This window comes from Cupressus sempervirens, chromosome 4 (genome assembly GCF_028749045.1).
Source record: "Cupressus sempervirens isolate cs-2001-9-10 chromosome 4, ASM2874904v1, whole genome shotgun sequence".
Taxonomy (NCBI): Eukaryota; Viridiplantae; Streptophyta; class Pinopsida; order Cupressales; family Cupressaceae; genus Cupressus; species Cupressus sempervirens.
Genome location: NC_143121.1, coordinates 834057309 through 834129397, shown reverse-complemented (window position 1 = coordinate 834129397; position 72089 = coordinate 834057309). Strand labels below are relative to the sequence as shown.

The following is a 72089-nucleotide window of genomic DNA, read 5'->3' as shown; positions in this document are numbered from 1 at the left end:
CATACATAAACCTAACTATAAAATGAGCCTGGCATCCCCTTTTTTGGATAAAAATTTGGTTCTTATCCTTGGTCTTGTTCACATATTTTCCTCTATTATCCTCAAGGCATAAATCACACCAATAATTATGCATACATGTACAAAAATATATACTAATTGACATAATAATAAAATAATAAAATATATTATTTTCAAATATTAATTAAAATAGAAAAACCATGAGTATATCTTGGAAGTGTATCTGGTAGGTTTTTTTTGCATTGGATTCTCTATGCTTCTTGCGTACAAAATTTGTCTCTATACTACCCAACAATCCATCTCCTATGAGAAAATGAGGGAGCCTTTCAAAAGGGATTGCAGCACATAAGTCCATTTCACCCCCATCTCCAATAGGAGTCCATTCAAGATTATCACTTGAAAAATGACCTTCTTGGTTTGAAATGTCTTGCACACCTAGTTTGATGAGTGATTCCCCTTTATTCTTTTTACCCATTCTGAATAATAATATAATAGTTAGTGAACCTTAATCTATTCAAATATGTAGGAATAACTTCTTCTATTGACTTCCAAAAGAATATAAGAATATATTTCAAACACATTGCAAAAAAGCTATTGAAATGAAGAAAATAACAAATATTTTAATATTATAAGATTGTAACAATATTATTAAATACTTGACATTATAAAATGATAAATATAGAGTTTCAAAGATTTTATAATGTATTATTATAAGCGGATGTAAGGTATTTTGTTCCAAGCCTTTTTTAATGTGATTTGATCATAGATAACACGACTACAAGGATTTGACTATAGTAATTATTTGTAACAATGTTAAAAAACTCGCAAATGATACCAAAAAAATCAAGAGCCCCAAATTATTTTTATAAAATAAAAGAAATCTAACATTTTTTTGTATTTCCAAAAGTCACAATTTTTTAACAAAGGGACACACTAACATCACATGAATGATATTATATATATAATTTATGTATTCTAAAATAATTACTATATATTTAATTCAATAAAAATAATAAAAAATAATAATAATGATGATAATGATAATGCTAATGCTATTTTTCCAATATCCCTCAAAATAATCTATGTAAAATATCATTTATACATTTTTTATATCTAATTTTAATATTCTTGCTTTATTCTATTAAACCTTAATAACATTAGAATAATTACCTTGTATTTGCATTCTCCATCATTTCAAAACTAACTATTGTTCTACAAATCTTAGCCTCCATGATTACTTTTGAATTTCAGGCTCAAGATCAATAGAAAAAAAATGTCAATGAGGAGGGTTTATGGCTTGCTATCGCAGTTCCTAAAACATGAATAATAAATAGTATTTTTTAGTTTGAGCTATTTAAAAATCCAGCAATCGCAATGTTTGTGAAAAGGGGTTGGAAAAGATGACTGATTTCAAGTTTATATCTATAGCCCAGATTTTCATTGCTTTTAAGTCATAGTTATGGATTATTTCAAGTTTAAAGCTATTGATCGTGGCTGAAAGAAATCATGGATCGGAGGAGAAATTTAAAATCTGAATTTTGAGATTGCAAGTTGAATCATTTAGTTGTTACAAAATTGTATCATAAATGATACTACTTTTCTAAGAGTATGTTAGATACACTATAACCAAAAACATGAAAAATAGATAAGTTTTAGATACACTTCAGATTAATGATACTATTAAGATTTTGATGATTTTTTTAGTATAATTTATGAACTCTGATCTTTTAACATTGGCACCAATTATTATTATTTTTTTTATCAATTTATATTTTTCAATGAAACAATTATTGATTTTAAAATCTAAAAAACATTTAAAACATTATCTAATTTTAAGAAAATGACTAAATGATAAATGCATAACGTAGCTTTAAAATTGAAACCAGTAAGGTTTTCTAATTTGCTGCTAATCATAAGTTTTGAAAGGAATTCTTTTTATGCTTGATATCAGTCAAATTACAAATTATTATACTATTTTAGTGAAATGAAACTAATATTATCGAATATATAAAAGGAATAAAAAATATTTGAACTATACCTACACGGTCTGCCTTGAACGATTTAACAACACCTCTGTTTGAATCACTTATCGAACAATCTGTAAGATTTAATAAATTTAACAATCTATAAGATTTAATAAATATAATTAGAAGCCATTTATAAAAAATAGATAACTATGTATCATTATAAAAGATCTAAAAATCTTTTCCACCATCATAAAGCCATGGGAAGCCCACCTACCTGTCTATTGTAGGTCATTATTATTTCCTTCAGGAAATGCCATCTGAACAAGCCAGGAAGGCACTGGGGAGATTTGAACCCATGACCAGGCCAAAACTAGGCTCTGATACCAATTGTTGGGCCCATTTACCGTTACACCAAAAGCCATGACTGTTAGTGAACATGGAACACCACATAATTAACCACCTGTGGGCAGGGGAGCGCATCGCATCACCCAACAAAGCCCTCATCAAAGGCAGGCCAGTAGCAGTTGTAGTGATAGATATTAACAGTGGCAGTAGCAGTCGCAGTGATCAAATAAATTGAACCGACCTTGGGATCAACTTAGCATTCCAAATCAACCACGCGGATAGAAATTATGATCTTCAATTTCTAGCCACACTACCCAGGTCTATAATTATTGTGAAGAATCATCTACGAAGGTAATCTATTAGAATCGAGGGAGAACTCATTGGCTTATTCTTTATAGGCATTGTTGGCACCTCGTTAAGAAGAAATTAGTGCTGAACTTTCATAACAAGGTTAGCCAATATCAACAAGCCTACATTTGATAATCCTAGATGCCCATTTTGATCATTGTTGCTCACCAACTGCAGTAAGTTGTTTGATCTGTAAGTATTAGAAACTAGAGTTCAAAAATTTGCAAATTTGGTCAATTATTTTTTGGCTGGTGAAATATGTATAATCTAAGATATATTTTACACTATATGCATCTACTGATATTATGGAAAACATATCTTAAGCTTAAAGTAGGTGTTCAATGCAGTAATCATATGTTTATGATCAGTAACGATTTATAATAATGTTAGACAACTATTTGTTTTAATGAATACACAGTTTTTATGCAACTTCGCCTGAAATTTTAAATTAGAATTTCCATTATATCAGATGCAATTCTCATTGAGATATTTGACAATAATCATAGACAGAATATTTGTATGTTGAAATGAGTTTAAGAGTCAATTCAACTATTTGACAAAATGTCAATATAATTATCTTACCTAGAACATTATAGACCGTAAATGTATAACACCAAAAAAATAGATTATTAGTGAATAATATACTTTCCCTTTTCATGTTCTTTAATTTCTTCTACTAGGATCAAGATAATCGTGTGCAGGAATTGGAATCTTTTTTCCACTTTGAAAATTTTGTGTCTAGCTTTTACCTTCTCTCCATTTGTGGTATTTATTTCTTTTAAAATATGGCCATCAAGCTTAAGAGTTGGGAAGATTCCACTGTCTATCTGGTACGGGATGTCTGTTAGTTTATGAACTATGCTTTACCTTGTGAAAACTGTAATCTGAGATATCAGAAAACTATATTAATAATTGAAGAAATTTATATTATTATTATTCTTATTATTATTATGAATTTGTACCATACTAAATTTATGTTTATAATTCTTTATTGAAATTCATTGGGTATTTGGGAAAAACATGAATATAGGCATCTACAACTGACCTTTTACTACCTATAGTTTTGACATTGTAAACATTGTTGATAATATACTTTGAAGATCACATATTCTTAAGTTCATTTACCATTAATGGATTTGTGAACTTATAAGAAATACTATCATCAATATGTTTAGAAAGTGTGGGAGTTTGGATAATGCTCGCTAAGTGTTTGATGAAATGCCCGAACGAGATGTCTGTCATGGACTGTAATGGTCACAACTTATCCCAAACATGGGCTCCCATAGGAGACATTTGAAATGTTCAGCCAAGTGCAAATAGCAGGTATCCAACCCAATGAGCGCACCTTGGCAAGCATTATCCCAGCCTATGTTGTTTAGCAAGATCTGAACCAGGGTATGAAAGAACATGGACATGTAATCGTATGTGGATTTCAGGATGACACCTTTGAGAAAAGTGGGCTTGTAGATATGTATGATAAATGTGGGAGAATAGAGTTTGTACTCTACGTGTTTGATAAAATGCCTAAGCGAGATATACATTCATGGAATTCTATGGTCTCTGCTTACTCCAAGCATGGTCCTACCCAGGAACCCATGACTCTATTTTGTGAGATAAAACAATCAGATCTACAACCCAATCATTTCACGATTCCCAATGTTTTTCCATCTTGTGCCCACTTAACTGCTTTGGAGCAGGGTACTGATTTTCATGAATTTATAATTAAATGTGGATTTCAATCTAAGTTATTTGTGCAAATTGTGCTTATATACATGTATGCAAATTCTGGCAGTTCACCAATACCGTAGTATATATTTGATAAAATGTAACAACCAGGAGTTGTTGATTGGAATGATGTGATTGCAGGGTATGTACAAAACAGGTATGTTAAGAAATCTCTTGGCCTGTTTCCAAAAAACTGGCACAGAGATTTGATCTGATAGAATGTAATGATTTCAAGAAATGTGCAAAATGGATATGTTGATGAGGTTGTTAAGCTCTTTTGGGAAATGCCTCAATACAATGTTACAACATGGAATGTAATAGTTATAGCATATGCGTAGAGTGATCGTGTTAGTCAATCCTTTAGTTTCTTTTAGATGGTGTCTCACCTTGGCGATATTTCATGGAATGCTATGATCTCAACTTATGCCAAAAATGGCCATAGTGAAGAAGCCTATAAACTTTTCCAAAAAATGCCCAACCCAAATATTATAACCTGGACAGCTTTGATTTCAAGATATGCATAGAATGGGCAGAGTAAGAAAGCCTTGAATCTATTTGGAAAAATGCAATTGACAACCGTACAACTAGATTTAAAAGCCTTCGCCACTACTTTATCTATGTGTGCTAATTTAGTAGATATGGAGAAAAGAATCTTGTTTCATGAAGTTCTATTTAAACATGGATTTCTACCTTGTGCGCTTTTTCAGAATTCTCTTATAAACATGTATGCAAAATGTAGGAACTTAGACAAGGCATGTAACTTGTTTTCATTCTTAATTCTATAATATTTTTTATAGAAATTTTTGAAAAAACATGCAATTTATCCCTCTTTGTTCCCTATTTTTATGTACCCCTTTCCTTCTTTCCAGATCTCTCTTCATGTACTTTCCTTGTATCTTCATTTTCCATAGAGATGCTCGTCAACTTATGATGGGATTATGGAAATGGGTTAGCCATAAGGATGAACCTTGCATTGCCTCAACATCACACCCATTTTTTTTGACCTCATCCAAACAGGTACATTTGAAATGCCCACACCAATGTGCTCCTTTGGTGGCTTCTAGTTGATAAGAATGTAAAACTCATGATCTTCTCTTGATTCTTGCAGGATTTTAACTTGTAGAACAATAGTCATTCACACAAGGATGCAAGGTAGCAAAAATATTTAATCTTTGGTGAGTTTAATTATCTTTGATTTATCATTGTTGGCACTAGTATCTAGCCAATGTGATTTCTGTTGGGGCCTTTTGATTTTAATCCTACCATTAAAATATTGTTTATTAAATTAAGCATGACTATATCAGAAAATATGACCAAGAAAGATTGTTTAAATTGAAATCATTTTTGATGATTTTTTAAAAAGGGTTTGGAGATGAGGAGTAGGGTAACAAAGTTTATTTCTATTTAATTGATCCATTTTGTTCAGAATTTTCTTTTGTGGTTATTAGTATTATTTGAAAAAATCAATTATTATAATTTCCTTTTCAAGTTTTGAATTTCAACACCGACAAATTTGGTTTTTGCAATCGATGCAAAGAGACATTTTTATTTGTATTGATTTCACATTGATGATCTATTAAAGTTCCATTTTCCATTTGATTTTCTTTGAAACAACGAAATGTATTATATGAAACACAAAAACAATAGGATGTGTCTAGTATTCACCATTTTCTAGGATGGAACCATATACAAGGTTTCATGTATAAGAGCTAATCAAAAAACAAAAAGCTACCTTGCTTGAAGGAAACTTAGCCATGTGTATGTATAGTTATTTCTAAATGATGCTTCTTTCAAAGAAAATAAACAAACCACCAATCCAAACCCTTTGAACTGTAGTGGACTAACCATTATGAATAATAGTGTCAAAGTTTGATTGTAGATGGGTACATAATCTAGCATTGAGATCCATGTAGAGTTTATATTAAGCACAAAACGAGCTTTCTATCAAGACAAATAAGGAAAAAGATCAAGCAAATGCCTCTATTGTAGATCAAAGTTACTAAAGATTTCATCTCTTGTGGAATAAATGCCAATTATAAGGGTCACATTGTACAGATTTCTAGCTTCCCCCATAAGCAATATTAACTATTGTGAATCAAAAGAATACTTGAAGGGTGTAAACAAGAGAGTTTCCATATAATCACGTCCATTCTTTCTATCTTGCAAGTGAGAATATATTACTTTGACTTAAGGAAAATATTATATAAGCTTGAAATGTTTCACATCTGCATCTTTAAACCAAGAGGCAAAACAAATCTAGATTTTTAAAAACCATGCAATTTTTCTAATGCATATACATAGCCAGATCATGTTAAACATAAGATACACCAATAAATTATATTTATGAAATGTTACTATGCCTTGTGACTTTACTTTATAATGTGACATACATTGTTATTTAATGTCATCACTTATAGATAGTAGGGGGAAGAGCTAGTATCTCATCTAGATATATAAGCAAGGTAAACAACATCAACCACATAAGAAGCATTGATAGAAACACCAATAGTTGGTCCATAAGTAGCATCAACAAATGTATAAGACAAGGAATTTGGCATAAGGCATGATTCTACAATATCAACTACAAGTAAATAACTAACTTTGACAAAATTCATAGTTATTGCATATAAAACATAGTCAAAAAAATGAATTGATAGCTAGATAGGCTACCTTTGCAGTTGCACAATATGTGGTTCATATCATCTCTCATTTTTTTTGCTAAAGTTGTCCAATTCAAAATATTATCTTGTAAGCTTTTACCCAAAAATATATCTCAAAAGAATCTCATCAAAATCTTAGCATATCCTTGTCAGATAGTGCCTACCAAGTATACTTCACTTATCATCTTCAACACTCTCCATCTCCTCATCTCTACAAACTTATTTAATGAAACTTCTATCTTATTGTTATCTATAGCTATATGGATACCTTTGTAGTTGTAGAGTCTTTGTTTCATTTTGTCTGTCAATTTGCACCAAGTTTTCCATAGTTGACATCTTCCTGACTCAAAATATTATTTGAGAGCTTTTTACTTGTAAAAATTTCTAACAAGAATCTCATTAGAAACCCCCATACCCTTGTTGCACAATGGTTGCAAAGTATGCTCTAGTTACTAACCAAATTTTTATTCATCTCCTCTCCTCCACAAACTTATTTAATGTTTCTTCTATCCTTTTGACATCATCTATACCATCTATAATAATCATTACTTTTCCAAGGAACCTTCCAAGCACTATTGCATCCTCAACTGTAACACCAACACCTTGGCCCAAGTCTGGAGTCAAAAGGTGCATTGCATCTCCTAGAATACACACATTTCTCTTGCTGATTTGTCCTAATAACAATTTTTAGGGCTATTTTAGGGTCAGTAGGGATAATGTTAAAATGTCTATTTGAGACTTCTTTACCATATCTACCATTGGCTCTAGAAAATTTCCATGTTTCTCCACTAGAAATTCAAAAAAATTCTTTGGATCCTATGTAATTCTTGAATTTGTGGCAAATTAAACTAATTAGGCTTTGTATTTTCATATGAGGAAACTAAAAAAAATTCAACTTATAGTAACAACTACTATCACATCTCTAACTCATGAACTTGAGTATTTTTCAAATTTCTTTAGAGGGAATATTTATCAAATTATTTCAAAGGGAATGTATCTAAGTGTTTACATCTATTTAGAAAAAAATTAATAGGTCATAGATGAGCAGACCCTTCCTCCCTCTATGAAGATTCTATATATCCACCATGATGAGCTGCCAAAAGACCCTCTAGAGCATAAACACACATCCATGAGGATGCAAGCCCATTGCAATCTTGAACAAAGAGAATAATCTAATTTGATAGAATGTTGTGCTTCTAAGATTTCAAACCTTTAGGAATGACTCTACAAGCATATGAGCAATACTTGCTATAGGGATTGAGTGAGTGTCAACAAGAAGTCTAGATTCATCATAATCTTGGGATTTTAGGGAAAGAAGTTGTAAGAGTTCAACTGATTTCTTTTGTAATAATTCAAAAAATAATAAACCTTTGACTTCTTTGAATAAACCCTACAATAGGTATCAGAGGAGGAATCATCTTCAGATGCAAGCAAGATTATAATTTCAAACTCAAAAATGACTATATTGTGTATTTGAAAGAAAATAAAAATTGAAAACAAGCTAACATGTGAATTTGATTTAGTCATGCTGCCACTTAACCATAGAAGTGCAAGAAGTAGCATTCCATACAAGTCTATTTCTTAAACACCTTTCTCTATAGCCTCAGTTTGCTTTGGAAAAATTATTCTAGCTTACACCAGAAAACTTACTTTTAATAGGTAGATCATATCTCTTATCTCTAAAGAAAAAAAGATATTTCATAGTCCATTATAGTAAAAAAAAAAAAATTTAAATAGCATTTGTCAATGACCAGCAAGGGAGGAAATGAGTGTTTAGTAAAATGAGATTGGTTGTGGCTCCAAAGAAAAACCTATTTTCCTAGTACATCTTGTACACTCTTGGGTTGTCAGCTACGGAAAACAAGCTCTGTCATTTTCCTAAAATTTGCAATATATTGGTATGTGTGTTATCATAAACATAGGAAAGATAATCTATCATTTTTTTAGGAATGTCATTGCCTGCAATAAATAAGTAGGTTACCATTCACAAATTTAAAAAGAATTGATTATTGAAAATGCTGCTACATTTTTATTTTCTAGATACGATTGGGCGAGAGGAGGTGAGAAAATTGACTTGCATGAAAGGTTCTCACCTAGAAGCCATGTTACCTATAGGGGTAAAAGTACAAACCTGTGTCACCCTTTTATAAAGGAAAAGGCTAACAAAAGTATAATTGTTCACCTTCAATGACATAAAATTGGTATTATTATTTTGAATTTGGAAATCAAGTAAACTTATGAAATGTGTAGAAATGGATGAATTTTAGGATTATGATTTTTAATAATTATTTGGAATAAGAATTGATATATTTACCTAATTTTTATAGATATTTTTTAGGTGTTGAAAAATGTTGAAAATTAGGGGTCTAGTTCCCACCACAAAACTATATGCAAATAAACTTATTTCCCTTTAATCTTAGACTATTTTATAGATAACACATATGTCTAGAACAATCAAAAATAAAAATCAACTTTAGAACTATATTTTCTCTTTTATAAGGATTGAAATTTCAACTCACTTAAAATCAATAATTTTCATCTCCCACCACATTTTTCAAAACAAATATATTCTAACCAAAAGAAAAATTATACACTCTAGAAGAGGACTCTCTCATCTAGAACGTCATATAATTTTTAGATTTTTTTGATATGATATAATATATTTTTCTCTCTCAAAACCAACATCTTTTCAAGTGTTAAAATGCATGGTTGTGGAAGTTTTTAATTTCAATATACTATATCTAATTAAAACACTATAAACTCTACATCAGAATATTCTTGACTCTGAGCTCTATAAAATGGTGTTTATATGTTATTAAAAAAATATCATAAAAAATATTAAGAGTTATTGAAACACCACTTTTCTGAAATAATTTTATTTCTTTAGTAATTGGATACAGACTAGTATAAAACCTTTATTTAATAGACATTTCCAATTGGAAAAGTGTGATACCATATATAACTTAGCTAGAATGAATTTATTTAGATCATATTTTTTTAAAATTTAATTTTAGATAGAAATACTCAAATTTAGTCATTCTAATAAGTCAACCTGAAAGTTGACATAGCTTTGTACTTTTACCCATAGACGAAGCAAAAATTGTGAGAAGAGTTGCATAGATCATCTATCTACAAAAAGAGACATTTTGCAGTTGGGAAAGGGGGATGAACTACCAAGTGAGGACAAAACTCAATGTTGGAAGAAGATGTCAAAATTTCTATTGCAGTCACTAATTATTAATCTCCTATCTTAAATGATTATTAAACTGTCAAAAATAAATTCACGGCTAATATCAGAAAATAACACAACTACAACTTCACTTATAAAATACAGAAAGGATTTCACAATACAATGAACACAATATTTTCAAACAAATCATCCTTGAAAAAACCCCTAAGGGAAAACCAATTCTATAGATGAGGAAATTATATTAACTTTAGCAAATCAAGAGATACAAAATTTCTTGCCTATCACTACCAAAACTCAGACAACCTCCTAATAATTTCTCCTGTTGATAGTCCTCCATTGTTATTCCCAACATTATCACCGTGCCCTTACTAACACTGCAAGACAATTTTCTATCATTGCAAACTCATTTGCTAACACTGCAAATGCTTCTACAAACCTTGTTCTCCAAATGCCCCCCTAACCCCTTTTTATACTACTATTAGAAAACCAACGACCAAGATTGGTTCTCCTTTAGTGGTAAAGATTAAAACAACTTAAAAACCCTAACCAAGTTAGTTTCTAGTTGCTTCTAAAAGTGGTCAATTAATTAGCAAATATTTGCCCCTAATCTAACCAATTAGTTAGCAAAATAATTATTTTCTAATTAACTACATATGGATGAACAACTATCCAAGCTACCAAAACTAACACTCCCTCTTAGCAAGGAAGTTGTTCTACATGACACCTATCTCTGAAGAAGATGAATTTAGCCTTCCCCAATGCTTTAGTCAAAATGTCTGCTACCTACTCCTCTATAGGTATGTATTGTAGCTGAACAACTCCCCATTGTACACAATCTCCAATGAAGTGATATATGATGTATATATGTTTAGACCTATCATGCAATACTAGATTCTTAGATAACTTGATGCAACTCCGATTATTGTAGTGTATCATAGTAGTCTCAACCTTCTAACCAAATAAGGCTACTAACAACTTTCAAAGCCATATAGCTTCACATGTCACCATGCTAGCTGCTATGTATTCAGTTTTTGTTGAACTCAAACCCACATATTTCTACTTCTAGTTGAACCAAGATACAACTCTTTATCCCAAACTGAGACAACACCCTAAAGTGCTCCTTTTGTCCATTGTACTTCCTGCCCAATCTGCATCAGTATAACCTATCAATCTGATACCTTCACCTCAAACATATATGATCCCATACTCAATTGTACCATGCAAGAAACATAACACATGCTTGGCCACTGTCCAATGCGTTGTCTTTGGTTCAACCATGAACTAACTAAGAGAGTTCTTTGCAAATGTAATATCTGGCCTCCTGTTGGCCAAGTACATAAGTGAACCAATCAACTACCTATATAAAGTGGGATCTACATCCTTCTCCTTAGATGTATCTACCTTCCTCTAATTCATGATTATGGGTGTAGACATGGCTTTGCAATCCTCCATCCCAAATCTCTTCAAGATTTGAATAAAATATTTCCCTTGACCAAGGAAAATCTCTTCATCTATCTACAACACCTCCATGCCTAGAAAGTAGTGCATAAGCCCTAAATCATTCATCTTAAACTCTTCTAAAGGTCCCTCTTGCAATCCTCTATGATCCCTAGTGCACCTGTAAGAAATAGGTCCTCCACATAAAGAACAAGAATGAGAACTTCACCCCAAACCACAAAGTAGTAGAGGTTAGCATGCACTTCACTCTTCAAAAAGCCCATTTCTTGAAAGTACATATCAATACACTCACACCATGCTCTTGGAGCCTACTTGAGTTTGTATCAAGCTTTCTTCAATCTACACATGTGGGTCTACTTCTTGTGTGCTACAAAGCCTTCTGGATGCTCTATCTATACCTCCTCCTTTAATTCACCATTTAGGAATGTTGTCTTGACATCCATTTGATGCATTTGCCATCCCATTTGTGTTGTAAATGAGATCACAGCTCGTATGGAAGTATACTTGGCCACTGGAGAAAATGTATCCTCGTAGTTTATTCCCTCCTTCTAAGAGAACCCCTTGGCCATGAACCTTGCCTTGTATTGCTTGATGCTACCATTTGCACCATGCTTTATCTTATAGATCTAGTGTAATCCAACTATTGTCTTATTTGTTGGTCTAGGCACTACCTCCTACACATCATTTTGCATAATTGAATTATACTCCTCAACCATAGCATTCTACAATACTTGATGTCGAGCAACCTCCTAATAGATGGAAGGTTCACTATCTACCAACTAACTCACTAATGCCACATAGTCATTGAACTTGATTGGTTGTCTCCACTCTCTAGTACTCCTTTTGAGAGCTCCCACAAACTCCTGAGTATCCCTTTGTGTATCTAGAACATCATGGTTCTTTTTGCCAACTATAGAGGATGAAATATCAACCTCTAAGTCTTCTTGATGCATTTCTTGTTCTACCTATTACTCCATGCTCTGTGAAACTTCACCACCTGAGCCTAAACTTGTACTAGTAACTCTACTTGTGCTTTTCTACCCTTGACTAGGCCTTGGAGCTTCTATTGGCTACTCACTTTGATCATCTATTGGAAAATCTCTAGACCTTCTAAATGCCTTGTCCTCCATAAACTTGACATCACGTCTGACAATAATTATTTTGGTCTTGGGGATAAAAATCCTATATGCCTTTGAGGTTTCACTATACCCAAAAAAGTACCCCCTCCTTACAGTTTGATCTAACTTGGTACGTGTATCTCCTAGAAAATGACAATATGCCAAAGTCCCAAATATTATGAAGTGACCAACATCTGGCTTCTTAGCTATGAAAGCTTCCTCTAATGCCATCATCCCCAGTGCCTTGTGTGGAACCTTGTTTTGAATGTAGACTATTGTGCTACACACATTTTCCCATAAATAGTGGGGCATGTCCTACTCATGTAGCATTTCTCTTGCTGCCTCTGATATAGAATGGTTCTTCCTCTCAATAACTCCATTCTATTATCAATTGTAAGGAACACTCTACTCTCTTTTGATTCCTTCTCTAGTACAAAACTCTTGGAAGTTATTTCCTTTCTACTGGCCTCCATTGCCTAACCGAAGAACCTTTATCGTCCCTCCTGTTGAGTTCTCCACAAGAGCCTTGAACTCTTAAAATCAACTGAAAACCTCATCCTTGGTCCTCAAAAAGTATATCTCGATCTTCCTAGATAAATCATTGATAAAAGTAACATAGTACTCATATCCTTTGAGAGACTTTGTCAACATCGATACACATACATCTAAATATACTAGATCATGAACACCCTTAGATTTGGTGTCACTCCTTGGAAAATTTGCTTTCACAAACTTCCCCAACACACATCCCTTACACACATCATCATCCTTTGTGCTCACCTCTAGAACATCGGTCACAATCTCATGAAGTAATTTGAGTGCTCCAAGATGAATATGGCCCATCCTCCTATGCCATAGCTCTCCAAGATCTCTAGGATTATTACTACTCATGAGTGCCTTAGGAGTATCAAACTCCAATCTATAAAGGAAACCTCTCTTAACTCTAATGGTTATGGGTGATTTCCAATCCTTCTACTTAATCAACACATGTCCCTCTTAAGAGTACATTATACCTCCTATCCTGAAGAACAGATATAGAAATCAAATTCATACCTAAGCCTAGCGTGTGAAACACATCATGAAGTGGAATTATCTTTCCATTCTCCCTTTGAAACTGAATAGTCCCTTTCCCAACTAGGTTGAGTTTGGACAAGTTTCCCATAGAAATATAGATATTGGTGTTCTCCTCCTTATAACTGGAGAAGTACTCTCTAACAGCTATCATATGAAATGATACCCCACAATCTATATACCAAACACACTATGAGGTTGAGCTCACCATACAAGCTATAAGTGCAAACTCATCTTCCATTCTACTGGAGAATTCTTCTGCACTTGCTAAAGTTTCCACCTGCTTCTTTGCCTTCTTCCTTTATGGGCAATCACTAACATAGTGACCATACTTATGACAACCAAAGCACTTGATCTTAGAAAGCTCCTCCTTCTTCTTCTCACTTTGTGAATTCAATCCTTTGTTAGACCTCTTCTTCTTTTTCCCTTTCCCCACTAGGGCAACATTTTCCTATTCCACCTCACTTTTCTAACTCTTGTCGGCCTCATTGACAAGACTTAGTCTAAACTCCTCTTAAGTGAAATCAGTCCACAATCTATCCCAACTCGGTAAGGTATCTCATCCACTGACAACTTGAACAAGGGCACCCCATTGCTTAGTAAACAAATTTAGGGCTATTCTCAATAGCTCGTCATCAATGGGACCATCTCCAATATCTGTTAACCAATCATTGACAAGTCTAACCCTGGTGAGGTAACTTGAGACGTCTTCTTCCTGGTTCATCTGGATATTCTTCAACTTCTCCCTGAGAATCATCTTCTTATTGGTGGTAGCATTCTAGTATAGATTCATAATGACATCCCACATCTTCTTCCTTGTATCTAGCTCTGGATATGTGGAACAATATGATCCTTGACACCATCAAGGATAATCCTCCTTGTCTTGGCATCTTCCTTCTTGTATGTTGCAAGCTGTGTAGCATCTTCAAGTACAACTACAATAGTGGTAATAGAATCCTTGATACCATTCTCTTCCAACAATAAAGAAAGTTGGGCCTTCTAGACACCAAAATTTGAGGCACCATCCAATCTATCATGATCTCTCAAACCACCTGAAGCCATCCCAAGGGGTTAAAGCAATATAAATCTAAAGAGATCAATCTAAGTTTAATAAACCCTTAATTTTTTTCTAGGGCAAAAACACTTCTACCCTCAACATTGCTCTAATACCATGTGAAAAATCCTATTGCAAATGCTGATTATCAATCTCCTATCTTAAATGATTATTAAAGTGTAAAAAATAAATTCATGGCTAATATAAAAATAATAATACAATTGCAACTTCACTTATAAAATATGGAAATAAATTCACAACACAATGAATACAATAATTTCAAAAAAATCATCCTTGGAGAAACCCCTAAGGGAAAACCAATTCTATAGATGGAGAAATTATATTAACTTCAACAAATCAAGAGATACAAAATTTGTTGCCTCTCATTGGCAGAACTCAGACAACCTCCTAATTTTTCCCATTGATATTTCTTTGTTGTTTTCCCTAATGCTATCACTGCGCCCTTGCTAATATTGCAAGCTAGTTTTCTATCACTACAAACTCATTCGCTAAGACTACAAATGCTTCTACAAACCTTGTTCTCCAAATGCCCCACTAACCCCCTTTTATACTACTTTTGGAAAACCAATTATTGAAATTGATTCTCAATCGACGGTCGAGATTAAAACAACTTAACAACCCTAACCAAGTCAGTTTCTAGTTGCTTCTAAAAGTGGTCAATTAATTAACAAATATTTGTTCCTAATCTAACCAATTAGTTAGCAAAACAATTATTTTCTAATTAACTACATATGGACGAACAATTGTCTAAGCTACTAAAACTAACAAAAGAAACTATCAATACCTAATTGTGCCTTCTCTGAAGGAAAAAAAATGGAAGTGCCTATAGTAATTTCAATGGGAGTAGCACACCATACATCTACTTGAAAATAATATCACTTATGCTCAGTAAGGTATGATTCCTTCTATTTATTTAATCTATGAAAATAATAAAAGCAAGACTAGGTGGGTCTAGTTAGTTAACAACATAACAATGTGAAATCACACTCTCTAAATTTCCTTTGGTTGCTTTAAATTCTAATGCCTAGCTATGCAGATCTAGCCATTTTAGGGTCTATTTCCATAGAATCTAAGAACAACGAAAAGACAAATAAACACATATAAATGCATGGTAAATAAAAAAGACTCTATTTATACACAGAGAAATAATTAGTTTCCTTATTGGCAACAACTAAACTTTATTAAGCTGAATAATGAAAATTGCATACCATATATCATATCTATAACCTATGTAGACTTTTATTTAGAAGGGATTCTAAAATTCTTACCAATAGCATCCTAAGTTAACTTAAAGATTCTTGCACAGATATGCATTCGCAACATGGATAATTAGAAATAACATACAAGTTGACTTAGCTAATATGTTCTTTAACAAGCAAAATAATTTAAACTAATAGATAGCCCAATTGCAATTTAGCATGTTGAGATCTACATTGTATGATTATTACAAAAGAAACTAAATACCTAATGATTTGATGAAGAACAATTTGCATTATAAAAGTGAAGTTTGTCAACTAAGACTAGAGGTGTGTGGTTTGTGTTTATCATGGAACACCATCATTAATCTTAACAATTTCTATATAACTTTTCATTTATTGAATTAGTCACCCCCATTATTGCCAATTTTTAGTCATCAGCAAAGAACTATTAGCCTATATTAAATCTCTCTATAGTTATTGAGATGCTCTAGAGAGGAAGAATATACAATGAGTTCATTTAAATTTACTTATAATAAAAACAAATATCTATTTCAGGTTTTTACAACAATGTTGGATGTATGAGTTCAGCCAAAATTAGGTTGTAATTTAATCTCCTTCAATTATGCCTATTAGACCATGTTTTGTTAAATAATTCTTCTCCACTACAATGCCCTCTAGGAATTGTTTAACTCAACCAACAAATAAGAGACAATAACCTTGCACTAGTACACTCATATTATAAGCAACATCAACAACTTCAACATTGAACCCTTAATTTTTCCACAACCGTCAAGTGGCTGAATTTTATTTATTTTTTGATATGATTGCATCTTATATTATGTAGTTATCAGAGATAATAAAGTTATTGTGGTGCTTAAAATATTTCTCTGCACTAAATTAAAATTAAATACTATAGTTTTATTTTACATGGGATAAACAAATCATAGGAATCATTGTCTACATCATTGTCTATCCACTTATTTTGAAAGTACTTGAACAAATATGAACATAGCTGGAAATTATTGCTACACATATACAGTAAGAGGTTGGTAAGACAATTTAAAATTTATTTATGTTTATTGATGTGAGACTATCCCAACTCTCTGATAAGTTAGCCCCAAAGGTGATAAGACACAAAGGAGCATCTGGTTGTCTTATCTCTGTTCACTTATATAAGACTTGTTTAGTAATCTTTCAAAAGAACTTTTTGTTTTAAATTATCTAGACATCCACCCAAAGATAAATATACCTATGTTTCCTAGTTTGTTAGTAGATTGAATTAATTGGTTTAAATTATTTGTTTTGCTAAAAAGTAAATTAAATGACCAATTTGACTTTTTCTTATTACTGAAGGATGTTCTTTCATTTTACTATTATTATTGTCATAATTTTATAAGTAAATAAATTAGCTATATTACAATAGGGAAAGATGAGGGAGTACTATGTAGGTAATACAATTAAAATAGTCTTGGGTAGGTTAAATAACCAAAACTCTATACACATTTTGTACTCATATCTTTGCATATGTTAGATCGATTAGATAGTGTAATTAAGTATCTTAGGAAATTGGTTGTTTGGTACAAAGAATAGATTATTTTGAGTGTATAATTTCTTTGTGTTTTGTAAAACTAATTTTAATAACTGAATTTGTATATTTTTTGTTAAGATAGAAAATTAGGACATAGTATTGGATAGGATGGAAATATAAATACTTTGGATGAATCTTGGTGTTGTAGTAAACATAAGTTTATCAATTTAATAAGAATGAATTATTTAAGTGAAAATATATATATATATATATACATGTTGCTTATTTATTTATAAATTAATTATATATTTATAGGGAGTTGATATTGGTTAGAAATAAAGTGGAATTCTTAATGTATCCTTAGGTGTTTTTGTGTTTCTAAATTTGGAAGCATATCATTGAACTTAAACACTCACAAGTAAAATAATGTCTAAATTTGATTGATTTTAATTAGAATTAAATAAACTAGTAAAATTAGGTTTTAAAATTGATAAATTGTATATATTAACCTTTTATGATTGGATACTTAACACTAGTTATTGTTCTAAAAATGAATATGATTAAACTAGTTAGTTAAACCAAAAACTAAAGGATATGGAATTGTTGACTAGGATTGATGTTTATCATGTTAAAGATTGTGTATCTCCTAAATGTGGTCATATTATAATTTTTATAATGAATTGGTTATAATGTTGACTTGTAATTGTTTTTTTTTTTTTGGATCGGTAAACGGCCATGGCCATAATTATCTTTATTAATTTAAATTTATAATTTACAAATAGATCCCCCGTTCTGATGGGCACTGGTAGGAAAGAATGGGTAAAGAAAACCTCCAGTCTTGCCCAGGACTTCAGTCCTATATTATACATTAGTAAAAGGGGCATACCCTAGTGTAAGCTTCATTATAATATCCATATCTATAATTTGCCTTTCCCTCGAAGCTCCAAATTGGTATAGATGTTAACAAAATCTATCTTCAGTCATCATAAACATCAAATTGTTAAGGGTTAACAAAACCAACATAATTATTTCTCATTGTACAACCAGGAGGCCCATATATTAAGTTTTAACTGAAAAATAAGTCTTATCAAGAGACTAATTAAATTTAGATAATACATATTGGTTATGTTTTTTTTTTAAAGATTAACTTCTAATTTCAGTTAATTAATATAATATTGAAATGATTTATGATTGAAGATTAGATTTTTTATTAAATAATCTAAACTAATCATAAGTTAAATTTATATAGATTTTAACACTTGATAATTTATTAAAGCTAGGTCTGATATTTCCACCCGAATCCAGAGGGGAAGCCATAATGACTGAAAGTTATTGTTGAAGGGCGCCCAATCTTTGAAATTTTATGCCCCAAACTTCATGTATCTATGAGAGACTAGGAAATGAAAGACTGAATTTAAACAATCATAGATTGGAAGCTAAATCAGTGGATCCAAAATATCATGATCAAATCAATCCAGATATCAAAGAAAATTATTTCTAAAAGTCATTTCATTACTATAGATCAATATGTACAGAAACATAAGTTTTTTCGAAAAGTTTGATATGGACATTATTTTAAAATATGCCCTGCTAACAGTTTTGGCCGAATATCCGCTAGATCTGTTATCTACTTAACATCCATAACTAAAATCGCTAAAATACAAAATTTGGGTTAGAGTATTATACAAATGACCCATTAACATCTTAATATTATTCTATCTTAAAAAACATTATGATTTCTGTAGCTTCATGTAGGTTGGTGGCTTTGGAACCTGGCGAAAACTCGAATGTTGATCTTCCCCTACTAGTTTTGTCATAGTTTGGCAAGCAGAATTCCACATTCTCTAGATTATTAAAGTCCACATCTGGATGGATATAGGCATCATACATCCATAGGTAAGTCGTTAACCAATCCCTTTCATGATCTTCAACAATTCTCCTCCATCTTAACAGAAAGTTGATACTCGCCTCCATTCGTGGCCATTCTCTAAAAAATTGGACATTGTCTCTGACTACCATGCAAGGGCATCTAGGGCTTCTTCCAATTCCAGGGCTGTTCACATCAAATTCCATGTAGGCTTTAGGAAGAAGGATGCGAAGCCAGGCGTCAATATTTGCAACAGCAATTTCCAACCCAACTAACCAACAGGGTTTGAAAAGATTATGGGTAATCCTGATGATATCCCATTTTTCTACCTCAGCTCTAGCCAGACATCCTACCTAGAGCCCAACGATGTCACTATTAGTCCTCCATGAGTATTCGTAGCTAAAAACCCCTTCTCCTAAAACACGGCTGACTGCTACACGAATCATATCATCTGTGGGCCTTAACAGATAATTCCAATGCTCTTGTGTGACTGGCTCACAAAAGGCCATGGTGCATTTTTCAAATGCATGAAACAAACTTATGTTGGTATTCATGACACTCAGAGCAGACTGCTATCTGTTAATTGAAAGAGACTAAATGTAAACTAAGTTGAATGACAAAGTAACCCTTGTTCCTTGAATAAATAGATGGAATCGAAATTTATGGAAACCTCATAATGGCGATGACATCCGAGGGAATAAAACATTTCCTTGCTAATTCATCATTTAGAAAGGATGAAAATACTTAGGTGAGAGATTTTGCAATCTTGGTACTCTACCCCAAAATGTGTGGAATAACTATCTTCGCTAGAGCTTGAAGGAAAATGATTATATTGCTATCAAAAGTGGTTTAGAGTTATGATTAAATTCTAATGTATTAAAGCCATTTGTACCTAAGTTGGCTAATATATCCACCTCTTTGTTACCTTCTCTATAAATGTGAACATATCTTATTTCTTCAAATCTTAAAAGAGCTTTATTAATAGCTTTTAGTTTGGAGTTTAACACCCAGTTTGGGGTACTTCCTTTCCTGAGAGCATTAATGATGATTTGGGAATCTCCTTCTATAATAAGTTTTTTTATTTTAAGTTTAATACATAGGTTGATACCTTCTTCTACTGCTTCAAGTTCAGCTATATTATTTGATACCTTGTTTAGAGACTTGGATCTTTTGATAATCCAATTGCTTGATTCATCCCTTATAATACATCCAATTCCTGCTTTCCCAAGGTTTCCTCTTGAAGCCCCATCAAAATTCAGCTTAATCCATCCTGGAGGGGGAGGTTCCCATTTACACTCAAGTCTAGCTAAATCATTCTTTTTTTTGTAGTAGAGAGGAGGATTGATTAATAAAGGCCATTTCTACGTCCCATTCAGAGAGAGATCCTTCTTCTCTAGGTCTCTTTCTGAGATCACTGTTCATTACTTCCGAAATAGCTACTTCTATTTTTGTAAATAGGGCTTGTTTTGATAGACATTGATCTTGGAAAATTTGACGATTACGTTCTTTCCAAATTTCCCAATGAAAAATGGCCGGAGAGATACTCCAGAGTTTGCCATAAGTTTTCTTTTGATTGTCTTTAGGCCACCCTAGTAAGTGATCTACCCATCTTCCTGCTAATGGGGAGGACCAATTAAATTTACTTTGAAGCCACCGCCAGCATTCTTGAGAAAATTTGCATGTATATAAGAGGTGTTCCGTAGTTTCTTCATCCTCTTTACAAAGAATACATCTAGATGGTTCTTTAAATCCCATTTTCCGAATTCTATCAGCTATTAATATTCTCTTTTGCAAGGCTTCCCATAGAAACGTACCTGCTTTAGGGAGACCAGCTATGTCCCAACATAGGTTCAGGGGAAGGGAACTTATTTCCCATTTCTGCGAATTTGTGATCATTTTGTATCCTTCATTAACTTTGTATATCCCATCTTTAGAGGCTGCCCATATGAACTTGTCTTCCTTATTCTTAAGTATAATGGTTCTATTTTTTAGTATGTTTTCCAATTTCTTTTTGTCTTCTTGGTTAATATCGCAATTTGATAACTGTTTCCATTTCCAACTTTTACCCATATCTGAGTAAATTTCCTCTAAATAATCTTTTACTTTTGTTCCCCATAAAGTTTTGAGGGTAGATATTGCTTCTTGAGATAATTCTGCCCCTATCAGCGGGGGGTTACCATCCCATGAATCTTCCCAAAACAATGCTTCTTCTCCATTCCCTATATCTCAGGTGAGGTATTTGGAGATCAAACTATGATTATGTATAATAAAATTTCATCTTGCTGAACCCTTGGGGGGGGCTTTGGTTCTAAATAATGATGTTTTATCTAAGGGGCCAAGATATTTGTTAAAAATTATTCTAGCCCATTTCCTATTCCTTTCTTGGTAGAGTCTCCAAACTTGTTTGGCTCCTAGTGCTTCGTTCTGCCATTCCAGGTTTTTAATTCCTAATCCACCAAATTCTTTTGGTTTGCATATTTTATTCCAGCTAATTAAGGTTGCTTTTTGCTTGTCCTCTAATCATTTCCAAAAGAAGTTTCATAGTTTACTTTCCAATTTAGCGTTGATATTTTTGGGCAAATGTGAACATGAAAGTTGGTAGGATGAGGTAGTTGCTAAGACTGCTTTGATATTTTTTATCCTTCCTGCCTTAGTTAACCATCTTCCTTTCCAGGATTCAGTATGGTTATCAATTTTCTTGAGAATGTGTTCCATCCCTGATTTGAAATCATACTCTTGTCAAGGTAGATCCCTAGATATTTGAATGGTAAATTTCCTTTTTTGAAGACTAATTTATGACAAATTTGATTTTCAACTTTTGTCTTTGTATTTAGGAAATAAATCTTTGATTTCTTAGCATTGATCATTTGCCCTGATGCTTTGGTGTATGTTTCCAAGATGTTTTGTATTTGCTCTGTCTCTTGTAAAGTGCTAGTTCTAGTAAGTATAGTGTCGTTAGCAAATTGTTGATGGGTAGTGTTGTTGACATTATTTGTGACTTTCACTCCTTTGATTTTACTTTCCTCTTGTGCTTCCTTGATTGCCCTTCCAAATTCTTCTACCATTATTATAAATAGGAATGGGGATATTGGGTCTCCTTGTCTAATACCCCTTGAGATATTAAAAAAACCTTCCGAAGTTACATTAATGAGAATCAAAATTTTAGGAGTTGATATAGATTGGAAAACAATATTAATCCATTGTTTGGAAAAGCCGAAGGCCTCTAAGTTTTTACAGAGGAATCTCCAATCTACCTTATCATATGCTTTTTGGATATCTAGTTTAAGCAACATGCAAGGTTTTGTATTTTTAATCATTGAATGGATAGTTTCCTGTATAATAGATATGCCATCTAGTATGGATCTGCCAGGGACAAATCTAGTTTGTTCTTCTGAAATGAGTTTAGGAAGAAAGCTTTTGAGATGAATAGCAAGGATCTTTGAAAATACTTTATATATAGTGTTACATAACGCGATAGGTCTGAAATCCCTTAGCACTATGCTTTCATTTTTTTTGGGAATGAGAGTTAAGAATGTATGATTAATTTCTGTTAAAATTGCTCCTCCCTTCCATGTAGCTTTAAAGCTTTCCACAACTCTTCTCCTAGAATTTCCCAACGCTGTTGAAAAAAGAAGGCTTGGAAGCCATCTGGACCTAGAGATTTATCTGGTTTCATGCTGAATAGTGTCGATTTCACCTCTTGAAGGGTAAAGGGCTTGTTAATAAATTTGTTATCATCTTTAGATATCAACTTAGGGATGTGTCTTAACAACTCTTCTTGAGCAGCTTTATCTGATGATTCAAAATTGTTAAGAGTTTCATAGAAATATTTAGTGAATATTTCAACAATTTCTTCTGGATTCTTGGTTTGCTTCCCCTCTGGATTCTTGATTTTAGAAATGGTTTTATAGTTTCTATTATTTATGGTACTGTTATGAAAAATTTTTATGTTCTGATCTCCTTCTACGAGCCATTTTTCTCTGGATTTCTGCCTCTAGAATATTTCTTCTTTAGCTAGAATTTCTTCGTGTTTAATGAGGTATTCTTTTTCTAGTTGATATTATTTGTTATTCATACCTTTTATTAGAATCTCTTCATTTAATTTACTCATTTTTCCTTCTAATTCAAGTTTCTCTTTAAAGATGTTTTTGAAATGTAGATTATTCCATGTTAAAAAAAATTGTTTTATATTTTTAAATTTGGAGACCAGGCAAAACATTTTTGAACCCTCAAACTGATCCTCCTGCCACCAATCTCTAATCTGATCCATAAAGTTTTTTTCCATAAACCACATTTTTTCACATTTAAAGGGATTTCTACTAGGTTTAAACTACTCTTTGATTTTCATTTGCACTGGGAAATGGTCTGAACCAGCCATGGGTAAAATTTCCACATTGATCAAATTATTCGTGCTAAGATCTCCTTCTAAAAGAAATCTGTCCAATCTTTCTACTATATAACAGTATCCTTTTCTTCTGTTATTCCAAGTATATATACCATTCTTTGTTTTTATATCCATAAGAGAGTCTTTCTGGATCCAATCTTTAAAATCTTCCATTGCTTTGTTTTTTTGGTTACTACCCCCCTGTTTTTCGTCCTTACTTGATATTGCATTGAAGTCTCCTCCTAGTATGACTATTTCTAAGGGTAAAGAGTTGATGAAGGTGTTGATCGCATTCCAGACTACAAGTTTCTCTTCTGTAGGTGTCGGTCCATAAACATTGATTATAACAATTTGTAAGTTGGATTTTGTACTAACAACTCTAGCTCCCATCCAATTTGTTTGTGGTGAGAATATTTTGATATTGATTAATCTGGGATTCCATATTATACCTAGTCCTCCTGAGGCCCCTTGTGCCTGCTGAAATTCTGATTTCCATTTCCCTAATTTCTAGCTTAACTTTATTCCTTCTTCTTTATTTAATTTAGTCTCTTGTAAAAATGTAATATCTAAATCAAATAAGGTAAGATTATGCTTTAATAAGCATTTTTTGCTAGGAGCATTAAGGCCCCTAGCATTCCAGGTTGTGATTTTCATTGCTCCTTGGGAAGGAACTTCCCCTTCCCAATGTGAAGAACATCCATTATCTTTGTCTAATCCTTTACTTTCCCTGTAGCCTCTCTGAGTTCTTTTAATGATTTCCTGCCACGTTTTTGTTTTAGTTTTCCACAAATTGGTGTCTTCATACCTTCCTGATTCATAGCTATACCAATTTTTTCAAGATTTTTTTCTTCTAATACCTTTTCTACAATATTTGGAACCTCATCCTCCTAACTATCTTCCATTATGATTTATTTAATTAATTTTTTGTTGATTAGCTATTCCTTGTCCTCTAATACTTCATTCTTTTTATAGCAATCTTGTGTGTTTGGACTCTCCAATAACCCGCTCTCCCAAATTTGATCTAGTTCTGTTGAAAATACTGATTCTTTTAGGGTTGTTCTTGTGTTCTCTGTTTCTGTAGCAAACATATCTTTCCCATCACTAGGTGTTTTCTAGAACTTATAACTCTTCTTTTTCCCTTTCTTCCTAATGGTAATGTTTCCCCATTGGGCAAAATCTACTGGTGGGATGATGACCGCCTGTTCTGTTACTTCTTCATGGGGGGCCTTTCTTGGCAGTTTTCTTGCTCCTTGTTCTTTCCTTCTGTCTAATCTTTACTTCTTCTTTTTTGTTTTAACATTCCAAATGTGATTTATGTCAACCATCTGATTCTGTTCCTTATTTTGATTTCCACAAATTCCCGATGTCTCCCCTGTTTCTATGTTTAGTATCCTTTTCCCTTTATGTTCCTTATGAATTTGTTCTGCTAATAAACTTTGATCAACTAAGTCATTTTGAATCAGGAGTGTTTCATGCAAGAGCTTATTTAGTTTGAAGATATTCAAGTCCATTTCTTTGATGACTTCTTTTTCCAATTGGCAATCCTTACATTGCTTAAATTTGTTAAGTGAATGCTGGTAGCTTATATTCTCCTTCTCTTCTATTTCCTTTGTTCCTTCCAGTTCCTTTTCATTATTTACTGGTTCTCATCTGAAATCTGCATCCCTTTTATCAAGAAATTTAGCTTTTATTTCTTCTTTCTAAGCTTCTTTTAGTATTGGGGATTCGTTAATATCCTTATCATTTCTTTCTTCTCTTTTGCCTGGTTTCCTTTTAATGTTAATTAGGTCTTTGATATTATTTTTGATGCCAGATTTTGTGAAGTCTGCATCTACAATTTTTAGTATTTCTCCTGCATATTCGTTGAAGATTAAATTGTATATGGATCTATTTGTGATGATCTTCTTGTTGACCAAGTTATTTTGATCAGTTTTGACCAACACCCTGATTTTATTGGTTTTGTTTCAATTTTCTTCAATTCCAATTACAGTACCTAACGAATTACTGATTCTTTTAATAGTATTTTCCTCCATTAATTCTGATGGGATTTCTATGCTCTCCATCCATTTGATAGTTTCAATGTTTTTAATGTGGTTTTTGTTAAAGTTTCGTTTCCAATCTAGAAATTTAATATGGTGCCCTCTATAAAATAGAAAATCATTTTCCAAAATTTCCTTTTTGTCCTGTGCATTTTGACATAGAATGAACCAAAATTTATCTGCAAATGAGTTAAGAGTACTTACCTTGTTGCCCTAGATCTTAGATATCATACCTACCAGCTTGGAACTTTTCTTGACGGACCATTCCAATACATGTAGATGCCCTTATCCTTGCAATCTTCCCATCTTTTTTCACTGTATGTATTACTGATGATTACTTCATCCCATTTTGTGCTTTTTTCTGGAAAATTTTGCTGAGACCTTCCTAATGTTCTTCCTTGGCGTTCTGTTTGACTTGATTTTCAATGTGGCAGGACATACAATAATTTCTCTTTAGTGGGATTGATAATTCACCATTTCTTTTCCAATGCATGCATAAGTGGGGCCTTCATTTTTTTAGAGAATTTTCCCATGCCTTGCCCTAGAGGGATGGCATTGACTTCTGAAATCCATCATGGCTTTTCTGGCTGTTCCTTTTGGATGTGAATTTTTCTGGCTTGGTTTTATAATTATTCTCTGGTTCTGACACATATTTGGTTTGAAGATAAAAGGATTTTTGCTTCTGAATTTTTTCTCCCAATTTGTTTTGTTCCTGCCTGATTTGGAATCTCTTTCTTCTCCTGTGTACCGATTGCCATCCGTCTTCTTTTTTTAGGGTTTGAATATCGCAAATTTCCTAATTTTGCCTGGTCTGTTGCCTTTCAATCGAATCGAATTTATATTGGTCTGAATTGCAGATTTCTTTTTGATCCAAATTTCACTGTGAAAGTGCTGCAATTTTATTTTTGATCTCCAAGGGATGCTGCGGATAGGGCTTTTGCTTGAAAGAGGCGAATCTTGAAATAGGATGATTGAGTTTAGCTTGATACTTCATTTTTTTCGTCATTGTAGCAGAGCAGAGTATATTTAGAGTTTTTTTTATTTTTCATTTGTTGACTTGTAATTGTTATAACACATTGCCATAATGTATTGTTTATAACACGTGTAGATTTTAATATTATAAATTATTATTTATTAAATTACTAACATATTGCTTTCATGTTTATAAGTGTATTATGATTTGGAGCATTCATGGGGTATAAGGGGAGTATAGCTAGAAAGCTAATCGAGGAGGTATAAGGGTTGTTTCTATGTGATAACAAGGAGGAGTTTTTTTGTTATCTTGTGGAAGCATGTACTATGTTACTTTTCATGGCATTCTCCTCTTGGGAGGTTGGCCCACCTTCACCCATTTTTAGACCTATTATAGGTCTTTTGTGCAACCTTGGGAGGGAGTTTCATAGAAGTTTTCTTGTTGGTGTCTATGTTGTGCCTTAGATTATCATATCTTTCTTCCTATTATTCATGTTGAATTTGTAAACTGCCAGCCAATTCCTCCTTTCTATCTTGCTATCATTGCTTCACCCTTCATGTAATTGGAAAAATTATGCACATTACTATTGTACCTTTGTAAAGTAATTTAATTATTAATGAAGGTTATCAAATCAGTGTGGATGTTGCCACAACTGTGGTGGACCACAATAAATTCATGTGTCTTGTCGTCTTGCATATTGTTTATTATTCTTATTATGCAATTGTACACTAGTAAATTTGAACTCATTTTTCAATGAATTTGGTAAAAATTTTGACCTAAGTTGGCCAAAATTTTGACCAAGCAGTTCATGGGAATTTTGCTCGTTGAAATTTTGACCAACGTGTAGGTTGGTTGAGATTTCGACCAATACATTCGTCAAAATTTTTTAATTTTTGTTTGCTCTAATTTTTCATTGATGGTCAAAATTTCCACCAATGTTTGGTCAAATTTTTTTTAGAATTGGTGGAAATTTCAACCAATTCTTGGTAGAAACTATCAAGAATTGGTCAAAATTTCTAACAATGTTTGGTCAATTTTTTTTTTTAATTGATGGAAATTTTGACCAATTCTTGGTAGAAAACTATCAAAAATTGGTCAAAATTTCCACTAATGTTTGGTAAAAAAAAATTTATCATTGATGGAAATTTTGACCAATTCTTGGTAGAAAACTATCGTGAATTGGTCAAAATTTCCACCAATGTTTGGTCAATTTTTTTTTAATGCTATATCAAGCAATTGTCTCTTATCCAAGCCATTTAATTTGTAACCTTTTAAATCTCTACAAAGATAAAGATGGAGTAGGAAATTTTTTCTTCTCAAAGGTGTCCTCTAATTGTAAAGCATCCATTCTATTATCTATTCAACAAACAAGACATATCTAGTTCAACAGATAATGGAATCGATGCTTTATAATCAGAGAACACCTTTGAGAAGAAAAATTCTCCTACTCCAACTTTTTCTTTGCAGAGATTTAAAAGTTTGCAAATTAAATGGCTTGGATAAGAAACAATTGCTTGATATAACATGGAACAAATGGACATTTATGCATAGGGCACCATCAATTATGTGAGTGATGTAGATGCAGCCAAATTTTTTGGGGTCAAAGCCACCAATTAATATAAGGTTTCTAATCTCCATGAGGTCAACATTGTGGTTATAAGGGCTGTGGAGAGGGCACTTCTTCATTGTCCACTTCATCACCGATTAACTTGCAACATAGACCAACGGTCTTCATCTTTGTTGTGGGCTCTTATCCGCTATGTGAGTGCTAATGTAGAAGCCAAAGTAGAAAAAGTAAGTGAAAGCATGTTGAATAAGGTTTCTAATCTTGACTTGGTCAACATTGTCACAACAAGATCATCACATAAAAAAGATGGACAATAATTAGAGATGGTGATAATAATATTTGTAGATTCATAAAGAGATTGCTATAAATAGTGATTGCATCAATAATTCATTTACCCATTCAAACATTCTCAAGTTATAATAAACTTATCTTTAGATCGGCAACATATCCAAATATTTTTCTTACAAAATCAAATATAGCATTTGTAACTCATTCAATCTATAAAGAGACAAATTAGAAACATATCAAACTTCTTGCCATCCTAAATTTGATTCTGTTATTCTAAGAGCATTATTGATATTACTAAAATTGACATAACAGATATAATTGTTTATATAAATTTATCTCCATTATCTGAAGTAGTCCAAATATAAGGTTTATATAGCTAATATTTGTTTGATCTAGATAACATCCACCAATGGTAAATAGTTAGCCTCTCTTATGGGAGTCTTGGGTTTGAGTCTCCTCGAACTTAACACATAATAATAATTAATTTCAAAAAATAATAAAATAATGAATAAACTATACTTCAGCCAATTACCTAAAAAAAAAATTGGTCATATTATGACAAGTGAGGATATAGGACAAGTGTTGAAGTTCTTCAATTGTTTTACCTACCTACATGTCCACCTAAAGTATAAAATAATTACAAGGATGCATAGTTATGGCTACAGCAAGTTGGCAAGAAAGAAAGTATATTAAGATTTGATGATGTTGAAATTCTTCTTATTAAGGACATAAAGAGGAAGAATCATGAAACTTCATTAGGAGACACTTTCATAAACAACAAAGGGGGCGGATCACGAGGAGGTAATCATTACCAAGGAGGAATGTTCAGATGACTATTGGACTTCACATTCAACAATAACCACATTATCTATCATCTCAAATCCATTTATAGATTTTCACAATGTCTATATAGAGTGTCACAATGTATGCATAGAGTGTCACAATGTCTATGACCTTACTTGTTTCCGAGAGTTTTTTTTCGAGACTTAAGGAAATCCTATATATGCCTTATTGTTCACGAAATAAGTTTTGTATTTCTGAAACTTGATCTAATGCCTTGAACAAAATAGGCTAAAGGGTGTTAGCTCTAGTAAAAGCTAAAGTTGTATAGCCTTGAGAGGACTGGATCCAAAGGCCATAGTCAAGAAGTTATTATAGCAAATGATGTTCAACAATGGCAACAAAAAAGAAATAGAACACAGAATTATTACAACTGTAGCTATGGTGTTCATGATTGATAATGTATGTACATATTTTTTTATTAGGTTTTGAATGAAAGGAAAATTGTAAGAGAGGATAATGTGTATGCAGATATAGAGTGATTAACAAAATAGAACAAGCACATGTGACAATGCCAAATGATTAATAAACTTGTGGTAGCTTTTTGAAATATCGAGGTGGCCTATTAGACCTTTACACAAAAATAAGGTAGTCTATACCTTACAAAATTGGGCTCAACCATACCTATAAATAGAAAAATTATAAGATTTTTTAACATCATGTGGATAAAGAGATTAGATAAGCCCTTGAAAAAAATCTTCAAGAAAGCCCACAAAGGTGTAATATACATGGACTTATTAGAGCCTTAGTCTCTTTGTGGCTAGGGACCTTTCAATTTTTTAGAATTACAGTACAAATAGGGTGATCTCATCAACCTTGGACCAGGAAAACTATTATGTTCTCATTACGTGATGAGATGAGATAGGTGAGGCTATTTCACTGCAAACTATGTTGGTAAAGAAAACCACAAAATTTTGAGTAGAATAGAAGAAAAGTGATGAACTAGTTAAGCTAAAGAAACAGGTGAATTCCCTGTAGACTATCCATTGGTGATCAGGATAAAAATATTCCATTGTTGGAAAGTAGTAGCAAATATTACATGTGCTTGTATTTAGATGATAGTAATTGGATGTTAGATAACCAGGTAAGTACAAAAAATAGAAAGTCATTGTAAAAGCTAAGTCAAGCATTTCAATTTCTTTCTATAGTAGAACTACCTCCAATTAGAATGCAATGAGAACAAAATTTATTTGCGATCCATAGTTCCTCCAAAATTTATATTCCTCACATCACCAAACAAGAGATAACACTAAGATAATAAATCTCATGAATCACAAAGAGAGATATGAAATCATAGAGTCATCATCTTTACATGAAGTGCATAGTAATTGCTAAGTGAATACAAAAATTCCTTACTGACATTTTCTATGATTAATTTTGACATGGCTTTAGGATTTGGATTGAGTATCTGCATATAATTGATTTGAATCATAATATTGCAATCAAGTAGAACTTGAAAACCATCAAGAAATACTATCATAATCATTTCAACAGCTCTATAAGTAAAAACTGCAATGATCCAAACTCTAATAACAATAGGGAGTCAATCTTGCCCCTTTGAAATTAGTTAAAACAATTATGAAGAAAAGAAATATCGTAGAACATGAACTGGGTACCTATGGAATACAAGCCATAATATGATCAACCATAATGTTGTGTTCTCTACAATAAGATAAGAGATTTGATTAATGGAATTTTACCCTTTCAAGCCCATGTGAAAGATTGAAACTGGTGAAAATAAAGTTTATTATCAAAAGAAAGTGCTTATGAAACAAAAATACCAAAAATCAACAAGAATCCAAGACAATAAAAAGAATTTTGAGGAATATATTATAGTGATCCTCACACCATATGTTGTGTAAATTTTGTTTAGAGTTGAAAACTAAAATAGGGAAGGTCATTTTTTATGAACATTCAACTTCAATGAATCCTAATAAGTTGTAAATAGTTAAATTTTTATTTAGTAAATTAAGGTGTGATGAGAAACAAACCTTACAAACAATGACCAATGTTTTCAAAACCCTTGATGTAGACTGAAATACTAAAACTATTAAAAAACTCCTAAAATAGATGGAAACATAATACAACTTAGATACAATACACACTACATACCACTGGTAAATGATGGTATATACAATGTAAATCCAAAGATTTTGTTACTACCTATTCTGTAAAATTTTGATCTCCAGTGAATTGTAGAAGTTTGAGTATGTTGGACAACCAGACAAAATATATACTAGGCATGAGCTTTTGAGGTGTTCACTTTCTAAAATTTGTTTTATTCTATAGGTGAAACGACAAAATTACAAAAAATAATTGATTTACAATTAGTATTAGATAGCACATCCACTTGTTTGAGCTTGAGCTATATTTATAGATTTTTAGAACATATTATAGAAAAACAAATTGATAAACAGATTAACTAACCAACTAAGCAGAAAACTAAAGATGATAAAAGCTTTACCCTTACTAAACTAGGATAGTCAGATACCAAAATCCACCACCCAAATTTAACAATTTGGTAAAAAATGGTAGATATAATGTAGTTTGTTTGGTGAAAAGGCCAAAAGTACAAATATTTTGATGAAATAACAATGTTCTATAATTATGAATGAATGAAACCATGGAAGATCAAATAAACAATTTGAGGTCATGTGGAGGTATTCATAAAATGGGACCGACCTTAAAAGGTTGAGTTAAAATTATATAGAAAAAGAGACAAAATAAAAGAACATAACTTATTCTCAATGGGGCATGGTTAACAAAAAAAATTGGATTGAAATCTTTAGATTTCATGCAATTGTAGGAATTGTATATATGATTGTTTTAAAGAAAAATAGAGGTATAATCAAAGAGAAAATAGTTCCATTCATGGTGCTTAGGAAGATGAAGAGAAAATAGTTCCATTCATGGTGCCCAGGAAGATGAAGACAAAACTAGTATATGAACTTGATTCACCTTGAGTTATCATTTTGAATTGTTTTTCCATTGCCAAATGCTTCTAGAAGTAGATTTGACTGGAGAAATAAAAAATCCAACATAAGTATAGAGATGCCCAAACAAACTTTTAGCATATAATGAACCAGAAGATTAGATATATGTGGAAACTTCAACTCCTGTCAAGAAAGGTTTAATTGGTATCCAAAGAAAACATTCTTCAACATGGATCCATAAAAAGTCCAGGAAAAATTCTTACTTCCAGAACTTTCTATTCAACTATTCTATGATCTATCACAGACCGACTATCAATATAGGCTAAGTACTACTTTATGAGTTTTGTTTTCTATGTTCTTCCTGCTCCACTTTCTCCACTAACCAAGATTGATTGGTTGCATTGCTCATTGATCATTTCCCTATAATGACAATGTCAAAATGAGAGAAAAGTAAATTAAACTTTTCTTTCATTAGTAATCAACCAACAAAACATAGTATTTGATGCCATTTAGTGATTGAAAAGTTTGCCAATATGAAGCATCGGCATTTCCAAAAACATGAGGGCTCAATTCTCCAAAGGGGGCATCTCTATACTGCTCCATCATGTGAGCATCATATAGATGTGGAAGCTTCGTAAATGGGTTGACAACAATTAAGATATTTCCTATATATGTCTATCTCCATTGCGAAAGAAATCATTAGAGAAAAAAAATTCTCTATCATTAATTATTCAAGACATTATAGAAATAAGCCATCTAGGAAGCCATTTGACATGGAGAAAACCATATGAAAACATGCCAAGATAGGGATGAAACAACTATGTATTTATTTTAATCTAAAATTTAAATATCATTTATTGCAATGGTATATAAGATTGCCTATTACCACATGTTCATTACAACATTAATTACTAAATGCTCACAAGACATGAATACAAAATCACATAATTATCAAGATTCACACACAAAGTCCATGTAAGGAGTGTTTACCATGATGACACATCATTGAATACTCAAAAAATTACTATTGTGTGCTGCAAGCTAATTTTACAAAACCAACAAAAAATTTATTTGCTAGGAACCTCTAGGGAATAGCCTCTAAAACTTCTCCAACAAAATAATGCTATTGACATGACCTCATGAATGCTAGAATTTAAGAGTGTTAAATATTTTTAGAATGGTAGGTTTAACTAGTGATTTAATAGGCTTTTGTCTCTTGATAGTCAACCTAGTCCTTCTATTATAGGGATCAACAAGAAGGCTCCTAGGTTTACTGCCAATGGTATAATATGTTTTGATAGTGATAGTCTTTGTTCATTAATCAATTCTTTCATGAAGCCCTGTTATGCTACATGCAAAAAGACAAAAGATTGAGCACATGGAAAACATTATCCATTAATTAGGTAATGTAGTAGGGATGTACTTCTTAGTGGAAGGGATTTTGTAAAATATTTAATAGAGACTAGTACTTGATGGTGCTAAGCAAGCATACTTCTCTTGAATGCAATTTGACTTGCTTTGGCCCCCATATCTTCTCAATGTAGTATCCTTCTCTTATATTTTCCACCCAAGCTGAAATTTTATTGATACTAAAGTTGTTCCTATTTTTAGTCTTAAACAATTAGACTTTTCATCCAATTTTTTTTTCCAGTCTTTATATAAACCAAAATTTTAAGTTTAGTGAACATAATCTAAATTCAAATTCGAAGTTCTAAGATGCAAGAATCCAAATACAGGGTATATAGCATTTATAGCAAGGTTACAGTTGCCGCAACTACATTTTATTTAATTACTGATATTTTTGTTCTTGTCATGAAATATTCTTGTAAGTGGATTTGATAGTGGCAATGCAAACCTAAAAAATCTAACGATCCATTATATTGATGATGGAGTTACTGAATTCCAGACATTATGCAGAGTAGAAATTCTGAACAGACATTTATCAGAACTTTTGTGACATTAATATAGTTTTCACTAGCCATAGTTTTAAAAATTTGACATTTCCACTTTATCTAAAATGAATTACAATTACTAAGCACTATGGGAGCTAACAAAACCCTAGTCTACAAGACCCTCCTTTTCTTTTATAGTTTTACCCAATGGTCTTTCACCTAGTAGGACATCGACTCAAATATTGACCCACATTTTTCATATCATCTAAGCTCAAAGCTCAACTCTAGTTAAACTCTCTAGCAGGATTTATCTTGATTGTGAGAGGCAAGGAGATCTATGGTGATGTGAAGGCTTTACCTATTCATAAGCTAGAGAGATAATGATTAAAACTAAAATTATAAGGGTTTCATAAATACCTGTAGATGGGCAAGCAAAGTTAAATTAATCTTCACAATGCTTATTGCAGCTCTTAAAATATCTGCAAACACCCACATTTCATTAATCATGATATTAGTTTGGAAAAGAATTTTTTCAAATGAAAGTCCTGCCAATGCTACGAATATCTGTTGTGCAAGAATTCTCCATCTTTAAGAAATTATTCCAATGTTCCATGGACATTTCACAAATTTGCATAGTAGACGATACTTATATTCACTGGAACTTTTTATGGCTTGGTTGGACAAAATATACACACACATATGTGCATGCACAAGTGTTGATACATGTGTCTCTATGTTTGTATATTTTCAACAAATCTAATTTGTGTGTATCTTACACTCATGACTCATCTAGTTTGAATTGTGTAATAATATATGATAAATGTTTAAAAGCATAACAGAGAAGGCGGACTTTAAACATGAACAAGAAGATCATAAATCATATAACAATGACATATTGCAAATGATAAACTTCTGGCTTGAATAGTGATAAAGTTTACTTTTAATTGGTATTGTATCAAAGCTTCAGACTGATTATGTATTGAATTAAGCTTGATGAACAAAAAATTGATACACAAACAAAAACCAAAAAAGATAAAAAATCTTAATCAAAGTTGTTAGATATATTTCTCTCCACTAAGTACTCAGATAAATGGTGTCTTGTTTGCAGTCCTGTACGTACTAAGCTATCCTCTAGTAGATACACTCATTCATCAAACCTTGGAGCATCAGAGTCTAATAACTATTGTGTTAGTTTCCTCTATTATTGACGGTTTTGTTAGATTTAACATAAATTTAGTAGAAAATTATAGAGCCTCTATGCTGGATACAACACTGGATGAACAACCTCCAATTAAATGGATGATTGAACCTACCTCTTCAAACTATTCACAACAGGAAGTAAGAAGATCGCAGGCATCTGCTAAAATTCCATGTGAGATGAAACAAGTCACCCGAACAAAAACCCAATTAAGTGAGCAGGAATCACATATGTTGAAACTTGATACATTAAAGTGCATCCTAGCCCCTTCTGCATGTAACAGTTTACATGGTAAACCAACTCCAACAAAATGTAGGAAGATTGGACCCACTTTGAGCCATGCTCAATGGGAAGTTGACTCAAGGATGATGAAATTTGGTGGATTGAAAACTATAAGCATAAAGCCTATACCACCAATTGTAGAACAACTATTAATATACAATTAGTCATCAAACCTTGGAGCAACTAAGTTTATAAACAGTGTGCCACTTTCTTCAAATAGCAACACTTCTATTGGATTTAACATAGATTCAATGGAAAAGTATACAGCTTTTGTGCTTTATATAACACAGGATGAACAACCTACATTTAAAAGGATGATTGAACCTTCCCATTCAAACTTTTCACAGTAGGAAGTAAGAAGTTCATAGGCATCTACACAAATTCCATGTGAGATGCAAGGGTTCACCAAAAGAAAATCTCAATTAAGTGAGCAGAAGTCACATATGTTGATGTCTAATCAGTTGAAGTCCATCCTGACCACTTCAGCATGTGTTAGGACACTTTATATACTAACTCCAACAAAATGGAAGAAGATTGGACTCACTTGTTCAAGATGCACTAAATGGGAAGTTGGTTCAAGGATGATGAAGTTTAAGAGATTGAAAACTCTAAAGCCTATACCACCGATGGAAGACAACAGTTGAGATATGCTCAGTCATCAAACATTGGGGCAACAAAGTTTATAAGTAGTGCATCAGTTTCCTCAAATATCAATAGTTTTTTTGGATCTAACATAAATTTGGGGGAAAATTATAGAGCTACTGCACTTGATACAACATAGGATGAATAGTTTCCAGTAAAGAGGATGATTGAACCTGCTTTTTCAAACTGTTCATAGCAGGAAGTAAGAAGTTTACAGGCATTTGCAAAAATTGTTGGACTTAACTTGAGTGACCCCATGAATAAAAGTAAATTGCTAGCCATTCTTTAACTAAAACTATTGGTTAGTGATTTACCTTGATCCTTGTATAGACATTGCCTTATGTACAATAGTTCACATGCCTTGCCTATGATTCCACATTTTGCATGTACATGTCTACTAGGGTAGTTGCAGCTTAAACATGTACATACTCACAAAAAATCTATTTGTGCATATCAAATAATCATGGCATGCCATGAACACATTCCTTTCAAGCACTCTCTTAGATAGCTCACATGCCTTGTCTATGAGTCCATTTTGCAAGCATTTATACTGTGGCAATTGCAACTATGTCTAAGAAAAATCCATTATGCTTTATAAAACGATAAACCATATATATGACACTTTACATTATTAATAAGTTGTATACATAGGAAAGTTGTGGTTGCCTAAATTTACTAAGCAACTTAAATTTATATTTGACTAATTTTAGATATTAATGTCCGCTAGTTAAAAGAATTGTAGTTTGATTCACCATTTCAACTTATTCTGAAATCAACTACATAAATAGAATTCACTCATATTGAAGTCTTGAATATAGTATTGAGAAAATAAAAAGGATAAATGCAAGATGTAAATTCTAAATGCCTCTATCACATGCATTATAACTTAAAAATAAAAATATATCCCTCACAGATTGTGTTTCTTACGGTGCTTACTCTCCCCTATGATTACCAGTCTCATCTATCTCACCCAAAACAATGAATTGGGAAAAAGTAAAGCCCTAGATGGTTGGTAAATCAAGTAGAAATTGTAAGCGATGTAAAGCCTCCTTCCAACTATAAAATCAAGATAGAAGATATGCATATTAAAACAAAAGATATACGTTCTATTAATTAAAAAGAAATGTTATATTGTAAGTTTGGAGAACAAGACTTAATTCAAATGTTTGAAGATATCTAGGGTTCTAGATTAATTGACTGAGTTTGTGTCATTGATATTTTTCTAGGAAAGATGAATGGAAAGTATTCCCACTTCAGATGTGTAGAAAAAAAAATTTCAAAAGATACTTGCAAAGAGATATGCTTTTTTTTGTACTCTCAACAAATCTATTTATGCATATCCAAAAATCATGGCATGCCATGACCACATTCCTTTCAAGCACTCTCTCAGATAGCTCAAAGAAAATAGATAGGATAAATGCAAGATGCAAATTCAGAATGTCTCTATCACATGCATTATAATTGAAAAATAAAATCCCTAGTTGATTATAGCATGTGAACCAAAATCCACTTAAAAAGAAAAATTTCCCTGTGTCATAAGGGGTTCGCATTAAAGAAAGGGTTAACAGAAGAAAAAAAATCCTCTACTAAGACCGATAAAAGGCAATGGAGGGTTAATAGGTAAATTATGTTTAATAGAAAAACTTAGCCTAATTATTTTTTTGTCCTTGTAAACTGGTACCTATGAGAAAATAAACTAGTACATGCAGATTCTTCCCAAATCCAAAAAATACACACTTCACCCACTTGACTAAAATAGATGCCCTAAAATTTATGTTTTTGAACATTGATAATATTGTAACTCTAATGCTAGAAAAATGACAACTTCACTAGGAATTATAAAAGACAAATCGAGGAAGAAAAACAGAGGAAACATACGGAGTAAATCTGTGAAATACACAATGCTTGCCATAGGATCAAAACTAGGCTAATTAGCTCCCCATTGTTTGAGTATTGAATTTAACAAAATCTGAATTGTGCTCTATGAATTTGTGCTCACAACAATCGATCACTACCCAAATATTACCCACAAAGCCCCAATATCACCTATAAATTTCCATGATACCCTACCACGTGGAATGAAATAAGATAAAAGAATAATACCATGATATGATTATAAGCCTACACAAGATTAAATTTTAACATACTTTTTGACCAATATTAATATACGATACTTTTAACATATTGAGGTTATGACCCGAGTTGGTCAAAATTTTGACAAACTTGGGAAAACAAAGGACATTTTTTACCAATATGGGGATGGAAACCAAAAAATAAAATAAATCATTCCTTTGGTTGAAAATTTTGGTAGAAAAATAAGTGCAAATGAACTAGTGGTACATTGTGGATGTGTTATGATTTTATGATATTGTGGATGCACCTGTGTAGTAGTTTGAATCCCTTGATGTGATAAATATATGAGATGCACATGCATATGTTATTTATGAAATGGATATCATTTGTGCCTTTAATTGTAAACTTAAATTTATATTCCCTTGTGAGGAAAAGCATATAAAGATGTTAAAGGAAGAGTCATGAGTCACACATATATGTATCTAAACATTGTTGCTAAGTTGATGAGTTTATGTTTTATGTCATGGTGAGAGCTTTTTTTTATTGCACTTTATCCTTCAATGAAATATGTTTTTTTTTAAAAAAAATTGGTTGTGTTTTGCTCAAGAAATTTTGGGCATGATATTTTCCATAAGAACTATATTTAAGAGTTTGGTTCTATGAATGTCTCTTGTTTATACATATATAGTGTTTAATGACAAAATGATAGTTATTGCAACTTTGACAAAAAAAATTATTAGTCTTCATACAGTACTAGCTCAATGGAAGAGTAGTTACTTTACAAGTAGGAGGATGATGGTTTGATTCCATCATACCCTAATATGAGTAAACTAGTGATTAAATTAACTACCAAATATAGTACCAAATAAACTACCCAATATACTACCAAGTAAACTACCATATCAAATACCAAATAAACTACCAAATATACTACCTAATAAATTACCGAATAAATTACTCAATCAAATAAAAAATATAGTACCAAATATACCACCAAATATACTACCAAAATTACCAAATAAACTACTAGGAAACAATAATAAATGACCAAATCAATGGTAAAGTTAACGATCAAATTAATGATTAAAATATTTTAGTCATAAATTTGGTTGTCATCTTAATGACTAGCAATAAACTACCAATGGTCATGTGATCAAAATTGGTCATATATCTACAATTTTTCATAGTTTATCTAGTCATATATTGTTGTTTTTGTACTAGTGGGTGGAGAAACTAGAAAAGTCAATTGCAGAGTTAGTTAGACGTAATGACCTAAAGGACAAGTTTTATAGGCTGGCTAATTTTTTGGTTCGCATCATCCTTTTGGTGGCCACTACAATCTACCTAATGCAAACCAACAAAGATCGGGAGACTGATGAGGAGGTGGAGATGAATCATGCTTTGTATGGCTTCTTGGCTAATGACTGGTTCTGATTGCTGCTCGAAAATTTGAGAAATTGTTGATGGTTTCCTTGCTAGTGTGGTTATGTTTTGTTTTGTTTAATATGATGCTTAGTTATACTCCGAGCCTTCGAGCCCCTTTTGGCTTTTATCTTTGGACTCATCATAGGGCCAATATGGCCATTATTTTGTATATTGTTAAGACTCTCGATGTTTATGGTAGTATTTACTTTTTTGTTATGGGTATGGGTAGTTTTTTGAAATTTTGAAAGGGGGTGGGGTGAACAGTTATTCTTTTTTGGAATGGGTCAGCGCCCATTTTGGTTGCTTCTTGTTTTCAAATACAATATTTTATTTATATAGAATAATAAAAATAAGACCATAAAACAAAAAAAAAAATACCAACTTTCATATTAAAAAATATTATTGTGATTCAAACATAATATGGTTAAACTTTAGACATAAATTTAAGATACTGGATATTTCAGAAAAACCCATTCTTATAGATCATTTTTTTAGCTAATAATATAAATGAGAAATAATTTTAGAAATTAATAAAGTTAAATATTTTGTATCTAACTTTAAAAAAATTATGTAGTATAATATTATTAAAAATATTTAAGATGTTTGATTGACTAAAGTTATGAAGTTAAATCATGAGTTAAGTTTGCTCAATGCCAATAGTTCTATACACTATAGGCTACAACAAGAAATAATAAAAAGAAACTTTACTATTTGACCCTATTCAAATAGATTTTGGGATGGTCAAATATTTTTTTATGGCTTAAGACCTCTTTCTTCAATGTCGTATTGGCACTAACCGTAGTAATTGGGGATTATGCTGAGGAATGAGTTTACTCAGAAAAAACAAATACATATTAAAAATCCCAAAGTAAACATCTCAGACAATCCTGAGAAGTCATGAGATATCTTATAGATTTAGTCATGTTTGTTGAGAAACATGTGTCTCAACCTTGCAATCCTTTCTTGGAAAATTCCAGAATTTGTTTGTGGAAGTTTTCCACTTGTTTATGCATTGGAAAATGGTTAGTGAGTTGTTAAAATGAGTCTTGTCCATAGTAGAATATAGGTAGGTCATTTTTAGAGCCTTGATGACTCATTTTGTGACTTTTATGGGGGTCTAGACTAAGAGACAAAATTGTGGACGGGATTACTATTTTAACCTGGTTTTTTTTCCATATTGGAAATGTAAATGTCAAAAATGGGTAACATGTGGCATGGTAGTTTTGCCCATGGTTTTTTAAAACCATAAGTGGTTTCCAGGTTGTAAAATCACTATAAAAGGAGGGCTTGGGGAGGTGTTTGTGAAATTGAGTTCAGTTTGCAAGACTGGTGCTAGAAGGAGTCTCTTTAAGTTCGAGTTGTGGTGATGCGCTCCTGTAAGAACTTGCATTGCAAGTGTATTGTAATCATCTTGGATTGATAATACATTGTGTGAGTTTTGGAGGGTGGAGTTTTTCTCCCGAAAGGGTTTCCCCATGGTAATCATTGTGTTGTGTGTTCTTTGTTATTTTGATTATGTTATTATGCATTTTTTGAGATCTTTGCAATAGTTACTTTGATTTGCATAATCTTCCTCTCAACGATTAGTGTAGGAAGCGATTCTGCGCACCTTTTCTTCCTTACAAGTGGTATCAAAGACTGGCCAGTTTTCGTTCTATTTGTTGGGTACAGGGTTTTTTGAGCTAATCAAGGTTTGAGTGGGAGCTTGTGCAGAGCATTTCATTTCTATATTGTAGGATTGAAAAGATGGCAAGCATATCAGGGAGAATTGATGTTGAAAAGTTTTCTGGCACAAACTTTGAGATGTGGAAGCTGAAGATGGAAGATCTGTTGACTGATCAGGATCTATGGGATGCAATTGATGAGAACAAGTTGAGGCCCACGGATCCAACATTAGCCGCACAATATGATGTGAATGATAGAAAAGCTAAAGGTCTCATTAGATTGTGTGTTGCAGACTCAATTCTAATTAATGTCCATGAAGAACCTACCGCGAAGAAGCTTTGGAAAAAGCTTAGTGAGATCTATCAAGCGAAATCACTTATGAATAAGATTTTCTTGAGGAAGAAGTTGTATTCCTTGAGAATGGAAGAAGGTGGACAAATTTTTGAGCATCTGGAAAGGTTTAATATGTTGGTGACTCAGTTGACCTCAGTAGGGGTGCCAATGGATGAAGAAGAAAGGTGTCAAATCTTGTTATGTTCATTGCCAGACTCATGGGATAGTCTTGTGGTGTCTATAGGGAGCACTTCAGTTGTCTTGAAGATGGAGGACATTGTTGGTTCTCTACTTTCTGAGGAGATGAGAAGGAAGGTCTCTCTGAATGCCAAAGAGGCTTTGAGTGTTCACGGAAGACCAAAAGAAAGAGGCAAGAACAAAAAGCAGCATGGCCATTCTAAGTCCAAAAATAAGGGGAGATCGAAATCCCGTAGTAAGTCCAAGGCAATTTGCTGGAATTGCGGCAAACTTGGACACTTCCGAAAGGACTGCAAAGAGGAGAAGAAAAAGAAGAAGAAGAAGAAGAAACAAGATTCTGATTCTGAGTCCGAGAAGGAAGATGGAGATGCTTTCATTGCAGCCTTGGCCACTCATGCAGGTGAAAATGCATGGTTAATAGATTCAGGTGCATCTTTCCACATGACTCCTAATAGGAACTATTTTAGTAAGTATGAAAATTTTGATAGTGGTAAGGTGTATTTGGGTGATAATTCAATACTTGATATTGTTGGTTGTGGAAGTATTCGTGTGAAATTTTCTGATGGTAGAATTAGAAGATTTGATGGTGTCTTGCATATCCCTGGACTAGCAAGGAATTTGTTATCTGTTAGTAAGCTAATAGATGCGGGTGTGCATGTACAGTTTTCTGAAGCAGGTGTAAAAATGGTGAGAGGTGTTATGGTAATAGCGAGAAGAAGTAGATTGGGTACATTGTACCAACTTGATGCACGCATAGTCAAGTGCAATAGTACTTCTGATAAGATTGTGAAAAAGACTACTCAGTTGGAGAAGGAGAGAGTTTCTCTTTCAACAGATGGTCGTGGTTTTTGGGTACCCAAGGGTGCTCTTTCTACCGAATCAAAGTTGCCTGCAGAGAAGACTATGTTATGGCACCAGAGACTTGGCCACATAGGTGAGAAGGGCCTACGAACCTTGAAAAATAAGAACCTTGTTGATGGGTTGAATGACTACAATCTTGAGTTTGATTTTTGTGAGCATTGTATATATGGTAAACAAAACCGCATTCAGTTTTACTCGAGTTCTCATAAGTCTTCATGTATTTTGGATCTAATTCATTCGGATGTATTTGGTCCAATTGATGTTCCTTCTATTGGTAGATCAATTTATTATGTTTCTTTCATTGATGATTTTAGTAGAAGAACATGGGTTTATTTCCTTAGGAGTAAAGCTGAAGTTTTCAGTCGTTTCAAAGAATTTAAAGCAATGGTTGAATTGCAGACTGGAAAGAAAATAAAATGCTTGAGAACTTATAATGGTGGTGAATTTTGCTCCAATATTTTTGACACATTTTGTAAAGATTGTGGTATTAAAAGAGAGAAGACAACTCCGTATTCTCCACAGCAGAATGGAGTTGCAGAAAGAATGAACAGGACCTTGATGGAGAAGGCTAGGAGTATGCTGAGTGGTGCTGGACTAGAACAAAAGTTTTGGGCTGAAGCTATAGCCACTGCCTGCTACTTGATAAACAGGTCTCCTACATCAGCTCTTGTTGATAAGATGCCAATGGAAGCGTGGTCGGGCCACAAGCCTTCACTTAGACATCTTAGAGTGTTTGATTGTGAGGCATATGCTCATGTGCCAAAGAAGCGAAGAAAATTGGACAACAAAGCTGTCAAATGTATCTTCATCGAATATAGTTATGGTGTGAAAGGATACGAGCTTTGGGATCCTGTTGCACAAAAGGTATTTTATTCCAAAAGTGTTATTTTTAGAGAAACTAAGCCTTCTTCTATTATAGTGCAACCAGAACAAATTAAAGAAAAGAAAGATGTGATTCAACTTCCTACTACACCTGAGAAAGTTGAATCAAGGCCCTTAGAAAGACAAGATGTTGAAGAGAGCTCTACGAGTTCTGAATCATCAGAGGAAGAGGGAGAACCTAATCATGAACCTGAACCTTCTGAACCTGAACCAGATCTTGTCCGAAGATCTACTAGACAAAGGAAACCACCTGAAAGGTATGGGTATTCTCCTGATGATTGGAGGTGCATATTTGCATTGAATGCTAACATTGATGAACTGAGATCTGTAGAAGAGGCTCTTGTTATGAATGATTCAGAGTCCTGGAAAATAGCCATGGATGAAGAAATGGCAGCTCTTAAGAGGAATCAAAAATGGGACCTTGTACCATTGCCTGAAGGCCGGAAGCTTGTTGGTTGTAAATGGGTGTTCAAAAGGAAGATGGGTTTAGATGGAAGCATTGAGAAGTATAAAGCACGTTTGGTTGCAAAAAGTTACTCTCAAGTTGAGGGAGTAGATTATGGTGAGATTTTTTCTCTAGTAGCCAAAATGACATCCATTAGATTTTTGCTTTCTATTGCAGCAGCTTATGATCTAGAGATCAAGCAAATGGATGTGAAAACTACTTTCCTTCATGGAGATTTGGAGGAAGAAATTTACATGTCACAGCCAGAGCACTATGTGGTGAAAGGTAAATGTCATTTGGTCTGTAAATTGAAGAAATCCTTGTATGGTTTAAAATAGAGTCCTAGGATGTGGTACTGGAGAAGTTTGATACATATGTGTTGAGTTTGGGATTTGTGCGATCTAAATCTGATCATTGTATATATTTCAAATCTGATGGTGATGGTTTCCTGGTTATTGCCTTGTATGTCGATGACATGTTGTTTATTGGCAAAGGAAAAGGTTTGATTGTAGAGTTAAAATCTCAACTCTCAATAAAGTTTGAAATGAAAGATTTTGGTGCAGTTAGGCACATTCTGGGAATGGAGATTAGACAAGATAGATAGAACAGAAAACTTTGGCTAGGCCAAAGTAAGTATGTTGGCACTATTTTGAAAAGATTCAATATGTAGGATGCAAGACCATTGAGTGTTCCTGTTACTATGGGAACAAAGCTTTCTAGCTCACAGTGTCCTACATCCCCATTGGAGATGGAAGAGATGAGTCGAGTACCATATCAGAGTGCTGTTGGAAGTTTGATGTATGCTATGGTTTGTACAAGACTAGACATTGCCCAAGCAATGGGAGTACTTTCTCGTTATATGTCTAATCCAGGAAGAGCACATTGGGATGCAGTAAAAAGAGTTTTCAGATACTTGCGGAGTACCTCAGAGTACTCAATATGTTTTCATGGAACAGGAAGTGAGCATTCCTTAGATATTTGAGGCTATGTGGATTCAGACTGGGCTGGTGATGTTGATAGAAGAAGATCCACCAGTGCATGTGTTTACATTATTTGGTGGTGCAATTAGTTGGATGAGTAAGTGACAGGCTGTGGTCGCTTTGTCCACTACTGAGGCAGAGTATATGGCAGCTACTCATGCCTGCAAAGAAGTCATCTGGCTAAAGAGATTGTGTTCAGATATAGAGTTCAAACAGGGTGCAGTGACAATTTATAGTGATAGCCAGAGTGCAATCTGCCTAGCGAAGAACCCAACTTTTCATGTGAGGACCAAGCACATTGATGTACAATATCATTTTGTGAGAGATATGATCGAGGATGGCAAGGTGAAGCTGGAAAAGGTAGAGACTTTGGTGAATGTTGCTGATGCAATAACTAAGCCCGTGAGCACAGAAAAATTCAGATGGTGTTCAAAGTCTATGGGCCTCTCAGCCCCTAGCAATTAAGTCCATGATATTTCGGATCCCCTGACTCTTGCAAGGTGTTCGACAAGTGGGAGAATGTTGAGAAACATATGTCTCAACCTTGCAATCTTTTCTTGAAAATTTTCAAAATTTGTTTGTGGAAGTTTTCCACTTGTTTATGCATTGGAAAATGGTTAGTGAGTTGTTAAAATGAGTCTTGTCCATAGTAGAATATAGGGAGGTCATTTTTAGAGCCTTGATGACTCATTTTGTGACTTTTATGGGGGTCTAGACTAAGAGACAAAATTGTGGACGGGATTACTATTTTAACCTGGTTGTTTTTCCATATTGGAAATGTAAATGTCAAAAATGGGTAACATGTGGCATGGTAGTTTTGCCCATGGTTTTCTAAAACCATAAGTGGTTTCTAGGTTGTAAAATCACTATAAAAGGAGGGCTTGGGGAGGTGTTTGTGAAATTGAGTTCAGTTTGCAAGACTGGTGTTAGAAGGAGTCTCTCTAAGTTCGAGTTGTGGTGATGCGCTCCTGTAAGAACTTGCATTGCAAGTGTATTGTAATCATCTTGGTTTGATAGTACATTGTGCGAGTTTTGGAGGGTGGAGTTTTTCTCCCGGAAGGATTTCCCCACGGTAATCACTGTGTTGTGTGTTCTTTGTTATTTTGATTATGTTATTATGCATTTCTTGAGATCTTTGCAATAGTTACTTTGATTTGCATAATCGTCCTTTCAAATATTAGCGTAGGAAGCGATTCCGCGCACCTTTGCTTCCTTACATGGGAAGCACTCTACAACTCATCCACTTTGCCTCAAGAGAGAATTGACGTTTAGATTGCATAAACAATATTATGTCTTTGAAATGTGAAAAATCCATGGGAGGAGGGCCTCGTTAAACTATATGTAATCTACATGAATATTAGGTCAGATTTTAGGCATGCTTGGGCAAAGGCCATGGGAGATGTCCAGGGTCACAGTAGAACCTGAATTTTTGGAAGGCTTGAATGCCATCCATTGAAACATTGTAGCGGCTCAATGTTTCTCTCAGCTTCCTCCATTCCTCTCGCTCCTCCTCTTCATCCTTTGCCTTGCATTTGCGGCTTTTCCTAGCTCTATCGGAAACTTTCTGGTTGTCCTTGACAGTCGTGCTCTGTTGCAAAGAACTTTCTCCTTTGTTTACTTGTAAACATGATGTTGAAGAGTCTACCAGTTGCTTTTCTCGCTCCTTCTCTTGTTGAAGAACTCTTTTGATGAACACTTTCAGCATATCCTCCACCCGCATCTCCTCTTGTAAAACCTTTCTTATCCCCAATTTTGGAACATCTTCCTGCTCCTTGTGTTTTCCCTTTGCTTTCTTGGACCACTGAAGCCCCTTCACTTTTAGAGAGTATCCTCGTTTCTTCTCTCTTTCTTCTCTTAAAACCTTTCTCATCATATCCTTCAGAAAATCCTCCCCCCATGAATCCTCATCCCGGTGAATTGGACTTCTAGGCAGGTTGCGACATTTCTGCTCCACTCCGCTAACAATGGTGCCTTTTTTTTTTTTTGTGGCGCTATCTCCCTGAAAACTTTCGCTATTATATTCAGCTGGCCACCTCTCATCGATATAATGCTCAACAATCTCTCTCAAGGAAGGCCCGCTGTTCTCCTCTGTAACCCACTTTTGTAAAACCCCAAGATTGTGCCAATTCTGCATCAGTGCATACAAAGATTGTTTTTTTTTGGTTATCAGAATCAAAATTTTGAATCTTTAGGATACAAATAAATTACTTGTCGCTGTTCAAGTGAAAATCATTGAGACGGGATTAAAAAACTGTAATGCTTACTTACTTGCACAAGAGTAGTTATGAGGTGCTTCCATTGCCAGCAGACAAAAACCCATGCAATTAGCTGAACCTGCCATCCTTCAAGTAGGATTACTTCTGGGCTTTTAGACAAAATATTCCATGCTAGCCGATGGTACGTCAATAAGCATTTCCACTCTCGAGGAGGTTTTCTACTGCGTGAGGATCGCTTATGAAGAAAGCAAAACACATTTTTTTCTCCTTCGCTATATTTAGGAATAAGCATTTCAGTAGTTATCGGGGAGAGATCTATAAGACTTCTCATACTGTCACTTTCTAGTTGCTGTTTCTGAACATCTTCATTCTGATCATTCATACAAGCATCTGCATTCTCATCATTCTCGCCTATATGCAATACATGCCGAGACATTGGTATATGACAATCTTAAATAAAACCTAATATATTTGTTTCTAAATAACCGTAATGCTAATCATTTTGCCTTGATGAGTAAATGTCATAAGAAAACAGGGTTCAGAAACACGGAGAAAACAAATTAATATAATAATATATATCCAGCTAATTTATTAAACTTCTAACCTGGGCCTTGTTCAATGTCAGTTGTCTGAACTGAGACTCTCGCATAGCCGTGCTGATTTCTAGACATGTTTAAGGTCGTTCCGATTTTAGATACAAACTCCCATACGGAACGAAGTCTGCGCCACTGTGGGCTATTATTCGTGTTTCTTTTTTCAACTACAAACGTTTTCAATTAAAACCGGTTGTGAATTATGTGAGTACATTGCACAAATATCACATTAAACGTTCTGTGTTGAATGATATATTCACCTGGTGTCCGTACTGTTGTTTCCAGTTCCATACTTGGAAATTCTTTTCGGGCTGTATCTGTCCGTAGAAGCAATGTTCTCCAGTTAGCAGTTACATTAAAATCAGAACTACAGTAAGGCGTAAACCATCAATTCCATTTTTTCAGTTCAAATTTAAAGCGCTGCAACTGGACTAGTGTCACCTTTATTGTTGTGGGTTCTTTGTTGTAAAGCTCCAACTTCCGCTTGAGAATTTATTGATTCTTCCACAGCTACAGCAACAATACCCGATGTGTAAGGAAAACAATTCCATCTATTAAATATGTTAAATTCCACTTGTATAGAGTCAGAGACATTCAATACCTAGTTTAGTATTGGTTGGAATTGAAGCTCCCATTTGATATTTTGGATTCAATTTTTTAGACCCATAACTATTGGATCTTCCATTCTTTGCTTTAGAATCCGTTGTCTCTTTTCGGGTATCTGACATACCTAGCTGACCCTGTAAAAAAAGCTGGGACTCTGAGTCACTGGGGTCGGGGAGGTCTAATGGTAGCTGAATTATTTTCCTTAAATATTTGTCAGCCAAGTCTTGACTGGACTTATTAGGTTTTCTATTCTTGTCCCCAAACTTTCTTATTATTGCCCTTTCGATCATGCTTTTATCCATGCCCAAAACAACACTGATGTCGCAAACAGCTAAAACCATATTCACAGCGAATAATATCTGCCATTTAAAAGTGTTTCCGAAATTTAGAAAACTGAAAATTAATATTTCAGAATTATAAAAGAGAGCAAATAGATTAAGTCATACCTCTAGAATGACATTTTCTTGGCAACGATCGAGATCATCGACGAAGACTACTATCCTAAGGTTTTCCTCGGATGCAGGGGTCATCTTAGGAATCGGTGTGCCTCGAACAGAATTCCCATCCCGGGTGAATGTAATGCAGCACCATATAAATGCAAACACCTTCCAAATCCAGCAGGGTCTATTACTAATACTGAGTTGCCCTTTCAAAAATTTTATATCATCAATAACCTTCTGATGATAACCGAGCTTTTGGGTATGGTCTGGGAGACGTATATAATCCACTATTTGATCACTGATTGGCTTTAGAGAAGACGCCATTGACTTCACCACAGCCCATACAATTGCAATCACAGATGCGGGTAGGCTTCCATATTTAAAGTTTTTCATATCTTTATTTTGGTCTCTATCAAGTAGCAACCATACAATTGTAGTCAACCAGACGACAATAAATGCTGCAAGAAAGCAGGGGAGAATCACTCTAAAGCATATACTGTTTCTACGCCTCGTCCAATTGTATCTCCAACTTGTCCTCAGCTTGTGCGCCACTGTCATTGTTGCTTCCAATTCTTTAGTGACTTCAACAGCTAGTCCCGCCAATGCTTCAGATTCATTTCTGTATTGCCAGGCATTATAACGTACAGTCAAAATGGAAGGTGTAGTTCCCTGCAACGAATCTTCTTCCCATGGCATTCCACCGTCTCTACAACTTCTAGATACGCTTTCTTCCTCTGCTTCAAACTGAATCACACCAGACCCACAACATCTATCTTAGAAATTGCATAGAAATTATGATGGAGTGGACCATCTACTTAAGAAATTTTTTAATTGAAATGTTCTTGGGACCAAAAATTGAAGAAATAGAATATTGAAAAGCAGGCAAAAAGATCAACCACTGATTCAATTAGCAATTGCAAGTTTGCATACCATATCACGCCGGTCCATAACTGCCAGGGACTTGAAAATTTCATGATATCTGGGTTGATAGTTTCTTAAAAAAATGTTTATAGAAGGTATAGGATCTGTCCCCTGCAGAAATCCGTACAATACTGTTAGTGTTCATATAAAAACTCTCAATACACCAAGAATCTTGATAACTTGACAATTGATACCTTTAAATGATATTGCAGGTGATGGACATCATTCGGTTCATGATGACATAAAAGACCAAGGAAGTTTACGATTACAATACTGATGGTCAAGAAACTCAACCTGTGGCAATGGAGGAATGATATCTTGTTCAACATGCATAATCTGACTGCCCATGGGCTCTAAAGATCAACTTTATTTTGGGAGAAATGTACATAGATAGAGTTCAGTAGTTTTTGACAATGATACTTCAGATAGGTTTTGATAGGTGAAAATGGAGCCATAGTATTCGGAATTTCTATAACATGGCATCTAAATTCTATGTATTTTTTAGATAGCTTCTGTGTTGTTCTAAATTTGTTGTTCATTGATGGTATTTTCTATTACGGTCATATAACATAGTTCAACCATTTGCTTAATAAATTGCAATTAATTAAATTTGAAAGATATGTAATTGTAAAAAGTGTAAATATAAATTACAAAAATATAAATGTTAATAAAATGCAATATTTTTTACTCATCAAACCTAACTACTAATAAATATTAATTTACAAAAACATAGATCCAATTTTTTCACTCAATCAAATATAACTACTTGATACTTACGATTTATTTATTTTAATTAAAGAAAAAGAAGGCCTAGTGATAAACATTGGGCAATTATAAGCCCTCCCCTACCTTCATTTGAAAAATGCGCTCTAGCTAAAATTGTTATCTAAACTTAAAAGTTTGAATTGATTGCAAGCTGTGAATTTTGTTCTACAAATTGATTATGTAATTGAAAAAATGGACAATTAATCTATGAATGTAGGGGAGTGCGTGTACCTTTGCTGTGTAGTTTCCATTACCAGTTTTCAAAAACATTCCAATCTTTTGAATAATTGCGAGCCCATCCCTCCATTTCGCCTTTACCCATTGCCACACTGGTCTAGATTCTTTCTCTGCATGTTTCTTTGTCTGTAAACTCTCTAATGCAATTGCTATTTTCCTACACCTGTCTTTGCATTTTTCCGACAATTCGCTTGCTCCAGGATTTTTTGTTTTGTGAAATGAAGATGGGAATGCTAATCGAGCAGCTGTCGTTATAAGAATGCTTTCTGTCTGGAAGCCATGACGATTCGAGTTAGTAACGAAGGTAATAATGTGAAGTAAACATCTAAATATGTTAATCTCGTTATACCCGTGTCTATATTTTAATATAAATAACAATTAAGTGATATTCTATGATCTATGAAAAAGTACAGAGTTAAAGAAGATAATAGATTATAAAATGTGACCTGAATCAGTATACTATGACCTCTGAAAGATTAAATGAAAACTGAAATACCCACATGCTCTAAAAATGTAATAATGTGAAATAAATGACCCAAGTATTTGCTACCTGAATCATGAGGCTAGATTTCCCTGTTCCCCATTCTCCGGAGATTCCGACAGTAATTGGAGGTTTCACAAAAGGATTCAGAAACAGAGCAGCCAGGCCATTGGCGAAAGCACCTCGCCCTGCTCAAAATTATAATACATTGTGTTACGAGATGTCGCTTGTAATTTTCATGTGTCCTGTATTAGTAAACTGGATCACACTTACCAAGATTATCCGACAGAGCCGGTTTGTCCGTTCCTCGTTCGACGATATCGTCAATTTGCTCGAGAACTGAAAAAAGCAGAGTATATTGACTCTTGAGAGCTGCGCGCATTGTTTGTTTGACGAGAAAACGGAAAAAGAAAGTTTTAAAAGAAGCCTACCATGTTCGACATTTTTCTTTTCTTCTTCTGAAGAAAGAGAAGCTTTCCAATTTTTACTACGAATGAGAGCAATGCTTGCGCCCCTAGTGATGAGCTCGCTCGTCATGTCGATGTTCCCTACTCTTGCTGCCACTTTAATTAGCTGTTTCTCCTCCCCTATTTTTTCTTCCAATTTCTCTTTCGTCTTCTCGAGATGTTTCTTGAGGGACGAATCGCAGCTTGAACTTTTCTCTGCAGAACCAATTCCAACAGCGGAAGCATGCAAAAGAAGGATTTTCTCTTCATCGGATTCAATACTCTGCAATAGCAATTTAGCTATGGCTAGAGAATTTTTACTATTTTTCGCCTGAGTGGCGAAATGGAGAGCTGTTCTGCCATCACAATCCCGCTCCTTTAACGGGTGGGCTCCCTCGTCAAGAAGCTTTTTCACAATTTTCTTGTGGCCTCCACCCGCTGCTTTATGCAGTGCTGTTTGACCCAAGACGTCCGGTGCCCCAACATAGGTATTGCGCTTCTGTTTTGGCATCGCTCTATCAGACAACAGCTTCTCTACCATTTTTAGATTGCCTCTCTCTGCAGCCACGTGCAAAGGCGTTGTTTCTCTGTCGTCTTTGAGAAGAACTTGACTTTTGCGTGCCTGTGCTCCGAAGATAAATACGTCTAAAACCTCGTTGTTGTCATGATCTCCAGCGACTGCATAATATATGGCACTCTGTCCATCACGGTCCTTCATATCTATGTTTGGGACTTGCTCTAGAAGCCGTTCACAAAGAGACTTGTGTCCAAGGAAAGCAGCAACATGAAGCACATTTCTTCCGTACTTATCACGGGCTTTTACGAGTTCCTCGTTTAGTACTGCTTCCTCGTGCTTATTACCGCACAGAGAAATAATAATATTCCATGCCGCCGTGTCGTCTGCACCCTCGGCCGCATAATGAAATGACGTCTTTCCTTCATTGTCTGGATCAAGGGGATCGGCTCCTCCTCTCAGCAACTCTTCAACGAGAGACAGGTAGCCTCTTCGAGAAGACTCGCGCAGAAACAACGAGAGGTTCAGATTCTTAATATAAGACTGTGGTTCGCTTGAAAGTGACAGCAGCCAGGCCACCATGCTCACATTGGTGTCTTGATGCTCAACAGCTAAATGCAATGGCGTCTTTCTATTCCCGTCCTTCACATCCACCAAGCCACCATTTTCCTCTCCGATCAGAACTCGAACAACACCTTCATTTTGCTGCCCGCGCAGAAGTGCGTGGTGAAGTGGACTGAGATTGTCCACATCCCTTGAAGTCACGCTAGCACTGTGACTCAGCAGGAGACCACACATTTCTGCGTGACCACAAAAAGCAGCTCCGTGCAGAGGAGTCCTCTTTTTATGGTCAACAGCATTTGCAAGGCTGCTTTCTTTTGAAAGCAGAATACTTGCAATTTCAAGTCCCTTGGATTCATCCTCCAGTTTTGCTGCATGGTGCAATGCTGTTTTTCCTCTTTTATCGTCTGTCTCGGAGGGCTTTACCCCGCTCTCTATGAACATTGACACAAGATTTACATTGCCTTTCTTTGCTGCCTGAACAAAAAAGGTATTCACAACATCAGAGTTGCCATGATAGCTGAACGTTCCGTACCCTTGGTCACGGAATATCTGAATAAGCCGCTCGCAACTGCCCGCGGCCTCTCTTGCAGCTGCTTCTACGAACTTGCCCAAGTTGTCGGCGGCAGAGAAGTTTCTGTTCAAGTGTTCGTGGCCATAGGCAATTACGCATGACAGAAATGCATCATGATCGTCCATCCTCTTCCTCTCAGCTGGTACTGGATCGATGATGAGCTTGCAGCACTCCCTCACGATCGCCACAGCCATGACGTCTTCAGCAAAACAACACAGTGCATTAGCCACGGCCTCCCAAGAAATGGATTCCTCGCTTCCCTCGATTACCTCCCGAATCCTCCCCAAATCCTCCGTCAACCCCATTTCCTCCCAACATCGATCGCCGATGTCCAAAAGCTCCGTCGACAGTAACGCCTTTGATAAAATGTCATTTCCAGTTTGATCTGGCCTGACCACTTGGACAATGACGTTGGTCGTCAAGGATCTCATAGAGGTGCACGAAAATTCCCGTTTCTCCACTCTGCTCTTTTCGAACACACCGTGCAACTCCCGGGACACGGCGCTTACTAGTTTGCTTGCTTCATATTCACTTACCGCAGTACTCCCCCCACTCCCAGCCCCACCCTCAATCAACCAATGAAGGACCTCGAAGTTCCAGTCCTCACAGCACAAGAACAATGCGGCGCTCTTTCCCGCTTTATCCAATTTAGGAACCTCCGAATATTTGCCCACAATATTCCTCTCACCATTTTCTGAAAATCGAACAAACTGTCAGCCTAACCATGCTTTATTACATTGCAACAATAAAACAACTCAAAACCTCAAAAATTTCACTGCATAAAGTTTCGTTTGTCCTTCGCTCAACTACAATTAATTGCCTTGATTAATTAAACCAAGAGATTTTATACAGACCTGTGTTCGACATCTCTGAAGTAGTTGACTGAACTTGAACGACTAGCATGTATCCGAGGCAGCTTTTGAATCCCACTTGGACATGGAACTCATAACCAGCTCCTCCGATCCAGCCATCTAGAAGACGGGCTCTGTCCCATTTCTCCAACAGATTATTCTGCTTTATCCATTCCATATTATTCTCTACCTCTTCCACAGTTGCCAAGCGACATCCGGGTGGAGTTCGGCTCCTCCTTTCTAACTTTTTCAGAGCCATGTTATAAATCTGTATATTTAGCTAATCTAAACGGCTCAAACCCAAAACGTTACTATAGCAAGCAGAGTTGAACCTGAAAAATCTCAGAATCGCCTGGTACCACTCTGCTACTCGTAATTTCTGCAAATTAAAACTGAGTGATTATTTATAAGTTTTTGCGTGCGGTTATTAGTGTGTTTACAATAGTCGAAAGCTGCGAAGCTCGTCGTCATTGACGGAGTCATCTGTATTTAACCTAAATTAATTTGAACACATTTGGTCAATCTTGATCCAATTTCCACACGAAAGAGGGACGAAAGTTCAAAGCTTATTTCATCGTCGCTGAAAACAAAGTTAAGGCGAGAAAAGTCACAGTCAAATCGTGCAAAGAAAACTGAGTTGGTGCGATCCACTTCCATATGCAACTGCTGAGCATCTTCCACCATTATTATCTGCCTCTGCAATCTGAAATATAAAGTGACCCACTTGAGCAAATTGTGAAATGGTCGACAATTTATGATGTAAGAAATCGGTACAAATGTGACTGGATTGAGATGAGGTGACCGTTTTGACCTCGCTGCGATTGAATTACGGTTGCTACCTAGTCATCGGTAGACAACATTATTCTTGGCGTCTTCGGTACTAGCGTTTTGATTTCTCCTCTATTTTCCACGGATTTTATCTTTGATTGGTAGGTAAACCTTTCATGTGAGCTGTGAGACGAAGTCAAGTCGTTGGAGGAAAAACAAGTGATTGATCTGGAATTGTAGTCATAATAAATTCATCTACAACCTTTAATAAGTACGCGTGTTTGGCTGTCCTTTCAGTTTATTCTTATCTTTTCCAGACTGTCATTACAATTCATTAGAATGGAGTATTATGATAATTTTGATGGATAGTGTTAGTGATTAAAATTTACATTTCAATCGGCACGAGGTTAAAATAAATAAAATTATAATGTGTAGAGATATTGTTCATGTGCCGGAGGAAGCTATTGCTTTCGTTTAGTTTAGAATTTTCCATTTCACTTAGTCAATATCCAGAAACAAGGAATTAAACACCTTTTATTGAAAATGTAATAGTTGGTTATTAATATTTATTTTTAATAATTTTAAAATTTTAATTTTCTGAATTTTAATTGGTTGAATTTTCTAGAAGCTTTTTGGAAAGCTAGAGCATGCTGTATTTTTTCAGGCATCAGATTTGTTGAACGCTCAAGGATTGACCTTCAACAAATAAAAGTTCTTTGATTTTGTTTTTAGCTCAACATTCTTTAGAGCATGCTGTATTTTTTCAGGAATCAGATTTGTTGAACGCACGAGGATTGACCTTCAACAAATAAAAGTTCTTTGATTTTGTTTTTAGCTCAACATTCTTTAATTAAGAGTAACAAATTTATTGCGAAGCTTTTGAAGTGGGCTGAAAAGGGGAATGACAAAGGGAATTACAGAAGTCAATATACTTTAGCATCTATTTTCGACAAAGATAAAACTCCGGGTCGAAAAGGCAACAAAGTGGACAAATTAAAAGATAAAGTCAATTTAGTTAATAGTTGATTTTTATTTAACTTTTTAAAGAGTATTGTTATATATGTCTTAAACATCTTAAATGAACAATGATACTTTGAAATGAATAAATAAGTGTGCCCCACTATAACCACTATTGGCATATGCTTTTCTATTAGATCATTTCTCATGTATATAAATGGATTCAACATTCTATATTATTATTTAATTTTTTTACAAATAATTAAATGATAGAGTTACTTGAGTTAAATATTTGTGTAATGGATGCAATTATCAAGGAAGTAAAACTTTTAAATATTTTAGTATACTATAAAACATGTGGTGATGTCGTAACATGAAGACATTATAAAATTGTATGTATATATACTATATACTATGATACAAAATTAGTACTTAGTTGAAAACTTGTTCCAATCTAAAATCCTCTAAACTATATGCACAATGTAAAATCATTAGAGCTTGTCATTCCTATAAATAAATGTATGTATGTATGTATGTATGTATATGTATATGTATATGTATGTGTATATGTGCGTGCGCATGCGCGCGCGTGTGTAAATATATGTGTGTGTGTGAAGATAAAAAGTTAGAGATAAACAAAAGGATATAGAGGGGAATAGAAATATTAAAAGCTAAAGAGTGATTTTAGAGGTAGGAAAAGATATGAATAGGAGAGAGATGGAGAGGATAGGGAAAGATAGCTTGATAGTGTTTCATGGTGAAAAATGATAGTACATGTATGGAGGGAGTTGAACCAAGGGTTCAATGGATCCCTCCCATGGGATATGAAGTAGACCCATTCGTTTTGGTGTAGCATGCAAATGGAGTGCTTCCATCTGATAAGGACCCTAATGTAGAGAGATGGGAAACTTATGAGGAGCAATACAATACGATAAGGAGGGAGAGCTAATGGTGTAGGAGCACCAAAGTCACCTATTAAATACAAGGAAGCATTGAAGAACAATAAAGACATGGATGAGTCTAAACCAATCAATTGGCACATATTGAAACCAATCATGGCCTTGGAGGCAATAATATTAATGTAAAATAAAATTATCCTAGAGGTGATGATAAGGATCCTAGGCCTAAAATAATGGTGTAAGTGGGTTTATTGGGTCTAGATAGTTTTATAATGCTTAGAATAAGGATACAAAGCCATTGAATAATATTTGATAGGTTAAAAAGCTTAAGATATGAATAATAATAAGTTACAAATTCAAAATTTTGAATTGTAACGGTTACCTAGTTTAGGAGGGAAAGTCTATTTTATATTATTATGCAAACTTTTTCAACATCTAACCTTTTGGATTCAATTTGGAAAGTTGAAATACATTTTTAAATGCCTTTGTACACATGGAAAAATATAATAGTGAATATATACAGGACTGTATGGCTGGAAGTGAAGATTTTGCAATAAAATTAAAGGTTTTCTCATGAGTTTGATTTGTTAGTGATTCTTATTGATTGAATATCGCATTTGCATGATTGGATAATATTAATACAATCATATTGTAAGTATCTACATGCTTTTTTGGTCTGTTAATACATTAAAATCTAATCTATACTAACCGATGCAAGGATCAAGGTTTTAATTAACCAGTTTTGGTAGAACTTTTGGTTTTGGAGTCCATTGCTTGAATGGCTTGTTGATTCTAAAGGAATGGGCTAGTAAAAATATTTTCATTTATGTACTAATGCATTTCATGGAAGGGAACTAAGATTTGCATGGGTACCCTATGAGTTTTGTAAAGTGAAGGAAACTTGAGTATAGCAGCAAGAGTTTTGGCTGAAGGATCCTATATTTTTATGATCAAATAATTTGTAGGACATCAAGGATGTTCTTTAGGATCAACCAATTAATCCAAAAAGTGATTGGGGTAAGTTGAATTTGTAGACACCTAAAAATCCTTTAGAAAATAAAATATTTTTATTTTCTCAAAAAAGTCCCTGATGACATCATCATTTATTAATTAATTATTTAATTAATTTTTTATGCCATTAAATCCCTTTATCTTAATTAAAAATATTTAATTAAGGAATCCCTCCCAAAAATGTTTAAATCTTATTTAAACATTATTTCCTTATTTATTAATTATTTAATTAATAAATTGACCAAAAATCCCCAAAAAATAATTTATTTATTTTTTGCCCAAAACTTGGCCAATTTCCTTAAGGCCACTAACCTCTTCCAAAATCTTATAATCCTTCTTTAATTTTGATTAAAGGCTAATCCCATCATTTCCTACCCTAATCCCAACTCAAAATATTTAATTAAGATTAAATATTAATCCTCATGTTTATTAAAAATATTTTAATAAATATCTCCTCAACCCAAACCCTTGAAATAAATAAAACTTTATTTATTTCCTAAAAACCTTATTTATCCTCATCCTAGGAAGTTCTAGACTCTTCTAGAAAGTCTTCATCCTCATCCAAAGCCTAGACTCTTCTAGAAGATGTCAATCCTTAGCTTTGACCCTAATCCTAATCCTCCCCCTAACCTTGTCACATTCCCTAAACATGGGTTAAGACTTGCTAACCCAAGCCAAAGCCAACAAATATATCCTCCTTCACCCACCCTCATTAAATGTCATTCACTTGCCCATCTCTAACAAGCCTAATCTAATCTTAACCCAAGCCTAATCCAAGCCTTAATCATTTGCACATTCCTAAGTCAAGCTTAAGACTTTCTTGATCCAACCCAAGTTAAAATATCTCAACTCTCTCACAAATATCCCAACCATAAAACTTTATGAAGCCCACAAAGTCATAAATGCCTCTTACAAGCCCTTTCAGTGCTGTTACAAGCCATTATGAGGGTCTTTATGAGCTTTGAGCCTCCTTTGTTGACCCCTCAACCCCTCTTGCTCTAACCAATGACCCTGTGACATGTGTCATGCCCTGATTGGCTATAAGGAAGCACAATCCATGTGCTCTCCTCTCATTCAATCTAAACCTTCCATAAGCTTTATCCCATCCTTGCATCCTAGCCCTTGATCCCTCAAGCCCTTTGCCTATTTAAGGAATCCTCTCCCAAGCCATTTTAACACAATCTAAAAAGTAAAGCCATAATGCCATTTTGAGAAGCCATTTTTACATCAAATCCATTCACCAAAATCTATCAAAAATCCTCCATTGAAGCCCATTTGAGCATTTGAGAATTTGAGCATACATACATAATCAAGCCATCTTAGCTATTAGACACACCTCTACATCAAGTGATCATCCTCATTGAGAGAGCCTATCCATGGCTCATATTCTCATTTGAAAACTTCACTTTTTTTCTCATGAAGTTATGTTAAATTAGTATGCAAATTCTTTTGATTGTTTTAATTTAGTGTTTCTAACATACTAAAGTAGCATATACAGAATGAAGAAACTCTCATTTTAGGGCCTATTTGAGGAGGGTTATTGGTGTTTCCATAGAAAATAAATCCATAGAGTGAAATTGACTATGGAATCCTTTATTTGGGACCAAGATAAAATACTATCCAAGGTTTGGTAGATTGGGGGTAAATATTTCTTGTACTTCCTTTGTAAAAGTGTAGGTTTTTAAGCCTAGATGTTAATGAAATAATAGATCCTTCAGGTATCACTTCATTCAAATTAATTTACTAATGGAAATATATATTATGGTTGTAATATGTCTTGTTTATTAATAGTATAAAGGCATGTCTTACTTTTTGGTTTATGTAAAATGCACACAAATTAATGTTCCTTTCAAATATAACTATCAATTATAAAATATTTAATGAGAATTATCCTTAAGAATACATCACAGTTAACCTTTGGTCAACCTTTTACCTTGTGATTATGAACAACCTTTAGAATATCTAGTAGTGTGAACCACTTCTCCTATCTACCCTTCCATATAAAAACTATATCTAATTCTATGAAAAGTATAAGAATGCATGCACTCAATTCGGCAAGGACTATAAGGTACACACCATGAGATTATAATTTACCAACTCTAGTCTAATGTTTTTGTTTTTATTTTTCATCCTCATTCATGCATCTCAAGATTATCAATTATAAAATATTGCTATCAATTATAAAATATTTAATGAAAATTGTCCTTAAGAATACATCACAATTAACCTTTGGTCAACCTTTTACCTTGTGATCATGAACAACCTTTAGAAGATCTAGTAGTGTGAACCACTTCTCCTATCTACCCTTCCATCTAAAAACTATATCTAGTTCTATGAAAAGTATAAGAATGCATGCACTCAATTCGACAAGGACTATAAGGTATACACCATGAGATTATAGTTTACCAACTCTAGTCTTATGTTTTTGTTTTTATTTTCCATCCTCCTTCATGCATCTCAAGATTCTAGACAAAACTACCTAAAGTAAATTCTTCTCTTATATTATTCAATATCCTTGGCTAACTCTTTGAAACTCATAATTACTAGTATACAAAATAATAATAAATATAGAGATACAGAGGTCCAAATCTCTCTCTCTCTCTCTCTCTCTCTCTCTCTCTCTCTCTCTCTCTCTCTCTCTCTCTCTCACACACACACACACACACACACACAATAAATGTAGCTTTGCTAGCCCAAAAACTTGGGTGTGAGCATAGGTGAGCATAATGAGGATAAAGCATCATATACGACCAACCATTTTAACTTCAAATATAATTTGAGAAAGGTTATACAATCAATGCCATTGACCCACCCAACATATTACGTCTATAATACAATAGTGACTCAGAGGACTCAACCTACCAGGCAACCATAGAATAGTATATATAACTCCATCCCCATCTTCATCTTTATCTCCCACCATTTGTATCTATATTTGTATATAAATTTGTATCTCCTTACTTATCTCCTCCACTCTTCCACCCTCTTTTTTCCTCTATATCTATCTACCCCCCCCCCCCCCCCCCCCCCCTCTCTCTCTCTCTCTCTCTCTCTCTCTCTCTCTATCTCTCCCTCTTTCTCTTTATTCAAAATATAGTTGATTTAAAGCTATCACTTATTTATTTTGATTATTATTTAAAAATAACTTAGTTAATTATAGCTGCCCTATGGATGGAGTGGAAGGTGCTTCCCACCAAGATCTTCTAGTATGGATTGATTCCTCAAAGGATGTTGGGAAGACTAAAGACTTGACAAAGAATGTTGGGGAGGATACTGATTTGACTGCTCCCCCAAAGGAGCTTAATACTGACTCACCTTTGATGGTGACTGATGTGGCTACCCCTTCTCAAGATCCTTTGGTTAACCCTGAGATTGTTTGTATAAAGAGGAATCGGGAAGCTTTGGGGAGTCTTTCTATGGAGGATCAAATTTCTGTTATTGATGGATCTCAAAAGGAGACTTTTGCTCACGTTCCTGTGCTAAAGGATAATTCCTTTGTCAGTGGAGTTGTTGAGGATATTCTCACTATCTCCCATGTTGAGGAAGTAGTTTTGGAAAAGGAAAATTCTGAGACCAATTGGACAATAGTAGGAAAATTCTCTAGGAGCAGGAAGAACAATAATAAAAAAGAAAATGAGGACTCTGCCCTAGTGAAAAACAATAAGAAGGGATCCAAAGCTGATTCGAAACCTATTAAGGGTAAGATTGGTTTGTCTAAGAATGGTGGAGCCATAATCAAGAATGGTGATGTTGGATCTTCTCCATCTTCTGTTGGTAGACGTTCTAATTAGCACATAAGAACAGCTGAGGAGCTATCAAGAGCATTGCAGATGGAAGTCAGAGAACCATCCTTGAATCAAAACATTTTGTTAAATTATGAAGATCATTTCATGGAATATACGAGGGTTAAATAACCCTCACAAACATGATATTTTAAGAAATATGATTAGGGATAATAGACCTGACATTTTTGTTATTCAGGAAACTAAGATGCTCAAGGATAAGGTGGAAGGTCTTTCTATCTTTAAGGGTGGAAAGATTATTGGAAGTGATTCTAATGGAGCTTTAGGTGGTTTGGCGATTTTTTGGATTAATAAATGGATTTAGGGGGAACTCATTTATCAAAGTAGAAATATGATGAATGTGCGTTTTGTTAACTCAAAAGACAACTTTAGTTGGGTTTTGACTAATGTTTACACCCCCAATACCAAATGGGGGAGGAAGGCTCTGTGGGAAGAAATCTCTAATCAAAGAAAACTTTTTGCTGAGGATAAGTGGCTAGTGATAGGGGATTTTAATACCCCCTTAAAGGATTCTAGAAAATGGGGAGGCAATCAAACCAATCTGGATAACAGATTAGATCTTATGAACTTTATTGACTTTCATATGCATGGGATTGAGTATACTTGGACAAATAGAAGAACTAGTAAGGATCTAATTCAAGTCAAACTGGATCACGCTCTCATCAGCAATGAGTGGATTTTGAATTATAAATGCTCTCTCAATGCCTAGGTTCATATGGGTTCAGATCACTACCCTATCTTCTTTTCTGCTGACCACTTTAATTTTAAGAAGAATTTTCCCTTCAGATTCAAAAAAATGTGGACCCTTCATCCTAATTTGGAGTCTCATTCAAGAGTGGTGGAACATTAATGTTGAGGGTACAACTATGTTTAGAGTGGTGGCTAAATTGAAAAATGTTAAGAAACGCATTAAAATCTGGAATAAAACTACCTTTGGTAACATTTTTTAGAACAAAAAAAAGGTTGTGGAGGAGCTTAAAGACATTCAAGATAGGATTCAAGCTGATGGTTATGAGATGATTTCTAGGGAAGAGGAGAGTGATAAGCTGGTTGAACTTCATGATCTTATTACTAAGGAGGAAATGTTTTGGAGACAGTGATCCCGAAAGGTTTATCTTAAAGAAGGTGACATGAACACCAAGTTATTTCATATGACTACCTTGAAGCATAGGATGGCTAATAGAATCTCCAAAATTAAGACGGATGATAGTTTGATGGATAACGAAGAAATCATTGAAAGGGAGGCCATGATGTTCTTTGGCAGTTTGTTGCAATCTGACCCAGTCCTGAATGTTGAGAAGCAACATATGTTCTTGGAGTGTATTCCTTCTTGCATCTCTGAAGCCCAGAATTCTTTTCTTTCTTTCATTCCTTCTCTAGATGAGATATATAGGGTTGTTTTCTCTTTTGAAGGCGATAAGGCCCTTGGTCCTGGTGGGTTTCCATTCCTATTTTTTCATAAATACTGGTATATCATTGGAACCAATGTTTGTAATGGTGTCAAGGAATTTTTTGGTTCGAGAAACCTCCTTAAAGAGTTAAATGGAACCTTTATTTTCCTTATTACTAAGAAGCCAAGTCCTGATTGTTTGGATCAGTTTAGGCCTATCAGTTTATGTAATTCTTTTTATAAGATTATTTCCAAAGTTCTGACTCTTAGAATTCTTTCTATTCTTCCGGCTATCATTTCTAGACAGCAAAATGGTTTTGTTCTGGGTAGACAGATCTTGGACTCCATTATATATGTTCATGAAAACATTCACTCTCTTGTGGTGTCTAAGAAGGAAGGGTTTCTTCTTAAGCTTGACCTTTCTAAAGTGTATGATAGAGTTGACTAGAACTTCCTTCTGAGGGGGTTGGAAGTGTTTGGCTCTAATAAGAGATTCAGGGATCTTATCTTTATGTTAATTTCTTCAACTTCTTTTTTTGTGCTTGTTAATGGCTCCCCTTCCTCCTTTTTTAAAGCTTCTAGGGGCCTAAGATAGGGAGACCCTATTTCTCCTATTCTTTTTATTATTTTGGCTGAATGCTTGGAAAGATTTGTGAACAATATGGTTGTGAAAGGAGACTTTGTGGGTCTCAACCCTTCTTCCTCGGCTCTTGTGTGCTCGTATTAGCAATTTGTGGATGACTCTATTGTCATGGGGGAGGCTTCGGTGAGAAATGCCAAGAATATTAAGAAGGCTTTGATTGACTATGGGGATGCTACTGGCCAAACCATTAATTGGAATAAAAGTGTGATTTACTTTGTCAATGTTAGTGAGGCTAGAAAATCAAAGATTAAAAGGATTATTTGGTGTGAGAGTGGTTCTTTGCTAGGTACTTATCTAGGGTTACCTTTGGGTTTATCTCCTCCTGATAGCTTCTGGAATTCTCTAATTGATAAGATCCATGTGAAACTTGCTGGCTAGAAGGGTTCTCTCCTAAGTTAGGCTAGGAAGGTTATTGTTTTGAAATCTATCCTTCAAAGTGTTCCGCTTTATGCCTTGAGTGTTTTTAAAATCCTGAGAAAGTTTGCACTTGCTATTGAGAAAATACAGAAGACCTTTTTGTGAACTGGTATGGAGACTAAAAAGAAACTTCCTCTTATTGCTTGGGAGAATGTTTATATTCCCAGTGGGAAGGGCCAGCTTGGGCTATGAAGGATTTCTACTATGAATGAACTATTACTAGCTAAACTTCTTTGGAGATGGCATAAGGAAGAGGGGGAATGGAGGAATATTTGGGCTGATAAATACAATTGGGATAACTTTGATTTTTAGCATTTCCTTTTCTCTGATGTTGGTCAAGGGGGATCTCAAATATGGAAGAATGCTCAAAAATTTAAACATATCTTAAGGAAAGGAGTTAAATGGAAGGTTGGTAATGGTTCCAAAGTCCTTTTTTGGGAAGATATATGGATTTTGGATTACCCCCTTTGTGATGATCCAAGATGGAATGGGGTTTATGGTGCAGTGCAAGAATCAGTTTGGTACTTTGGTAAGTGATTATTGGAAGGATGATTTGTGGGTTAATCTTCTTAGGGTGGATATGAATTTGGCGGAGCTTGCTAAATACTTGAATTCTTGTTGTTTGAACCATGAAGAGGATGTTTTGATTTGGAAAGCCAATCCTAGTGGTGTGTACTCTATTTTTTCTACCTACACAAATTCTTTTGAGGATCATGACATACCTTGCTGGGCTACGACTTGAGTGAAAGGTATGACTCCTAAAGTTAATATCTTTTTTTGGATTCTTCTGCAAAATAAAATATTAACTCTTGACAATCTTAAGAAGAGGGGGTTTTTCATTGTCAATTAATGTGTTCTCTGCAAGAATGACATGGAGTCGGTGGATCATATTATGCTTCATTATTCCTTTACTAAGCAGGTTTGGGATATTATTTGGAGTTTGATGAACATGGATTGGGTTTCTCATGCTTCCATCCAATTGTTCTTCTCTTGTTGGAAAGCCCCTTCCAAGAATTCTTTGATAATTAAATTGTGGGATTTTATCCTTCCTTATCTTTACTAGGGTATATGGAAGGAACATAATGACAGAATATTTAGAGGGGTGGAATCCAATCCAATTCAGTTTTTCCATAAAATCAAGGTCTTTTTGCATGAAAATATCAAAATTTGTGGTAGGGGACAGCAACCTTCTGATGTGTGGGATGCTAGGGTGATGAATAATTGGAACATCAGGAATTTGATTTTGAACACTAAGGATCCTAACCCAAGGGAAAGTGCAAGATGGGATTGTCCTTCGGAAAACTACTTTAAGATTAACTTTGATGGGGTCTTGAAAGGGAACCCAAACATCGCTGGTTATGGAGTGGTGATTAAAAATTCTAATGGTGACTTTGTTGCTAGTATGGCTATACCTTTGGGATGTGAAACCAATCACGTTGTTGAAGCATCTGCTGCACTTTATGGTCTTATTTATGCCAAAGAATTGAATTTGAAGAACATTTGGATTGAAGGTGATTCCCTTAATATTGTAAACTTCTTAAAGAAAATTAACCCACCTTCATCGACCATTAGCAATATTATTTCTAAGGTATGTTATATTATTAATTCTTTCCAAAATTGCATTATATCCCATAATTATAGGGAAGCCAATGGTTTAGCCAATTGGACTTCAAATGTGGCATGTTGTAATGATCAAAAGATCATATGGGAGTCATATGACACTTTACCTGTTGATGGCCATGAGCATGTTAAGCATGAAAAATGGAAATCCCAGCAAAAATCCCTTAATAATGATGTTGTCAGTGAATTATGATTTTAACTCCTTTGGAGTGAGGTGGGCAATTATTTTTAGAAATGTGGGTAGATCGCACGGATTATGGGTTACTTCTTTCTATCTGTGCTTAGGTGGTGGTAATCACAGAGTGTTTGGGGGTTTTTAGTGTGAGCAAACCAGCGCATTTGTTGCAGAGATAATGGGGGGAAAGAGGAAACGGGTCGAACCACCTAGTTGTGTAGAATGGAAGAATAAACCTGAGGTTTGGGACATCTTCAAGCATGGCAATTTTACTAGTTACATGGAGAGACTCAAACGTAATAACCCTACTATCATGCACCAATTTGTGAAATCTTGGAAGGATGGTTTGGTTTTGGTAAGGAACTAGAGGATGGAGGTCATGGAAGAGATCATCGCGGAGGCTACTGGTTTGGAGTTGGATGGGATGAATTTTTACAGGGAAAGGAAGATCTCAGAAAAGGTGATCAATGACTTTGTCAAGATTGAACAGGAAAAAAATTGTCTAGTTAAGATAGGTACTTCTTATTTTAACCCAGCTTCTATGTCTCATCCGTGGCGGTTTGTGTTCTATGTTATTATGGAATATTTGACTTTAGATGGTATATATATAAAATTGTATGGTTACCATTTTGTGTTGGCAAACCATTTTTGACATGATATTAGGGTGAATTTTCCTTCCTATCTATTGCAATCTCTCTCTATTTCTACCAAAGCTATCTAGTGTGACTTGACTAGAGAACATGTTTGTCATGAAGGTTTAATGGTTTTGATTATGAATGTGCTCAAATCTAAAAAAATCCTAAAACCTAGAAACTTTAAAGGGGGTGATCAAGATACTAAAGGGAGCATTCAGGAAAAGGGCTACAACTCTGAGACACAAGATGAGGCTGAAGGGGGTCTAATTAGCCCAAAAAAAGGTTCGGGTGGAAGCATTAAAAAAAGGAAAAATAATGTTGAGAAGGAAGATTCTGACTAGGAGAGGGAAAGTGATTATGTGGATGAAATTGTCAAAGAGCATACCAAAAATAGGGGAGGTAGAAAAGGGAAGGGTAAAGTTTGTTTTGATGAGAAGGTTTCTCCTCTTTCTGATGATGAGCCCCTTGCTCAACACTTGGAGAGGAGAAGGAAGTCTATGCAGCGATAAGATAATAAAAATGTCAAAAAGAGGAATGAGGATTCTGACTATGCTGATGATGGAGAACTTGGGTCTAAATTTTAAAAGGGAGATTGTGCCAGTGGTGGGCTAGGGTCTTCTAAAGGCCTATTTGGTAACCCTAGCTCTATTCAGAAGGACATCGACATCCTCAAGCATAAAATGGTGTTGATAAACAAGGAAATGGATCATTTGAGCAATATGGCTAGAGGGTAAAAGACCTTAGGATAGCACATTGATAAGCTTTCAGAGGTCATAGGAAATGCAGAAGAAGTGAAAAATCTAATGCACAAGATCCATGTGATGGAAGCCAAGCAGAGGGTTATGGACAAGGACATTAGTAGTATCTAAGGGAAGGTGTCAAAATTTAAAACTAGGTTAGGTAACATGGATAAACAACTTAAACAATTGGTGGATAATATGGCTAATTTCCTGAAGAAGAATGAGGCGGATAAAGGCCAGGATTTTCCCCAGGGGGCTAATTCTCAAGAACCTAGCAAGCATACTTAGGCCCATTCGAAGAAGATTGAGGAAACCAGTAAGAAGGACGAGGTGAAAGCTGCTACTGAGACCATGCATTCTCTAGTGGACCAAGCTGTGAATTTGATTAATAGTCCTTAGCTGGTCGATTGTTGTACCTTTGTTGATCTTTTGCTATCTTTTCCAGCACTATTTTTTGTGACCTCTTTTTTGTTTTCTAAGGTATGTTACATGTTGTTTTTGGTTTCATCTCCCTATTCTTTTTTCATGATGCTCTCTAGAACACTACTATTATAAGGTTTCAGGTCCTTTAAAACCTGATTTTACTTAATCAAAACTTAGTTAATTATACACACACAATTCAACTCCATTTTGATTTACATTTTTATCTTCCACCATCTCCATCTCCATCTCCATCTCTATCTCCATATCTATCTCTATCTCCATCTCCATCTCTATCTCCATCTCTATCCCTATCTCTACCTCTATCTCCAACTCCTTGTCTATCACCCTCACTATCTCTATCTCTACCTCTATCTCTATCTCCATCTCCATCTCCATCTCCATCCCTATCCATATCCCTATCCCTATCCCTTCTCTATATCTACCTCTATCTCCAACTCCTTATCTATCACTCTCACTCTACCACCCGCTTCCTCCTTCTATCTCCATCTCTCCTCTCTCTATCCCCCTTTCTCTCTATTAAATGTATAGTTTATTTGAATCTATCACTATTTTATTATGATCTTTATTTAAAAATAAGCTAGTTGATTATATTTAGAATATTCTATCTAAATTTATTAATTTATTAAATATCTCATATATTATTTAGATAAGGGAACTTGGCTGATGAAATCAATGGTTCACTTCTATCAAGCATAATATATGACCACTACTACAATTTAGACAATCAATTTTAGTTATTCCTTATCCACCAAATTCTTTCTTTCTTGATAATGTTATTACATGTGACAACTTTGGGGTACTCATTTTTTTAGTAAAAGTTGATGTCAAACTTACCGCTCATTCTCCAAACCCCTAGGGGAAAAGACCTAGTAGCCACCTAGGACAATTTTACAGATCTAGAATAACTAAATGGTAAGTTGGAGTTTTCCTATTTTCAAGTGTACCTTTGTAGGTGCATGAAGAGCTCAAAGGTAAGGTTTTAGCTTTTGGGTATTCATGGATCTCTTTGTAAGGATTGTGGAGGGAAAAGTGGTTAAGATGTATCATTTCAAAACACTCACCCAATACTCGATATGTTCATGCACCAATAGTCACTCACCCAAAAAACACTAGTACTTGTGGTTAAATGTCCAAGTAGTCATTATGAAATATCGCAAGAGCGCTGCATAAATTGGTCAATCACCAACCAAAACAACTTAAAAATGTTCAACTATTAGTACACATGTTTTTACCATTTGGGCCTCTTATAAGAGTGATAATTGGGGGTATCTATGATAAAAAATGTCATAGTTACTAGACCTCGTATCGATTACTAGGTCTCTTCCCCTATTTCTCATCCTAAAAAAATAGAAAAGAAGCTAATACATAAAGTGAGATCTTTACAAGAAAGTATTGTGGGTTCTAACATACCATTTCTTTTCCTTAAAGGTTAGAGTGGTGGGCATTCTTGTCCTATTTGGATTTTAGTATCACTTTCTTCACACAATTACAACAATATTGTAATAAAAAATTAGGGCATTAGATTCCTCTAAAGGTAATTATAATTAGGCAAAAAGTCCTAGTAGATTCCTAGGCTAACTTCATAGACCTAGAGATCTCCTTTATTTTAAGTTGGCTTATGTTGATTCTTTCAGTCTCCATAGGTGACTGAAGAGCTTAAAGCTACTAGGTTTCTGCATTTGGGCATTTACAAATATCTTTGTAGAAGCCATAGAATGTGAAATGGTCAAAAAGTGCCATTTTAAAACACTTTCTTGATACCCATTATGTTCACCCCAGTAGTCGCTCACCAAAAAACACTAGTATTAGTGGTGAAATGTCCCAATACTCATGATGAAATATCCCAGTACTCGTGATGAAATATCCCAATAGTGGTGCATAGCTTGGTCAATCACGAACCAAAAAAACTTAAAAAATGATTGATTATTAGTACATGTGTGATTTACTATTGGGGAGTATCTATGAAAAAGCACTATCATAGTTATTGGACCCCTAATAGTTTCTAGATTTCTCCCCCTAGCTGACTAGATCCTTTTTCACATTGAATTCATGAGCATTTAGTTGTACGCGCCTCACATAACTTAGCTTTGGACATTGCATTAATTTTATGTATTTTAAATAATGTTTTAATGGAGGTTTTGTCTCCTTTAACTTTGTTTCTTTTATGTTTCCTTTTTGAACTCCTAAGTCATGACTTTTGAAAAAGGTGATTCATAGGGGCATAGTGTTATTTTAATGGCTAAGTTTTAGCATGAAAATAAGCATTGACTTTTTAAAATTCCTTTTAACCCCTAAAAAAGATAGTGAAGATATTTTTAATAAAAGAATGCTCTAGACTATATTTTATGATCTATAATTGTATTAAGAATATATTGTGTAAAAGTACAAAGTTGTGTCACCTTTCAGGCTGACTTATCAAAATGACTGAATTTGAGTATTTCTATCTAAAAATCAATTTTGTTCAAACATATGATCTAGATAAATTCATTGTAGCTAACTTATATATGGTCTCACACTTTTCCAATTGGAAATGCCAATTAAATGCATGTTTTTATACTAGTTTGTATCCAATTACTAAAGAAATCAAATTATTTCATAAAAGTAGCATTTTAATAACTCTTACTATTTTCTATGATATTATTTTAATAACATATAAACACCATTTTATAGAGCTCAAAGTCAAGAATATTCTCATATAGAGTTTATAGTGTTTTAATTAGATATAATATATTTTAATTAATAAATTCTACCAGCATGTATTTTAACACTCAAAAAGATGATGATTTTGAGAAAGAAAAAAAATTAAATCATATTTTTAAAAAATTAAAATTTATATAGCATTCTAGAGGAGAGAATCCTCTTCCAGAATGTATAATTTTTCTTTTGGTTGTAATAGATTTGTTTTGAAAAATGTGGTGGGAGATGAAAACTATTGATTTCAAGTGAGTTAAAATTCGAATCATTCTAAAAGAGAAAATATAGGTCTAAAGACAATTTTTTATTTTTTTGTTGTTCTATTTATATATGTTATCTATAACATAGTCTGAAATCAAATGGAAATAAGTTTATTTCCATATAGTTTTGTGGTGGGAACTAGACCCTTAATTTTCAATGTTGTTCAACAGCTAAAAATTTATCTATAGAAGTTAGGAAAATATATCAATTCTTAGTCCAAATAATTATTAAAAATTATAATCATAAACTTCATCCATTTCTACACATTTCATTAATTTACTTCATTTTCAAATTCAATATAATAATACTAGTTTTATGTCATTGAAGGTGAACTGTCATACTTTTGTTAGCCTTTTCCTTTACAAAAGGGTGACACAGGTTTGCGCTTTTAAATTTATAAATATTTAAATAATTACATTGGAGGCAATTGATATCTAAATGAGATGAGATGACAATCATTAGCAATGGTTTCAAGCTTGTGAAAGATGTGGAAGACCATTGAACTCTTTCTCACCATCAAATATCTCTTGTTTTCCACTAATATTTTTACATACATCCCAAGTGACAAACCTTTTTTGGTAAGCTAGTTCTTTTACAATACAATAAATGTTTGTATCAAAACAATTTACCATACTATTATGTGACTATTGATTTTTTGTCATCGATTTATTTTGATACTTCTGCTCATGATCACACATTCATTTTTCAGAACTTTTACTTCTCTCCAGAATGAAAAAATAAATGTGCAAACAATAATACTAAAAATAATAGTAAATAAATGAAAGATATACCATTTTTTGATTAATGTACCTATATTTAAAATATAAAATTTTGAATTTAATATTAATTTATTGATATGTTATTTGAATTGTTTATCAACGAGGTCATGTTATATTTGAAATGTGGAAAGAGGGAGAGATCTAGAGGGAGATGTAACAATAAAAGGAGGTAGATATTG

The 72089-nt window shown here is 34.1% G+C and overlaps 1 protein-coding gene and 1 long non-coding RNA gene across 3 annotated transcripts; one reads left to right on the top strand and one right to left on the bottom strand.

Annotated features, from left to right (window-relative positions):
• The first annotated feature begins 46406 nt into the window (after nucleotides 1-46406).
• On the top strand, nucleotides 46407-50691 carry LOC149563973 (uncharacterized). Its single transcript, XR_016364138.1, has 2 exons — nucleotides 46407-46541; nucleotides 50458-50691. It is a non-coding gene; the product is annotated as an uncharacterized LOC149563973 (long non-coding RNA).
• On the bottom strand, nucleotides 46714-55352 carry LOC149563972 (uncharacterized). Of its 2 annotated transcripts, none has more exons than XM_089827079.1 (13): nucleotides 54678-55352; nucleotides 52160-54517; nucleotides 52002-52067; nucleotides 51798-51916; nucleotides 51242-51517; nucleotides 50255-50356; nucleotides 49331-50068; nucleotides 48880-49243; nucleotides 48720-48788; nucleotides 48539-48595; nucleotides 48290-48445; nucleotides 47738-48096; nucleotides 46714-47597 (listed from the first exon to the last, which is right to left on the bottom strand). In XM_089827079.1, the coding sequence occupies exons 1-13, from the start codon at nucleotides 54931-54933 to the stop codon at nucleotides 46839-46841; spliced, it is 5679 nt and encodes a 1892-aa protein (XP_089683205.1). In that variant the 5' UTR covers nucleotides 54934-55352; the 3' UTR covers nucleotides 46714-46838. The 2 variants fall into 2 exon arrangements, with proteins under 2 accessions (XP_089683205.1, XP_089683206.1); XM_089827080.1 differs by having other exon boundaries at nucleotides 48539-48589.
• Nucleotides 55353-72089: the final 16737 nt, after the last annotated feature.

Excerpts from the sequence above, each read along its gene's own strand:
- LOC149563972 (XM_089827079.1), bottom strand. The coding sequence starts at position 54,933 with ATGGCTCTGAAAAAGTTAGAAAGGAGGAGCCGAACTCCACCCGGATGT. Across the intron at positions 48,789-48,879 it reads TCCAACCAATACTAAACTAG|CTGTGGAAGAATCAATAAAT; the intron begins GTATTGAATGTC and ends TTGTTGCTGTAG. Across the intron at positions 48,446-48,538 it reads AACAACAGTACGGACACCAG|TTGAAAAAAGAAACACGAAT; the intron begins GTGAATATATCA and ends AAACGTTTGTAG.